Genomic DNA, 72,089 nt, shown 5'->3' on the forward strand with positions numbered 1-72,089 from the left:
ATTAAATGTTCTAACGTCTCTACAGTGTACCTCAATTAAATGTTTCGACAGGGCAGAACATGGTGTTAAGTGTTTCCCCAGGGGGGTAAGTGTCAAGTCAGGCCGAAGCCACGGGTCCACTGTACCACCTGAGGCAGATGTAGATTATCTGATAAGGATCCCTTAGAATGATTCAGATCACGCAGCAATATGATCTAAAGCCAATCATCTTTATTGAACAGTGCAAGCCTATCTTATAGACTTCAGTAACAGCATACAGGGTTAAGGGGTTGACACGTTAGGACCGCGTCATTTTACACAGTTATACAGAGTAAGATACAATGTGAAGCTGGAAAATTACTTTCTCATAACAAGAATCACATAGTCATAATAAGCTAACATCTGCGGAGACAACAAGGTCTCTGGACCATCTTATTGACATTATATTCTTCTGGGTGTACAGCCAAAGTACATTGACAAGGCCGAACAGCTAAAGAAACTACCATAACATGCACATAGTTCACCCTACATAATAACCCATTATAATAAAGTCTAATCATTACAAAATGGATGCTAATCATCACAAGATGGCTGCGAGGAACAAGATGGCGCCCAAAAACAAGATGGCGCTAGTCAGGTTCACATTAACCCCTAACATACCATCCTTTTATTCTAACAGAATAACATAAAAATAGACAGACATAGAAAATTAGTAAAGCCTTATATTATGGTAACAGAACTCTATGTGAGAATACTAGAGAGAAAAATATTCCTATGTCGTGATATACTTTTATAGGCTAATTGTCACTGCATATCGGTACAGCCCCTCCAATACCTTCCATATATCTTCCAGCCCTCCCAAAACTACCGGTCTACCGGCACAGAGACCCAACCAGCCCCCCATCTACCCCCAAACAACGCTGCATCGTTTATTTCTCCACCTGCATTGCTAGCACCCCCCAATATGTCCAACAGTTCCTTCTCCACAGTAACGCATGACATAGCAACAGCACAACTGTCTCTAGGTGGCCTCTGATCACTTTAAGAACAGTCTTTGTCCATTTGAGAGCGCTACACCTTGACACTTTGCTATAATACAATTCTCCAACAGTTCATTTGCAGTAGGGGTGCATATCCAATGTTCTTCCGCAGGGAGATGCTGGAAATCTGATGGTTTGTTCATGGGGTAGACAAGGCAACCAGTGGATACCCATGGCAAGCAAACACTTGAGTCACAGGGAGTCTAGGAAGCAAACAGAAACAGTACAGGATGAGTACACACCGCAATACAATCACAATTATGTCCAAATAAAACGTCACTTTCATCCTATGTCATTTAAAATCAAACAAAACATTTGTTACGGTTACCCTTAGTCTTGCTGAGAGATGGACCGCTTAGTAGCCTGGATCCCTATTGCTGAAGAGGGGAGAAGCTGCTTTCCATAGTATTCTATATGAGTCTCGCAAATATAGAATAATCCCCCTTAGCTGTAGTACAGCTAGGATACCCTTCTGCCCACAAAAACGAGTCAACGCTGCGATTGAGGGTCAACCAAGAACTCAGGACTGGGATGCCCAGCCTGCTTTTTATTGAGGTTACATGCACACAGGGCACTCCCAGGGGGGGAAGCATAAAATCCCCCATCACACATTTAGATAGAGAGCAATGTCCTTTGACAGGCCACAATAGGATTACAGTACTTCAGATAACAAGTTACAAGTTCATCTTATCAATTAGCAGTCTGACTCCGGAGGTGATTAGACAATGGGATTGTTTATCACTAAACTTAGAGCTGAGGCCAGCAAACTTGTATTTAGACAATAGTTTCTAAAAGCTGAAAAAAAGTTAACTCTTTATGAAATGATACTTGTTACGGTTTTCTTGGAGCCCTTCTTAGGCGCTGGCTTGGCTGGTTCAGGCATTGCTGCTGGGAAATAAGCTCTTCACAACAAAATAACTAATGCTTCTGTAACAGTGCTCCCTTTCTGTGGAACACTCTGGCAGACACGGTCTGACCCCTTTTCGGGGCAGACTAAGGCTGTCCAGACCGCTGGTTATGCGGGGCTGAGGTCGGTTTGTCTGGACAACCCGTCGGCATTGCCATTCTGTTTCCCAGGTCTGTAAGTAATGGTGAAATTGAAGGGTTGCAACGATAAACTCCAACGTAATAGCCTGCCATTATCTCCAGAGACCCGGTTCAGCCACACCAACGGGTTATGGTCGGTGACCAGAGTGAACTCCTGCCCATATAAATAGGGAGTCAATTTCTTTAATGCCCACACCAAAGCCAAACACTCCTTTTCGACCGCTGCATGGCTGACTTTGCGGGGCAGGAGCTTCCGGCTGATGTAGGCAACTGGATGCTCCCCTCCATCTTCGCCTACTTGGCTGAGGACGGCTCCCAGCCCGAACATGGAAGCATCTGTATGGACGATAAAACGTTTGTTAAGGGCTGGGGCCGCCAAGACAGGAGCGTTAATTAGAGCATTTTTGAGAGCCTGGAAAGCCGTTTCACAGTGGGGAGACCACAGGACCTGTCGAGGTAAGTTCTTCTTGGTCAAGTCAGTCAGGGGTTTGGCAAGTGTGCTGTAGTCTTGTATGAACCGTCTATAGTACCCTGCCGTGCCCAGGAAGGCTAGGACCTGAGTCTTAGTGATGGGGGTGGGCCAATTGGCGACAGCTTCTATCTTGGCCAGCTCTGGTCGCTGCTTTCCACACCCCACCCGGTGACCCAGGTACTGTACCTCGGCCATCCCAAAGTGGCATTTTTCTGGCTTCAGAGTCAGGCCAGCAGCCCGGATCTGATCCAGAACTATTCCTATGTGAGCTAAGTGGTCCTCCCAGGACTCACTGTGGATCGCTATGTCGTCCAGGTAGGCGCAAGCAAAACTCTGGAAGCCATCCAGGAGCCTATCCACCAAGCGCTGGAATGTAGCTGGGGCTTTCTTCATCCCAAACGGCATTACCCTAAACTGATATAAGCCGAATGGGGTGATGAATGCCGACTTGGGGATAGCCTCCGGGGCCAGGGGAATCTGCCAGTAACCTTTGCAGAGGTCAATAGTGGTGAGGTAATTTCCCCTGGCTATACGATCGAGTAGCTCGTCTACCCTGGGCATAGGGTAAGCGTCCGTCATGGTTTTTTCATTGAGCCTCCGATAGTCTACGCAGAACCGGGTGGTCCCATCAACTGGGGAGGCCCAGGGACTATCGGAGAGCTCAATTACCCTGAGTTGGAGCATCTCATCGATCTCCTTCTTCATTCCTGTCCTAACTGCTTCGGGGATTCTGTACGGAGCCTGGCGCAAGGGAGCTTGTCCCGGAGTATCTACCTGGTGGGTGGTTAAAGTAGTGTACCCTGGCTTCGGGGAGAAGGTGAGGTGTTTGGACTGTAGGAGTTGGTTGACCTGCTCCCTTTCAGTGGGGCTAAGTCGGTCTCCTTTCTGAACCTGAGCTACTATACCTGTGGGGAGACTCTTTTCTAATAGGTCTGGAATGGGTAGATTGTCGGGGTCTTCCTGAGGGGAACAACATATGGCTGTCACGTTCTCTGGTCGCTCAAAATATTCCTTGAGCATGTTTACATGGAATGTCTTTCTAAGATTGTTTGCGTGGCAGCTAGCTATCACATAAGTGGTGTCTCCCCTTTTCTCTACGATCTGGTAGGGACCCTGCCAGGACGCCTGCAATTTGTCTGTCTTCACCGGCTTAAGTACTTACACCTTTTGTCCTATGGTGAAGATTCTCTTTCGGGCCCCCCGATCGTACCATACTTTCTGTCTTCTCTGGGCCAACTGGAGATTAGCCCGCACGGATTTGGCTAATTGCTCCATTCGGTCCCTGAGTTCCAGCACGTATGGCACAATGGGGACACCGTCAGTCTCCATCTCTCCCTCCCAGTGCTCCCTGATCAGGTTTAGGGGTCCCCGTACCTTTCTTCCGTAGAGCAACTCGAAGGGAGAGAACCCTGTCGTTTCCTGGGGCACCTCCCGATAAGCAAATAGGAGGTGCGGCAGGAAGCGTTCCCAGTCTCGGTATTCCTGAGTGAACGTCTTGAGCATTTGCTTGAGGGTCCCATTGAACCTCTCACACAGCCCATTCGTCTGGGGGTGGTATGGGGAGCTCAGGAGGGACTTAATTTTGCAAACCTGCCAGAGTTGTTGGGTCAATTCAGCCGTAAATTGGGTGCCTCGGTCGGATAGGATTTCTTTTGGAAATCCTACCCGGGAGAACACCTGTACTAGTGCATTCGCTACCGTATCCGCTTGTATGTTGGATAGGGCGACAGCCTCTGGGTACCTGGTAGCGTAGTCCACTACGGTAAGAATGTAGCGCTTACCGGAGGGACTAGGGTTAGCCAGTGGTCCCACTAGGTCAATAGCAACCCGGCTGAAGGGTTCCTCTACAATGGGCATATTTACTAGCTGGGCTTTAGGGTGATCGCCTCACCTTCCTACTCGTTGACACACATCGCAGGTGTTACAGTAAGTTCTAACGTCAGCGTGTACCCCTGGCCAAAAGAACGTGTGAGTAATGCGGTGTAGGGTACGGGTTACGGCTAGGTGGCCTGCTAAGGGGATGCCGTGGCCTATCTTGAGGATTTCTTGACGGTATTTGTGGGGAACTACCAGCTGTCGCCTACGCTGTCCCCTTTTCTCTGTCCAGCGGTATAGTTTCCCTTTTTCCCATAAGAATGTTTTGTTATCTGCCCCGCCCCCTCCGGTCTCTGCTCGTTCCCGGTACTTTTGTAAGGTCGGGTCAGTCTTAGACTCTGTCTCGAAAGCATCTGGGGTGTCCCAGGGTATGGGGCCTAACATGTCAGGCAAGGTCGGGGTAGGTCTTACCTGTGTCTCCCGCACTGGTGAGAGCTCTCGCTCCTTCCGGGCTTGGGCCCGTGTAGTCACTGGGTCCACCTCGTTGTTGCATACTGGAGCATAGGCAGAAGTCATGGGGCCCAAATCGTTGCCCAGTAGTATTTCAGCAGGTAAATTATCCATTATGCCCACGTTCACAGCCCCCTTTCCCGCTCCCCAATCAAGATGCACTTTAGCTGTTGGAATTTTGTACACATCCCCCCCGCCACTCTAATGGCCACAGTCTGTCCGGATCGCTTGTGCTCTGGCACCAAATGACTCTTTACCAGCGTGATAGTAGCCCCTGTGTCTCTCAATCCCTCGGTAGATCGCCCATCGAGCCATACCTTCTGCCGATGGTGCTGGCGGTTATCTGAGGCAGCATATACAGGGTCCGCCTCGTGAAGCGGCCCCAAATATTCCTCCATAGGGGCCTCTTGGTTAACACAGAGGGCCCGGGCCGGACGATATGACCCAGAGGGGTAATTGCAATTCCTGGGTGTCTGGTGCGTATTAAGGGGGCAGCTAACCATGAAATGCCCTGGTTGCTTGCATCGGTGGCAAGTCGGTCTGGGACGCTCAGAGCTGTTATTGGGTGGTCCTGAGTGTTGGGCGGGCCCTGTGGGCACCGGGGCTCGAATTCAGCACGAGGGGGTGCACGGTAAACCTCTCTGGGTTCGACCCGTGCTGGAGCTCGGTAGTTCGTGGGTTTGTGAAGATGGGAGTCATAATGTTCATCGGCCAATTTGGCTGCTTCTTCTAAGGTAGAAGGCCGCCTGTCTCGCAGCCATTCCTTCCCTTGCTGTTCCATGCCATTATAAAAATGTTCTAAGAGAAACAATTGTAAAATTTCCTCACCAGTCACCGCTTTACTTCCGCTCATCCAGTGATTTGCCGCTAGGGTATCGTTAGGCTTCTTTTTCGTGCCCTGAAACTGTCGGCGATACGTGTCCGGAGTTACCGCGTACCGTCGCAACAGTGTCTCCTTAACTAGCTCATACTGTGTCACTTCCTCAGCACCCAGAGTACGAAAGGCTTCCAGGGCTCGTCCAGATAGTTTCCCAGACAATATCGTGGGCCACTCTCTGTTGGGAATCTGGTGCAGGGCACATTGCCTTTCGAAGTCCGTCAAATATTCATCAATCCCTGTCTCGCTCTCTAGGAAGGGTCGAAATGCCGCATAGGGTATCTTGGGCCTCCCAGCATTTTCGACAGGGATGATTACCTGCGGGGCTTCAGCATTGCGGTGTGCGTTCGCTAGGTTGAGTTCGTGGGCTCGAGTCTTTTGTATATCCTCGTCCGCTTCTGCCATCAACTGCTGTACCAATTCCATGGAGGGGTTCGGCCCGTACAATGAGAGCCTCTCCCGAACAATCCTGATTTTTTCATCACTAATCGTGGTCGGTGTTTCCGCCATTGTGAAGCTCTGATCCAGTTCTGTCAATTCTGCGATCAGCTCTCTCCTCAGCTGGTTGCTGGCGTACCCCCCTCTGCTTTCAAGTAAATCCTTTAGGGTTGTACGCTTCAATTTTTCGTAAGCGCTCTCCATCCGTTCTGTACCTCTCCTAGGAAATCCAGGAAAATCCCACCGCTGCCGCCAAATGTTACGGTTACCCTTAGTCTCGCTGAGAGATGGACCGCTTAGTAGCCTGGATCCCTATTGCTGAAGAGGGGAGAAGCTGCTTTCCATAGTATTCTATATGAGTCTCGCAAATATAGAATAATCCCCCTTAGCTGTAGTACAGCTAGGATACCCTTCTGCCCACAAAAACGAGTCAACGCTGCGATTGAGGGTCAACCAAGAACTCAGGACTGGGATGCCCAGCCTGCTTTTTATTGAGGTTACATGCACACAGGGCACTCCCAGGGGGGGAAGCATAAAATCCTCCATCACACATTTAGATAGAGAGCAATATCCTTTGACAGGCCACAATAGGATTACAGTACTTCAGATAACAAGTTACAAGTTCATCTTATCAATTAGCAGTCTGACTCCGGAGGTGATTAGACAATGGGATTGTTTATCACTAAACTTAGAGCTGAGGCCAGCAAACTTGTATTTAGACAATAGTTTCTAAAAGCTGAAAAAAGTTAACTGTTTATGAAATTATACGGTTTTCTTGGAGCCCTTCTTAGGCACTGGCTTGGCTGGTTCAGGCATTGCTGCTGGGAAATAAGCTCTTCACAACAAAATAACTAATGCTTCTGTAACAACATTGTTGATATATAATACAAATTAAATACATTGATATTTCTCAGAGAATAATTTACAACTTCTCTATACACTTTTAAATGAAACTTCATGAATACTAAGCAAGTGAAAACCTGCCAGACTTCATCAAGGGCCTGAAGGGTTATGCTAAAACTTATGCTAAGGCCTGCCCTGTAGCAAAAATGGGAAAAAAGAAAACAGTCAATAAAAATAAATGAATTTCTTTACAGTGTCCCTTTGAACTTCTAAAAAATAAAAGAACCTTGTGTTGCTTTATTCTGCATGGCTGCTATCTATAATGTTTATAATTCTCCAACCATGATCCTAATATTCAACAATCTCATCTGATATAAACACTACTAGTTTACTAATTATTTTATGCAACCTAAATTCTCTCACACTCCTATATGAGGAACGCATACAAACAGAACATCATTTAAAACTACAAACTATTTTAAAGGTAAACACATCTTTATGGTAAGAATTACTCTCTTTGACAAACATCAGGAATGACCAAATTCACTTTGCAGATACCATACTATTTAATAAAAGGGAAAAAATACATTTGCTTTCCTGGACTATCTATTCCCTAAACAAATATTTCTCCGTATATTTAATATAAACTTCTAGCTTAGACGTGTCCTCCTTATGTTCTAAAGGGTAAAGGGTCTAAAATATTATGATATATTGCAGCATTTTCCTTAAACATATTTTTATACTCAGTGGGCCATTCAATAGGGTACAATACTGTGAAGTTCACAGTTACATTTATCTAAAGGGTTACTTTGTTAAGCACATAAACTACAATGTGCACTAATACCAGTAAAGCATATGATCTCTTATACCAAATATGATAAATAAAAATAAAACAAATACAAGAGAATACAAAACAAGCAATATAAGTTAAAACAATACTCCCCTAATTTAATTGGTTGACCCTGTAACAGCATAATAGGTCCTCCATATCGAGTGGCAAGGCACAGTCCAGAGAAGGATAATCTTTATGTCCTGAAGACACACATCAGAGGAAACAGTCATGGATTACCCAGAGTCCAGTTCTGGGGCTGGTACCAGCATGCAAAGCAAAGAATGGATCCAAAGATAATTCAGCAACTTTTACTGCAGTATGGTGGTTAAAACAAGCTTGACAAAAGGTCTTTCATCTTCATCTTTTCTTTCTTAAAGGTTTACTTGCTTTCAATCTTTAATCTTTTGAAGAGTGCACTTATGGAATTTTGCCTGTACAGATTTGACCTAAATATGGAAACTCAAAAATAATTCAGTTAGTGTCTTTTAATCTCTGGATACAGCATCATACTCTCATCCTCCAAATACAAATATAGTGTTAAGAACCAAATAGAAAAATAAAACATTTTAGGCATCTGAAATATGAGAGCAAAATACAACACAGAAAGACAATGAAGAGATCTAATCCACCAGGGAGGGAAAAAAGGAGTGGGGTCTGGGTCTACAGGCTATGACCGGGGTGGCCATCAAGGTAGATGATGTCCGTGGCCAGATTCCCAATGAAGGAAAGTTCTAGACAATCCTAGGGACGTAGTGCATCCTGCATAGGGACAAGACAAGGACAGGGAAATTTAGGGCACAGCTGGTGGTTTATGCAATAACATTGTAAGAGGAGATTCAAAACGTTTTAGGTTCACCTCCTAAAAACAATCACCCCCATTACATAAAGATATTCATCAATACTCATCAATACTTCCCCCTTGTTTGCGTGAAACATCTCATGTGACACGCAAACACAACATAACAAGAGACTAAACGACAAATCATGCACTCCACTCATGCAGAGACAATTCTCAAAATCAAGCAAAATCAAATACACTTCACAATTCAATATGCTGTCCATACAGCACGCTTCCACACGTAGTCACAAAAGAGAAAAATATAACAAACAAACATAGACAACCAATTGTTCTTGTCTTTCACAAAACAAAACATTAGCTGCTGACACAAATTTCAAACAACCACAATTAACCTTAAATTCAACACATATTCTGACATTCACTGAAATGCAACACTCGCAAAACACTACAAGCAATTAAAAACATCCACTATGTACAAAACTTTGATATCACACAAAGAAAGCAATCACAGCAGATGCCCAAGAAACTTCAGTTGCAGATTGTACAAATAAAATTGCGCTTATTTGGGAACGATCAGATAACCATGGTACAGCCACCGTTCTCCTGCCGCATGCGCCAAGCAAATCCACTGTTAAAGGGACATACTAGTAGAAATGAAAATTTCATTATTCAGATAGGACTTTTAATTTTAACCAACTTTCCTAGATTAAACCAAACATAGGTAGGCTCATATGCTAATTTTTAAGCCTTTGAAGGCTGCCTCTTATCACAGGCTGTTGAAATATCTTTGCAACACCAAGAGACAAAATAGCCATATAAATAAAACTAAAACTATAATCAGATAAATTAGCAAGTTATGTAAATGCAGTAGAATCAGAGAAATTGTGCATCATTTGTTGGCCGTCCCCTATTGCCTTAATATAGGGGTGTTTATAGTAGACACATTATAGACCACGGCATAGCTGATAAGCAGCAATCAAACTCATGGCAATTATAGTTGTAGACTGGGTCATAACCATATAGCTACCTATTTGTAAAAGTGTCACTTAAATCACTTCATTAAATAATATCTCATTTATTTATTGAACGCAGTGTTATTTTAATAACAAAGAGTTTTGTAATATCTGTGAGATACAGTTTGACAGCAGACGGCCACAGAAATAAAATTATCAGTTTGAAGCTATATTCTGTGACAGAATATAATATAAATACTGGTTTCTTTGTAGTGAGCAATTAATATTTATCATTTTTTATAACATAGAACGCCAGTACTGCCGCTTTAAATGTAAAGTACAAATCTTTCTCTCTGCGACGAAGCCAAACACAAGAGAGAACTTTTTTTTTTTTTAAAGAAAAGCAAAACATGCACAGTGTTATCATTCTTCTCAAGGATAGTGAGGCAAGCTCAAAGTTTCATTTTTACTTAAAGGAAAAACACTGTTTACTGCTAAAAAATATAAAATTCACACTAAAACTTGATAAATGCTAATTAGTTTAACCACAACAAAATTATTGGATTTAACGTTGTATATAATTTGATATTCACCATTCTGCAGCTCTCCAGCCAAATATAACAACCGCATATAACACAAAAATAAGCTTTCTACAAAAGAATAATAATACCATTTCCCCTTTAAATTATTCCCAATGATCCTTATAATAAAAAATGTATACTGACGTTCATTAAATAGCCTAAGCAAGCATAAGCAGCATAAGAACGCACTCACAGCAGGATGCATGCTAGTTAAAGGGACATTTTACCCAAACTAAAAAATAATCTTTAATTGAAACTGCTAACACAGTGAAATATACTAGTGTTAGGCTCACAGTAAACCTCATTGTCTTTTCTGTAAATATTCCCTTAAATTCTCAGATGTTATATCAGTTTGCCTGTATCCCTTTAAATATTTTCACTCCTCTGTTTTTTTCTTGTGTTTTTTCGCTAGTCTCACAGATCACTACACTAAAATTGTAGCCAACTTATCACTTCCGTTTGCATTACAGAGAGAATTAAGTTATACTGCAAAAAGAAATATCTGCTATCTAAACGGCAGATTTAAAATAAATATATACAAAGAAAGGTCTCTTAAAATATATTTTGCAAACTACTAATACAGTGTTATTGCTGCTCCTGGACTCCTTTCACCAGAGTCATCCTTTAAATAATAAAATCACAATTTTCTATTGCTCCGTCTACGCACTGAGCTCTGATTTTACAGACAAATATAAGATAATGAGATATTATTTTTATCTAAAATTCAACCCATTGCAATCAACTGTGTTTTGAAAGCATAAAACCAGCTACTTCATATATATACAAATAAACTTGCAAATGCAATTTATCCTATATTTTATACTATGCAGCTTGTATAACAAGTCATGGACAATACATTAATAGCAACACTATGTTATCACGTAAATCTTATATATATACCCTAACCATAATTTAGGCTGCTTGTATGATTTACCACACAAATTCCACCTCTGTACTGTAGCATGACCTGCAGATTAATTTACTTGCAACAAAAACGGACGCACTTTTAGATAAATGTTCAATTACAGCCTATAACTATATTTCATTGTGTGCACCAACTCCGTGCACAGACCTTACAAATACAACATACGTTAACCCATTAATCATACCAGAAACAGCTTCATATTTACCAGAGCGTGACAAAAAATCACACACACCATCGCACTTTCAAAGCCACTTTCAAAGCCGTTACTTCACTTGCTAAAACAATATCATATATTTACATGCCGAAAAACAATTATCACTTAAAACTACAACTGCTTATTAATGCCACATACTTAAAACATGCTGTTGACTTTAAAATACAGGTATAAAAAAATAACACTACAAAATAAATTCTTACAACGTCTGATTTCCCAGCAGCGAAACAGAAAGAAACATTTTTACAGCGATACAGACACACAAGCTCATTCCATCTCGCATACCAGAGGTTCACTACCTTTTTTCCTTTCTCAGAAAAACATCTATTTCATAGCGTACCACATACATATAAAAGACCACCAGATTAACTTGTCACCAAGTTCAAAATGTATTTCATTCCAAATCCACGCAAAATGGACATTTTTTGCCTGGATTGGGACAATCATTTTCAAATAATACATTCTGTTTTTGGTTTAAAGTAAATCTGTTACACGCATACCACAGTGAGAACCGACAGACCATCACACATTTTGCATCTCAATATACCAAATTTCCTTTTCATTACTGCAAGCAAACAAAAAGTCTTACAAACGAAGCTGCTGTAACAGTTTCTTTTTTTTTTTTTTTTTTTCTCTTCTGATCTATGTGCGCGCTCAGTGGTGGCCCCCCTTCTTTGCCTGCTACATTTTTTAACACAGAGATTTCTCTATTTACCACACAGCAGTACTCACTGACAATGTTTTAAAAATATTTCTGTCTTTTGCAGAAACTATTAACTCTTTTTTTTTTCCGACCTTACACATGTAATTTTCTCTGTGCATTCTTATCTATAAGCAGATCCCATTTCTCAACACAATAATAGCCACAATAATGACATGCATAGCCACTTAATATTTTCTAAGCAATTATATAGCAGCAACACAAACAAAGCAAGCATCAGATATCAACATGAGTTTCAGGTGGGTAACAAAACTCTATTATGGGAATGAATATGGGAAACGTTAACACACGTGAGACTCACTCACTGCCAACTTGTCCGGGGGAGCTTAGCTTAAAAATTTTCGTCAAATGGCATTCATTTATTTCTTGCGCGCTTATCACAGACAGGACTCACAATACCTGTCGTAACTCAGCACAGGACTCTTAACCTGGCTGGAGGGGTATCACAACTGCCGGCAGGACTATAACCTCTGCAAACCTGCGTCTCAACCACAGGAACCCCTTAACCCTTTATCATATATTATCAACACCTATTACCAGACTAAATTTAGGTTCAGATTCACAGAAGGAAAGCATGGTAAAAGCACTCATACTAACCCACGGCGAATCCCACTTCTGACACCATAATTGTTAGGTGTTTCCCCAGGGGGGTAAGTGTCTAGTCAGGCCGAAGCCACAGGCCCACTGTACCACCTGAGGCAGATGTAGATTATCTAATAAGGATCCCTTAGAATGACTCAGACCACGCAGCAATATGATCTAAAGCCAATCATCTTTATTGAACAGTGCAAGCCTATCTTATAGACTTCAGTAACAGCATACAGGGTTAAGGGGATGACACGTTAGGACCGCGTCATTTTACACAGTTATACAGAGTAAGATACAATGTGAGCTGGAAAATTACTTTCTCATAACAAGAATCACATAGTCATAATAAGCTAACATCTGCGGAGACAACAAGGTCTCTGGACCATCTTATTGACATTATATTCTTCTGGGCGTACAGCCAAAGTACATTGACAAGGCCGAACAGCTAAAGAAACTACCATAACATGCACATAGTTCGCCCTACATAATAACCCATTATAATAAAGTCTAATCATTACAAAATGGATGCTAATCATCACAAGATGGCTGCGAGGAACAAGATGGCGCCCAAAAACAAGATGGCGCTAGTCAGGTTCACAATAACCCCTAACACATGGTTTCTCATTTTTAATATAACCAAGATGTTCTCGTACCCTCGTACGGATGTCTCTCGTGGTCATACCCACATACTGTCGGCGATGTAAAGTACATTCAATGAGGTACACGACAAATGGGGTAGAACATCTAACACAACACTTGGTCTCAAACGTTTGGTTGGTTACATATGAGTAGAACTTTTTGCCCTCTACTATAAAGTCTCAGGGCTTACATCTGCCATTACCACATTTGTAGGTACCATTTACAGCCAACCATGTGGCTGTACATTCCCTGTTTGGTAATAAGGAGGGGGATAAAATATTGCCCAGGGTCAGACCCCTTGAGTAGACACATTTGAAACCTTTCTCCACTGTACTTTTTAGTGCCTTATCCCCATGTAATAATGTAAAATATTTCTTTATAATATTACAAATATCATTGTATTCAGATGAGTACTGTGTGATAAATAGTGTCCTACTATCTTCAACTCTCCTGGGCCTATGAGTGAAGGTGTCCTGCCTATCCATACCCCCCACTTCCTTAGCCACATTACCAACCATCCTGGACTGGAATCCTCTTTCAACCAGTCTGTTCACCATATGAGTACTCTCTTCCCTAAAGTCAGCATCTGTGTTACAAATACGTCTAGTCAGCAGGAGGTGTCATTTTGCTATTCCTCAGAATACATGTTTAGGGTGTGCACTTTTGCTATGCAATAGTGTGTTGCCCAAAATGAGCTTCCTGTATAAACGGGGGCAACTTTTGCCGTTGCAGCATTTCCTTCTAAAGTGATATCTAAATAATTGATGGAATGTTTATTCCATTCAAAAGTGAATTTAACACCATTCTCACTCTCGTTCAGGTACTGTACAAAATCTTCAGCTTCTTTTTCCTTAGATTTCCATACTATAAGCAAGTCATCAATGAAGTGTTTATAGAAACAAATATATTCCCTGTAGGGATTACTGTCTGCATAAACAAAGCACCTTTCAAGCCATCCCATAAATATGTTAGCATATGAGGGGGCAAATTTTGCCCCCATGGTTGTGCCTTGTCTCTGCAGGTAGTAAGTGCCCTCAAAAAGGAAATAATTATGCTGCAGCAGGAAAGTTGCAACCCTAATTATATACTCAATAGTGCATCCCTCCATATTATAATGTAGCTACAAGAAATATTTAATTGCCATAATACCCAGATGTTGGGGGATACTGGAGTATAATGATATCACGTCTATAGTGAGCCAACTATGGTCAGTAGTCCAAGCGAAATCTTCAAAGAGCTGCAAAACATGTGTGGTATCTTTAATATGGCTGTATAAAGCCAAAACAATAGGTTGTAATACTGCATCCAACCACTCAGACAGTGGCTCCAATAAGGAGCCGATGCCTGAGAAATTTGGGCATCCCTTTACATTTGTTAGACTCTTGTGCACTTTCGGTAAATGGTGAAACACTGGAGTGATAGGGTTAACCACATTCAGATATTTGAGTGTTTCAACATCCAAAATACCGTATTGTGCACCATCATCCAAAAAAAAGTTCCTTCTGGAATCTAATAACAGGATTGAATGTCAATGTAGTATAGGTGTCAGTATCCTCTGTAACTGTCTTTTTGCCTCTATAATGTACGCCGTTTTGTCCATAAGAACAACACTTCCCCCCTTGTCAGAGTTTTTTATGACAATGGACTGGTTATTCTTAAGGCTGTTCAATGCCAGTTTTTCATTTACTGTTAAATTGTTTTCTTTTACTCTGTCTGATTGATGTAAGAGTGTGAGATCTTCTACTACTCGTTTATGGAATAGTTCTAGGGCTTTGTCTCGGCTATGTATAGGGTAAAACATTGACTGTCTTTTAAACTTTGGGAAGTCAATTTGAGTGGAGCATTCAGTATTGTGAGTGTCTTGACTTAGACTCTCTAAAGTAATAATGTCACAAGTATCTGAAAGGTTAGTGCTGTCTTTACTGTTACTTACTGTCATACTGTCACTTTGTTTCACTTCAGGAGCCATAGTGTCGGTATTGTCTGTGTCCAAAGAGAAATGTTTGTCCAAAGTCAGTTTCCTGATACATTTATTGATGTCTATTATGGTTTTAAACAGATTGAAACTGTTATTGGGGCAAAATCCCAAACCATAATTTAACACACTATATTCTGCCTTTGTAAGCTTGTGTGATGACATATTTATGGGATGGCTTGAAAGGTGCTTTGTTTATGCATACAGTAATCCCTACAGGGAATATATTTGTTTCTCTAAATGCTTCATTGATGACCTGCTTATAGTATGGAAATCTAATGAAAAAGAAGCTGAAGATTTTGTACAGTACCTGAACGAGAGTGAGAATGGTGTTAATTTCACTTTTGAATGGAATAAACATTCCATCAATTATTTAGATATCACTTTAGAAGGAAATGCTGCAACGGGAAAAGTTGCCACCCGTTTATACAGGAAACCCATTTCGGGCAACACACTATTGCATAGCAAAAGTGCACACCCTAAACATGTATTCCGAGGAATTGCGAAATGACAGCTCCTACGGACTAGACATATTTGTAACACAGATGCTGACTTTAGGGAAGTACTCATATGGTGAACAGACTGGTTGAAAGAGGATACCAGCCCAGGATGGTTGGTAATGTGGCTAAGGAAGTGGGGGGTATGGATAGGCAGAACACCTTCACTCATAGGCCCAGGAGAGTTGAAGATATTAGGACACTATTTATCACACAGTACTCATCTGAATACAATGATATTTGTAATATTATAAAGAAATATTTTCCGTTATTACATGGGGATAAGGCACTAAAAAGTACAGTGGAGAAAGGATTCAAATGCATCTACTCCAGGGGTCTGAGCCTGGGCAATATTTTGTCCCCCTCCTTATTACCAAACAGGGAATGTACGGCCACATGTTTGGCTGTAAATGGTTCATACAAATGCGGTAATAGCAGATGTAAGGCCTGTGACTTTATAGTAGAGGGCAAAAAGTTCTACTCATATGTAACCAACCAAACGTTTGAGACCAAGGGTTGTGTTAGATGTTCTACCCCATTTGTCGTGTACCTCATTGAATGTACTTTACATCGCCGACAGTATGTGGGTATGACCACGAGAGACGTCCATACGAGGGAACGAGAACATCTTGGTTATATTAAAAATGAGAAACCATGTTCTGCCCTGTCGAAACATTTCATTGAGGTACACGGTAGAGATGTTAGAACATTTAATTGGAGAGCAATAGAGTTAATTAAACAGCCACCTAGAGGAGGAAATAAAGAGGAGCTTCTAGCTAGACAAGAAGCTATCTGGATTTTTAAACTCCAAACACAGGTGCCGGAAGGTTTTAATTCCAAATTTGATCTAATTAACCATTGGCGTTGATTTAGACCTCTGCTAGTCCATCTGTCTGCCTATATATACGCCTGTATATATGTATATATATATATGCATATATGTATGATAACTACATTTATACATTTATTTACTCCATTCAGACTTCCATTTTTTGGCACAATACATGGAATTATATGGACAGATCTTGATGGTCTGAGTAATACGGGGTACTTTTGTGGGTACCCTGCTGGTCCATACGCCTATGCACTGTTACCCTTTACACATTTCCCCAGGGCTGGGCTGGTATCCTTATGTCATAGCTCCAATATAGTCTGTAGCCTCACTGTTGTAATAGACCATTCTGTTGTGACTTTCTTTTATATATATATGTTTTGTACCCCATATATAGCTAGTATATGGTATGGACTGGCAATAGAATATAGGGACTTATATAATACATACAACATACATATCATATTTGAGGATTATAATCAACCTATACTTTTACAGGCTCACATTAGCCACCTAAATATGAATCAATTGTGGGTCATTGTGCACAAATGTATATGTACATGTACTCAGGTATATATGTAGATATGCATACTGTATTGAGCTTTGTGTGTATGTATATTGTATATTGTATATTCTGTGTCCTTTATACCTTACTTATGGAATGTATCCTCCTTAACCCAGCATTTCCTGAAAAATCCAGTGCCTCGCTATATGCATTTGCTTTGTATCCACGCAGCTATATTATATGGCATTTAGATTGGTACTTAACAGATATATGGCTCTTTATATATACAGGCACAGGTTAATTTCTTATTTTGGTTTATGCTATCTTTGAGTTGTAAATATTCATAGCGTTTCTACTGTTCCTAGAATAAGCGAATTTGCTATATAACATGTTGTATTGTCTACCATTAACATATTTAACCTATTTTTGATTGCTGTAATATCTGTCAATTCACAGCTATCTTATTCTTGCAATGACTGTACAAATTTACTTGTTTTCATTTATATGCTTTTTACTAGCCACATCATATTTGTTCCTGTGATTCCATTATCCTAAATGTCAAATGAAGTTTATGCAGAGTTAACCTAGGTTTCACATAAAGTGCACCTAAAAAATTGTGAGTAAGGGGTTAATATGTGAGAGAGTGATTATATCCTCCCCCATCATTGACCAATAACTGTGCAAGCCTACTTAAACATGTCCACTTTTTAGTGTCAGCAGGTTTATGATTACGGCACTGCCGAAACTAGTCAAACCAGCCTGCATTTTTTTACCTTGTGCTGAGATGTTTTAAACTTTGAAAATAAAGATTAGATTTTTTACGCATTCAAGAACCATTGCTGCCTCATCTTTTGAATTTACTATTTACCTGGGACTACAAGGAGTCCTCTTTTGGCAGCTATTCTTATGGATCCTCACGCTCTAGCTATCATATAGTGGCTGAGACGGGTATAAGGAGTGAGCACCTTGTTTCCACTACAAGGCTTGGCTAACCTGCAACACCCCCCCCTTCTTTGAACGCCCCCGATGACGTCACACGCCGCACTACAGGAATCCGGAAGTTAATCAGCATACAGGAACGGAGAGGAGACAGCGTGTACAAGGGAACTGGCGGCTAAGCCAGAGTTTGTCCCCACGCTGGGAGTCTAGCCTCTGAGAAGTTCAAACGGCTGTCTACCGGGTATACCAGTGCAATCTATCGGCAGAAGGGTGAGTTCAGGATATCCCCTATTCCGCACAGTGGATGCCGTTGAAGAATTGGGGCTAAAGTTATTGCAAGTGTGGGGTGTGTTTTACGTATGCATTTACAGCTGGGCTCTATGTATCCCTTATTACCCACGACTATATTCACAGAACTCCTAGTGATTGTGGTCAAGTACCTGGGAACTGTTCTCTGTGTTTATCTATATTTAAAGATGTAATTCATCTATGTGCATTCTAATTTTGACTGACATGTCCCTTTAATTTTTTTAAATTTAAAGTTTTAACGATGTTTTTACTGTAAATATTTGACATTCCAATGTGCACATAGCAGAATATGTTTGAATTATTTTATATATATATATATATATATATATATATATATATATATATATATATATATATATATATATATATATATATATATATAAAAAAGTATAGATATATTTTGTACCAAAATACCATCAGATATATATAGAAATATGTATTTATGAATACATTGAACAAATTATTCTCTGTGAAGAACAATGGAATGTGAAATATTGATATTTTCATGTTGGGTTAGTGCACATGTCAATATGCGATTGGGTTTGCGCGAGAGTGGAGTGTTAGGATTTTTTTCTCCATTAACTTCTTTGGGGGAATACTTGTAATCTGGCCCATAGATTAGTAATGCAGAAAAGTACAGATGTAATGATTTAGAGAAGGGATGGCCAACTGGGTCTCATGTGGCCCTATCTACTAGTGTTTTGCAGCCCTTGAGAAAAAGAGAGCAGAACTTAGAATGTGTGCCAAAGTTTTTGGAAATAAAAATGTCTATGTTGGGACTTCTGGTGGGAGAGCAAACAAGGTGGCCACTCAAAAGCGCCCTCTGGAGGGGAGAACAGCAGACAATGGGTACACTGCAACAGAAATACATTGAGCTACATTACACGTGAACTGATACATTTGTATTGCTCTTGAGCACTAACTGCGCTCAAGGTAAATTCATAGCACTCTCATGTTATCTCTGGTATTACTAGTATAAATTAAAAATTGGAGATTAAATATTGTGATCGTGCTAACACGCTACAAAAGCCTTTTCTTTTTTTCCCTGAAGCGCTAACCCAAAGATGCACTAGGCCAAATGCGCAAAAGCTGAATACTTCAAATATCTATGTTTTTCACTTAGAAGAAAATATTATTTTTCTTTAGATATTATATATATCTCTATATTTTTTGGTAAATTATATAGCAATACCTATATATTAATATAAATATATAGATATATAGGGGCCTATCTCTTAAGCTCCGAACGGAGCTTGACGGCCCGTGTTTCTGGCGGGTCTTCAGACTCACCAGAAACACAAGTTATGGAGCAGCGGTCACAAAGACCGCTGCTCCATATCTCTGTCCGCCTGCTCTGAGCAGGCGGACAGGAATCACCACAATTCAACTCGATCGAGTACGATCGGGTAGATTGACACCCCCTGCTGGCGGACGATTGGCTGCAAGTCTGCAGGGGGTGGCGTTGCGCCAGTAGCTCACAAGCTTATCTAAGGAAAGCCTATTTATATTCAGGTCATCTTCTCAGGCCTGCAATTTCTTTGTCTGATGTTGCGGCTGCATCAACTTTTTGGTTGGAGAATTTAGTTCAACAAGAATTGGATTCTGACATATCTAGCATTATTCGCTTACTGCAATATGCTAATATTTTATTTGTGATGCTATTTTTGATATTATCAAAATTGATGTTAGATCCATGTTTTTAGCTATTTTAGCTAGAGGAGCTTTGTGGCTTAAATCTTGGAATGCTGATATGACATCTAAATCTAGATTACTATCTCTTTCTTTCCAAGGTAATAGTTTATTTGGTTCTCAGTTGGATTCTATTATTTCAACTGTTACAGGGGGAAAGGGAGTTTTTCTGCCTCAGGATAAAAAACCTAAGGGTAAATCTAAGGCTTCTAACTGTTTTCGTTCCTTTCGTCAGAATAAGGAACCAAAATCTAACCCTTCCTCCAAGGAATCTGTTTCCAATTTGAAGCCTTCCTCAAATTGGAATAAATCCAAGCCATTTAAGAAACAAAAATCAGCCCCTAAGTCTGCATGAAGGTGCGGCCCTCATTCCAGCTAAGCTGGTAGGGGGCAGATTAAGGTTTTTCAAGAATATTATGATAAATTCTGTCCAAAGTCAATGGATTCAGAGCATTGTCTCTCAAGGGTATCGAATAGGATTCAGAGTAAGATCTTCTGTGAGAAGATTTTTTCTCTCACGCATCCCAGCAACTCCAGTAAAAGCTCAGGCTTTCCTGAAGTGTGTTTCAGACTTGGAGTTTTCAGGGGTAATCATGCCGGTTCCTTTTCAGGAACAAGGTCTGGGGTTTTATTCAAATCTATTCATTGTCCCAAAGAAGGAAAATTCATTCAGACCAGTTCTGGATCTGAAAATTTTGAATCGTTATGTAAGAGTACCAACTTTCAAGATGGTGACTATAAGGACTATTCTGCCTTTTGTTCAGCGAGGACATTATATGTCTACAATAGACTTGCAGGATGCATACCTTCATATTCCAATTCATTCAGAACATTATCAGTCCCTGATATTCTCTTTTCTAGACAAGCATTACCAATTTGTTGCTCTTCAGTTTGGCCTAGCAACAGCTCCAAGAATCTTTTCAAAGGTTCTAGGTGCCCTACTCTCTGTAATCAGAGAACAGGGTATTGCAGTGTTTTCTTATTTGGACGATATCTTGGTACTAGCTCAGTCTTTACGTTCTGCAGAATCTCACACAAATCAACTAGTGTTGTTTCTTCGAAAACATGGTTGGAGGATCAATTTACCAAAAAGTTTCTTGATTCCTCAGACAAGGGTCACCTTTTTAGGTTTCCAGATAGATTCAGTGTCCATGACTCTGTCTCTAACAGACAAGAGACATTTGAAATTGGTTGCAGCCTGTCGGCACCTTCAGTCTCAGTCATTCCCTTTAGTGGCTATGTGCATGGAAGTTTTAGGCCTCATGACTGCAGCATCGGACGCAATTCCGTTTGCTCGTTTTAACATGAGACCTCTTCAGCTTTGTATGCTGAATCAATGGTGCAGGGATTATACAAAGATATCACAATTAATATCCTTAAATACCAATGTTCGAAACTCTCTGACGTGGTGGTTAAATCACCAGTGTTTAGTTCAAGGGGCTTCTTTTGTTTGCCCAACCTGGACTGTGATAACTACAGATGCAAGTCTTTCAGGTTGGGGAGCTGTTTGGGGATCTCTGACAGCACAAGGGGTTTGGAAATCTCAAGAGGCGAGATTACCAATCAATATTTTAGAACTCTGAGCAATTTTCAGAGCTCTTTAATTTTGGCCTCTGTTGAAGAGAGAACCGTTCATTTGCTTTCAAGACAAACAATATCACAACTGTGGCATATGTCAATCATCAAGGTGGGACTCTCAGTCTCCAAGCCATGAAAGAAGTATCTTGGTTACTTGCTTGGGCGGAATCCAGCTCCTGTCTAATCTCTGCTGTCCATATCCCAGGTGTAGACAATTGGGAGGCGGATTATCTCAGCCGTCAGCTTTACATCTGGGGGAGTGGTCTCTCCATCCAGATGTGTTTTCTCAGATAGTTCAGATGTGGGGTCATCCAGAGATAGATCTAATGGCCTCTCATCTAAACAAGAGACTTCCCAGATACCTGTCCAGGTCCAGGGATGCTCAGGCAGAAGCATTGGATGCATTGACACTTCCATGGTGTTATCAACCTGCTTACATCTTTCCGCCTCTAGTTCTTCCAAGAGTAAGCTCCGAAATCATCATGGAACAATCGTTTGTGTTGCTGGTAGCTCCACCATGGCCTCACAGGGTTTGGTATGCGGATCTTGTTTGGATGTCCAGTTTCCAACCTTGGCCACTTCCGTTAAGGCAGGACCTATTGTCTCAAGGTCCATTTTTCCATCAGGATCTCAAATCTTTAAATTTGAAGGTATGGAAATTGAACGCTTAGTGCTAAGTCATAGAGGTTTCTCTGACTCAGTGATTAATACTATGTTACAAGCTTGTAAATCTGTCTCTGGAAAGATTTATTATCGAGTTTGGAAGACTTACATTTCATGGTGTTCTTCTCATAAATTCTCTTGGCATTCTTTTAGAATTCCTAGAATTTTACAGTTTCTTCAGGATGGTTTGGATAAGGGTTTGTCTGCAAGTTCCTTGAAGGGACACATCTCTGCTCTTTCTGTTTTATTTCACAGAAAGATTGCTAAACTTCCTGATATTCACTGTTTTGTACAGGCTTTAGTTCGTATTAACCTGTTATTAAATCAATTTCTCCTCCTGGGAGTCTTAATTTGGTTTTGAAGACTTTACAGTCTCCTCCATTTGAGCCTATGCATTCTTTGGAAATTAAACTCCTTTCTTGGAAAGTGTTGTTCCTTTTGGCTATCTCTTCTGCTAGAAGAGTTTCTGAGCTAGCTGCTCTTTCTTGTGAGTCTCCTTTTCTGATTTTTCATCAGGATAAGGCAGTTTTGCGGACTTCATTTCAATTTTTACCTAAGGTTGTGAATTCTAACAACATTAGTAAAGAAATTGTTGTCCTTTCCTTGTGTCGTAATCCTAAGAATTCTTTGGAAAGATCCTTACATTCTTTGGATGTGGTAAGGGCTTTGAAATATTATGTTGAAGCTACTAAAGATTTCAGGAAGACTTCCAGTCTATTTGTTTTATTTTCTGGTTCTAGGAAAGGTCAGAAGGCTTCTGCTATTTCTTTGGCTTCTTGGTTAAAGCTTTTGATTCATCAAGCTTATTTGGAGTCGGGTATGACTCCGCCTCAGAGAATTACAGCTCATTCTACTTGGTCAGTCTCCACTTCGTGGGCTTTTAAGAATGAAGCTTCAGTTGATCAGATTTGCAAAGCGGCATCTTGGTCCTCTTTGCATACATTTACTAAATTCTACCGTTTTGATGTATTTGCTTCTTCAGAAGCAGTTTTTGGTAGAAAAGTTCTTCAGGCAACTGTTTCAGTTTGATTCTTCTGCTGATGTTTTAAGTTTTTCTTGTTATTTAAAGATTAAACTTATACTTTGGGTTGTGGATTAATTTTTCAGCGGAAAATGGCTGTTTTTATTTTTTATCTATCCCTCTCTAGTGACTCTTGCGTGGAGTTCCACATCTTGGGTATTGCTATCCCATATATCACTAGCTCATGGACTCTTGCCAATTACATGAAAGAAAACATAATTTATGTAAGAACTTACCTGATAAATTCATTTCTTTTCATATTGTCAAGAGTCCATGAGGCCCACCCTTTTTTATGGTGGTTATGATTTTTTGTATAAAGCACAATTATTTCCAAATTCCTTTGTTGATGCTTTTTACTCCTTTCTTTATCACCCCAGTACTTGGCTATTCGTTAAACTGAATTATGGGTGTGGTGAGGGGTGTATTTATAGGCATTCTGAGGTTTGGGAAACTTTGCCCCTCCTGGTAGGATTGTATATCCCATACGTCACTAGCTCATGGACTCTTGCCAATATGAAAGAAATGAATTTATCAGGTAAGTTCTTACATAAATTATGTTTTTCAGCTATTCCCAGTCCCTTAATTTTGTGCATTAATCTCTCATGTGGCACTGTATCAAACGCCTTTGCAAAATCTAAGTATATCACATCAACTGATTCCCCTTTATCTATATTTTTACTTACTTCCTCATAGAATCTAATCAGATTAGTTTGACATGATCTATTTCTCATAAAACCATGCTGATTAGAACTCATAATTATGTTTACACAAATATGATCATCAATATAATCCCTTATAATCCCTTGAAATATCTTCCCCACTATTGATGTCAGACTAACTGGTCTATAGCTTCCTGGATCATCCCTACTTCCCTTTTTGAAGAGTGGCACCACATCAGCTTTACGCCAATCCTTGGGTACCATGCCTGAGGATAATGAGTCTTGAAAAAGAGTAGAGGTTTGTCTATAACAGTGCTAAATTCCCTTAACACCCTTGGGTGTATTCCATCTGGGCCTGGAGTTTTATTTACCTTAATATTATCCAATTTGTTCCTGATATCCTCTATACATAACCCAATTAATGGTATGGGCTGGCATGTTCTATTTTGTTCCAAAGTATCATCCAATGGTTCCTCTCTTGTGTATACTGAAGAAAAAAACTGGTTTAGTATCTCAGCCTTCTCCCTGTCACTGTTAATCATGCTACCCTCCACACATTTTAATGTACCTATATTGACTTTCTTAGATTTTTTGCTATTTATGTACTTAACCCCTTAGTGACCGAGGACGTGCAGGGTACATCCGAAAAAAAAGGCAGTTAACGCCTGACGACGTACCCTGCACGTCCTCGACTAAAGTGAGTGCTGGAAGTGATCAAGATCGCTTCCAGACACTATTACAGTACCGCAGAGATGCCTCGATGTCCAGGCATCCCTGCAGTACTGTTCCAGAGTGCCGGGACCGGATTGATCACTCCCCCTTGAGTGATTACTTGCGGTTTTGCTCCAAGTGGAGCCCGGCAGTGCAGCAGAGCATCGGAAGCGATCGGACACGCTTCCGATGCTCTGCTAGTGTGCTAAGTGCCTCGGTGGGTCGAGGCACTTAGTTAGTATATAAAAAAATAAAAAATGTGTTAAAAAAAAAACGGTAATAAAATAAAAAAGCCCCTATATAGCCCCCCCCTCCCCCATGAGGCTTCCAAAATGGCGATGCCCAGTGCAGCATGGGGCCTCTGGGGGTGTCCCTAGCCTGCCTCATCATAGGGGCAAGCTAGGGTCACCCAATCTGAGCCTTCCCACAAAAAAAATAAATAATAATAAAATCTCCCATTTGTCTGATCAGGTCAATATTTGTAAATATTGACTCTGATCAGTGTGGATCTCCCTCCCTCTCCTTACTTGTGATTTTGTTGGAGAGAGAGAGAGACCTGTATTTTAGCAGAGAGAGATTTATTTCTTTTATTTGTTAAAAAATTTAAAATCCAAAGGCTCTTTTCAGAGCCATTAACCCCTAGCTTGCCAGTGATCACTATAAATCACTGGCAGTAGCACAGCTGCACTTTTTTTGCTGTCTGTGCATTTTTTTAGGGGTTAATTTTTGTTGTTGTATTTTTTTTAAAAAACCCAAAGGCTCCTTTCAGAGCCATTTAGCTAATTTAATTTAATTTAAAGACTATTTAACCCCTAGCTTGCCAGTGATCGCTATACATCACTTGCATTAGCATAGCTGTACTTTTTTGCTGTCTGTGCATTTTTTAGGGGTTAATTTTTGTTGTTGTAATTTTTTAAAAACCCAAACGCTCCTTTCAGAGCCATTTAGCTAATATAGGCCTAGATTTGGAGTTTGGCGGTAAAAGGGCTGTTAACGCTCCGCGGGCTTTTTTCTGGCCGCACCATAAAATTAACTCTGGTATCGAGAGTTCAAACAAATGCTGCGTTAGGCTCCAAAAAAGGAGCGTAGAGCATTTTCACCGCAAATGCAACTCTCGATACCAGCGGTGCTTACGGACGCGGCCAGCCTCAAAAACGTGCTCGTGCACGATTCCCCCATAGGAAACAATGGGACTGTTTGAGCTGAAAAAAAACCTAACACCTGCAAAAAAGCAGCGTTCAGCTCCTAACGCAGCCCCATTGTTTCCTATGGGGAAACACTTCCTACGTCTGCACCTAACACTCTAACATGTACCCCGAGTCTAAACACCCCTAACCTTACACTTATTAACCCCTAATCTGCTGCCCGCGCTATCGCTGACACCTGCATATTTTTTTTAACCCCTAATCTGCCGCTCCGTAAACCGCCGCAACCTACGTTATCCCTATGTACCCCTAATCTACTGCCCTAACATCGCCGACCCCTATATTATATTTATTAACCCCTAATCTGCCCCCCTCAACGTCGCCGACACCTGCCTACACTTATTAACCCCTAATCTGCCGAGCGGACCTGAGCGCTACTATAATAAAGTTATTAACCCCTAACCCGCCTCACTAACCCTATCATAAATAGTATTAACCCCTAATCTGCCCTCCCTAACATCGCCGACACCTACCTTCAATTATTAACCCCTAATCTGACGACCGGAGCTCACCGCTATTCTAATAAATTGATTAACCCCTAAAGCTAAGTCTAACCCTAACACTAACACCCCCCTAACTTAAATATAATTTACATCTAACGAAATTAATTAACTCTTATTAAATAAATGATTCCTATTTAAAGCTAAATACTTACCTGTAAAATAAATCCTAATATAGCTACAATATAAATTATAATTATATTATAACTATTTTAGGATTAATATTTATTTTACAGGCAACTTGGTATTTATTTTAACTAGGTACAATAGCTATTAAATAGTTAAGAACTATTTAATAGCTACCTAGTTAAAATAATAACAAATTTACCTGTAAAATAAATCCTAACCTAAGATATAATTAAACCTAACACTACCCTATCAATAAAATAATTAAATAAACTACCTACAATTACCTACAATTAACCTAACACTACACTATCAATAAATTAATTAAACACAATTGCTACAAATAAATACAATTAAATAAACTAGCTAAAGTACAAAAAATAAAAAAGAACTAAGTTACAAAAAATAAAAAAATATTTACAAACATAAGAAAAATATTACAACAATTTTAAACTAATTACACCTACTCTAAGCCCCCTAATAAAATAACAAAGCCCCCCAAAATAAAAAATTCCCTACCCTATTCTAAATTAAAAAAGTTACAAGCTCTTTTACCTTACCAGCCCTGAACAGGGCCCTTTGCGGGGCATGCCCCAAGAATTTCAGCTCTTTTGCCTGTAAAAGAATAAATACAATACCCCCCCCCCAACATTACAACCCACCACCCACATACCTCTAATCTAACCCAAACCCCCCTTAAATAAACCTAACACTAAGCCCCTGAAGATCTTCCTACCTTGTCTTCACCATACCAGGTTCACCGATCCGTCCTGGCTCCAACATCTTCATCCAACCCAAGCGGGGGTTGGCGATCCATCATCCGGTGCTGAAGAGGTCCAGAAGAGGCTCGAAAGTCTTCCTCCTATCCAGCAAGAAGAGGACATCCGGACCGGCAAACATCTTCTCCAAGCGGCATCTTCGATCTTCTTCCATCCGGTGCGGAGCGAGTCCATCTTGAAGCAGGCGACGCGGATCCATCCTCTTCTTCCGTTGTCTCCCGACTAATGATGGTTCCTTTAAGGGACGTCATCCAAGATGGCGTCCCTCGAATTCCGATTGGCTGATAGGATTCTATCAGCCAATCGGAATTAAGGTAGGAATTTTCTGATTGGCTGATGGAATCAGCCAATCAGAATCAAGTTCAATCCGATTGGCTGATCCAATCAGCCAATCAGATTGAGCTCGCATTCTATTGGCTGATCGGAACAGCCAATAGAATGCGAGCTCAATCTGATTGGCTGATTGGATCAGCCAATCGGATTGAACTTGATTCTGATTGGCTGATTCCATCAGCCAATCAGAAAATTCCTACCTTAATTCCGATTGGCTGATAGAATCCTATCAGCCAATCGGAATTCGAGGGACGCCATCTTGGATGACGTCCCTTAAAGGAACCGTCATTAGTCGGGAGACAACGGAAGAAGAGGATGGATCCGCGTCGCCTGCTTCAAGATGGACCCGCTCCGCACCGGATGGAAGAAGATCGAAGATGCCGCTTGGAGAAGATGTTTGCCGGTCCGGATGTCCTCTTCTTGCCGGATAGGAGGAAGACTTTGGAGCCTCTTCTGGACCTCTTCAGCACCGGATGATGGATCGCCAACCCCCGCTTGGGTTGGATGAAGATCTTGGAGCCAGGACGGATCGGTGAACCTGGTATGGTGAAGACAAGGTAGGAAGATCTTCAGGGGCTTAGTGTTAGGTTTATTTAAGGGGGGTTTGGGTTAGATTAGGGGTATGTGGGTGGTGGGTTGTAATGTTGGGGGGGGGGTATTGTATTTATTCTTTTACAGGCAAAAGAGCTGAAATTCTTGGGGCATGCCCCGCAAAGGGCCCTGTTCAGGGCTGGTAAGGTAAAAGAGCTTGTAACTTTTTTAATTTAGAATAGGGTAGGGAATTTTTTATTTTGGGGGGCTTTGTTATTTTATTAGGGGGCTTAGAGTAGGTGTAATTAGTTTAAAATTGTTGTAATATTTTTCTTATGTTTGTAAATATTTTTTTATTTTTTGTAACTTAGTTCTTTTTTATTTTTTGTACTTTAGCTAGTTTATTTAATTGTATGTATTTGTAGCAATTGTGTTTAATTAATTTATTGATAGTGTAGTGTTAGGTTAATTGTAGGTAATTGTAGGTAGTTTATTTAATTATTTTATTGATAGGGTAGTGTTAGGTTTAATTATATCTTAGGTTAGGATTTATTTTACAGGTAAATTTGTTATTATTTTAACTAGGTAGCTATTAAATAGTTCTTAGCTATTTAATAGCTATTGTACCTAGTTAAAATAAATACCAAGTTGCCTGTAAAATAAATATTAATCCTAAAATAGCTATAATATAATTATAATTTATATTGTAGCTATATTAGGATTTATTTTACAGGTAAGTATTTAGCTTTAAATAGGAATCATTTATTTAATAAGAGTTAATTAATTTCGTTAGATGTAAATTATATTTAAGTTAGGGGGGTGTTAGTGTTAGGGTTAGACTTAGCTTTAGGGGTTAATCAATTTATTAGAATAGCGGTGAGCTCCGGTCGTCAGATTAGGGGTTAATAATTGAAGGTAGGTGTCGGCGATGTTAGGGAGGGCAGATTAGGGGTTAATACTATTTATGATAGGGTTAGTGAGGCGGGTTAGGGGTTAATAACTTTATTATAGTAGCGCTCAGGTCCGCTCGGCAGATTAGGGGTTAATAAGTGTAGGCAGGTGTCGGCGACGTTGAGGGGGCAGATTAGGGGTTAATAAATATAATATAGGGGTCGGCGGTGTTAGGGGCAGCAGATTAGGGGTACATAAGGATAACGTAGGTGGCGGCACTTTGCGGTCGGAAGATTAGGGGTTAATTATTTTAAGTAGCTGGCGGCGACGTTGTGGGGGGCAGGTTAGGGGTTAATAAATATAATACAGGGGTCGGCGGTGTTGTGGGCAGCAGATTAGGGGTACATAAGTATAACGTAGGTGGCGGTCGGCAGATTAGGGGTTAAAAATTTTAATCGAGTGGCGGCGATGTGGGGGGACCTCGGTTTAGGGGTACATAGGTAGTTTATGGGTGTTAGTGTACTTTAGGGTACAGTAGTTAAGAGCTTTATGAACCGGCGTTAGCCAGAAAGCTCTTAAAGGGCCACTAAACCCAAAATCTTTCTTTCATGATTCAGATAGAGAATAGAAATTTAAACAACATTACAATTTACTTCCATTATTTATTTTGCTTCATTTTTTAGATATCCTTAGTTGAAGAAAAAGCAATGCACATGGTGAGCCAATCACACAAGGCTTCTATGTGCAGCAACCAATCAGCAGCTAGTGAGCATATCTAGATATGCTTTCCATCAAAGGATATCAAGAGAATAAAACAAATTAGATAATATAAGTAAATTAGAAAGATGTTTAAAATTGCATTCTCTTTCTAAATCATAAAAGAAAAAATGTGGGTGGAATGTCCCTTTAACTCCTGCTATTTTCAGGCGGCTGGAATTTTGTCGTTAGAGCTCTAACGCTCACTTCAGAAACGACTCTAAATACCGGCGTTAGAAAGATCCCATTGAAAAGATAGGATACGCAAATGGCGTAGGGGGATCTGCGGTATGGAAAAGTCGCGGCTGAAAAGTGAGCGTTAGACCCTTTAATCACTGACTCCAAATACCAGCGGGCGGCCAAAACCAGCGTTAGGAGCCTCTAACGCTGGTTTTGACGGCTACCGCCGAACTCCAAATCTAGGCCATAATTTAATTTAAATAGTATTTAACCCCTAGCTTGCCAGTGATCGCTATAAATCACAGGCATTAGCATAGCTGTACTTTTTTGTTGTCTGTGCATTTTTTTAGGGGTTAATTTTTGTTGTTGTAATTTTTAAAAAACCTAAAGGCTCCTTTCAGAGCCATTTAGCTAATTTAATTTAATTTAAAGAGTATTTAACCCCTAGCTTGCCAGTGATCGCTATAAATCACTGGCATTAGCATAGCTGTACTTTTTTGCTGTCTGTGCATTTTTTTAGGGCTTAATTTTTGTTGTTGTAATTTTTTAAAAACCCAAAGGCTCCTTTCAGAGCCATTTAGCTAATTTAATTTAATTTAAAGAGTATTTAACCCCTAGCTTGCCAGTGATCGCTATAAATCACTGGCATTAGCATAGCTGTACTTTTTTGCTGTCTGTGCATTTTTGTAGGGGTTAATTTTTGTTGTTGTAATTTTTTAAAAACCCAAAGGCTCCTTTCAGAGCCATTTAGCTAATTTAATTTAATTTAAAGAGTATTTAACCCCTAGCTTGCCAGTGATCGCTATAAATCACTGGCATTAGCATAGCTGTACTTTTTTTTAAAAAAAACCAAAGGCCATTTAGTTAATTAATTAATTTTGTTTTTTTGTGACGGATACAATAATGTCAAAGAAAACATATAGTGCTGAGGAGGCATATGCCATCCTTGCGTCAGAGTCAGATGCCTCTATGTCTGACTCAGACCCCAATTTTGACCCTGCCATATGCTCAGACACATCATTAGATGCAGTCTCAACTGATAGTGATGTATCTGTGGCTGCTAGCCCCCCTGCCAGCCCCCCTGCTAGCCCCCCTGCCAGCCCCCCTGCTAGAAGGAGGCGTGTTGCTGCCATTGCCGCTGAAGAGTGGGTAACGCCTCATCTCCAGAGGCCAGATATCCCACCCTTCACAGCAAATGCTGGCATAAATATAGATGTGGCAGGTTTTAGCCCCCAACAGTTTCTGGAGGTGTTTCTGGGTGATGATGTATTGGGGAACATTGTCGCCCAAACTAATTTATATGCCCATCAGTACCATGCTGCAAAGCCTGAAACATATTTGGCAAAGCAGCAATTGGCCCCCATCAATGTGCCAGAATTTAAAAAATTCTTGGCATTGACTATGCTGATGGGCATCATAAAGAAACCCTCCGTTCGCTCCTACTGGAGCAGTAGCCCCATCTGCTCTACCCCCATTTTCTCCCAGAGTATGTCGAGGCAGAGGTATGAAATGATTCTTCATTTCATGCACTTCAGCGACAACAGCCTGTGCTCCCCTAGGGAGCATCCCCAATTTGACAGGCTGTATAAAATCCGCCCCCTGATTACCCACTTTTCTGCCAGGTTTGCAGAGGCTTATACACCTGGAAGGAATATATGCGTTGATGAATCCCTGATGAAGTATAAGGGAAGGCTGGGATTCAAGCAGTATATTCCTTCCAAGCGCTCCAGGTATGGGGTAAAGGTGTATAAGCTCTGTGAGAGCGAGACTGGGTATACTCAGGCCTTCCGGGTGTATGAGGGAAAGGATAGCCACCTTGACCCTCCAGGTTGCCCAGAACATATGGGAACCACTGGCAAGATTGTCTGGGACCTGATATTACCCCTAATGAACAAAGGGTATCACTTGTACTTAGACAATTTTTATACAAGTGTCCTTTTGTTCAAGCTACTGTATTGCTTTGATACAGTAGCTTGCGGTACTATTAAAAAGAACCACACAGGTTTCCCAGGACAACTTGTACGCACCCGGCTGCAAAGGGGGGAGACGTCAGCTCTGCGCCAAGAGGAGCTGTTGGCATTTAAGTACAGAGACAAGAAGGGTGTATACCTTCTTACCACCATCCACACAGAGAGGACAGTGGCGGTCTCTGTACGTGGCAGAGCTGAGATCATAAGGAAGCCAGTGTGCATCAAGTCTTATAACCGGCATATGGGTGGGGTTGATCTGGCAGATCAGCTGCTGCAGCCCTACCTAATTATGCGGAAGACAAGGGCCTGGTACAAAAAGGTTGCAATTTACCTAATGCAGATTGCAACCTACAACACTTTTTTGTTGTTCAAAAAAGCAAACCCCGGAATGAAACAGACTTTTTTACAATTTCAGCTCCAGATCATTTTGGGGATTTTGTACCATGATGCACCTGCTCCCCGGGCGGTGATGGGAGAGAGCAGAGTTGGGGCTACTCATTTTATTTTTAAAATCCCCCCTACTGCCGCAAAGCAGAGACCACAAAAAAAATGCAGAGTCTGTACCAAGAGGGGGCAGAGAAGGGACACTGTATATCACTGTTCTGATTGCCCTGGACAGCCTGGACTCTGCATTGGGAACTGCTTCAAGCGGTACCATACAATGGTCTATTTTTAAAAAATAAATACATTTGCTGTTATTTTTTTTTATGTTTACTGTTAAATTTTTTGTTGTTATTTTTTTACTTTTAATGTGCCAGATTTTTACATTTCACTAATATATATTTTTTTCTAAAATGGGGCTGTTCTTTTTTTTTTTTTACAAAAACCCCTGTCAAACCTATGCATGGGGGACATAGGTGTTCTCAAGGTGCCTTGCAGAAAACAACCTGTAGTATTTTTTTTGCACTAACTTACAACAGTCTCTCCTAAATCATAGTCAAAAAGCAATGTGTCCAACATGCGTTTGTGATGACTACCTAAAAGTTTGACAAAGACTTGTGGTTGAATTAGTGCATGGAAAGTGTTAAAATACCAGCATTTGAAATACCCTAGGGTGTCTATTTTTCAAAAATATATGGTTTGATGGGGGTAATTTACATTGGCCGGCTTCAGAAATGTCCCAAATAGGACATGGGTGCATGATGACAGATGTGAAAATTCCAAGTTGAAAAACTGGAATGCGCCCCCTAAAATTAAGGCCTTTTAGCCCCCAGAGAACCCGACACACCTATACATGGGTGGTATCACTGTACTCAGAAGATGTTTTTGAACACATATTGAGGTGTTTTTGGTCAGTAACATATAACAGGAACTGAGAATCCATGCCTAAAGTACAATGCGTGTGAAAAATAACACACCAAAATGACTACCCAAAAGTTTGACAAAGACTGGTGGTTGAATTAGTGCATGCAAAGTGTTAAAATACCAGCATTTGAAATACCCTAGGGCAGGGGTGTCCAAACTTTGCTCTCCAGAGGTTTTGGAACTACATTTCCGATGATGCTCAGCCAGCATTTTATCTAGCTGAGCATCATGGGAAATGTAGTTCCAAAACCTCTGGAGAGCAACGTTTGGACACCCCTGCCCTAGGGTGTCTACTTTTTAAAAATATATGGTTTGATGGGGGTAATTTGCATTGTCCGGCTTCAGAAATGTCCCAAATAGGACATGGGTGCATGATGACAGATGTGAAAATTCCAAGTTAAAAAACTGGAATGCCCCCCTAAAAATAAGGCCTTTTAGCCCCCAGAGAACCCAACAGACCTACACATGGGTGGTATCACTGTACTCAGGAGATGCTGCTGAAGACATATTGGGGTGTTATTTGGCAGTAACCCTTAACGTTCTCAGTAAATGTATTCTTGAATTGCTATTTTGTCAAAAAATCATAGTCAAAAAGCAATGTGTGTGTAAAAATGAAAATTGAAAAATTGCCACCATACACTTTCTCCAATTTTTTTGGCTAAAACGGTTGCTTCAAAGGCATCAAAGCACACCATATACAATACCTTGGGGTGTCAACATTTCAAAAATATACACGTTCATGGCAATAAATAAAAGTGGGGTTTACAATAGGCCCCAAACTAAAGATAGGCCTATCAGAAGAAATACTCTCACTTAATAACTAAAATCACAAGTCATAAAATTGTAACATAACCTTCCCAAAATCCTGGCAAACCTATGCATGGGGGACATAGGTGTACTCAGGGTGCCTAGCAGAAAACAACCTGAAGTATTTTTTTGCACTAACTTACAACAGTCTCTCCTAAATCATAGTCAAAAAGCAATGTGTGTGTAAAAATGAAAATTTAAAAAATGCCACCATACACTTTCTCCAATTTTTTTGGCTAAAACAGTTACTTCAAATGTATCAAAGCACACCATATACAATACCTTGGGGTGTCAACATTTCAAAAATATGCACATTCATGGAAACAAATAAATTGGGGTATGTTAAAATACCCCCAAAAAGACAATAGGCAAAGAAAATATGTTAAATGTGAAAAGAAAATCACAAACGCATGTTGGACATTTGGCATTACACCCCCCGAACAAGCCAAGAAACTTATGCATAGGTAGTATCACTGTACTCAGGAGATGTTGGTGAACACATATTGGGGTCTTCTTTGGCAGTAACACATAACAGGAGCTGAGAATTCATGTCTAAAGTACAATGTGTGTGAAAAATAACACACACAAAATGACTGCCCAATAGTTTGACAAAGACTGGTGGTTGAATTAGTGCATGGAAAGTGTTAAAATACCAGCATTTGAAATACCCTAGGGTGTCTACTTTTCAAAAATATATGGTTTGATGGGGGTAAATTACATTGGCCGGCTTCAGAAATGTCCTACATAGGACATGGGTGCATGGGATGTGAAAATTCCAAGTTGAAAAACTGGAATGCGCCCCCTAAAATTAAGGCCTTTTAGCCCCCAGAAAACCCAACACACCTATACATGGGTGGTATCACTGTGCTCAGGAGATGTTGTTGAATACATATTGAGGTGTTTTCTGGCAGTAACACATAACAGGGACTGAGAATATATGCCTAAAGTACAATGTGTGTGAAAAATAACACCAAAAAAATGACTACCCAAAAGTTTGACAAAGACTAGTGGTTGAAATAGTGCATGGAAAGTGTTAAAATAACAGCATTTTAAATACCCTAGGGTGTCTACTTTTCAAAAATATATGGTTTGATGGGGGTAATTTACATTGGCCGGCTTCAGAAATGTCCCAAATAGGACATGGGTGCATGATGACAGATATGAAAATTCCAAGTTGAAAAACTGGAATGCGCCCCCTAAAAATAAGGCCTTTTAGCCCCCAGAGAACCCAACAGACCTATACATGGGTGGTATCACTGTACTCAGGAGATGTTGTTGAATACATATTGAGGGTTTTTTTGGCAGTAACACATAACAGGAACTGAGAATCCATGCCTAAAGTACAATGCGTGTGAAAAATAACACACCAAAATGACTACCCAAAAGTTTGACAAAGACTGGTGGTTGAATTAGTGCATGCAAAGTGTTAAAATACCAGCATTTGAAATACCCTAGGGCAGGGGTGTCCAAACTTTGCTCTCCAGAGGTTTTGGAACTACATTTCCGATGATGCTCAGCCAGCATTTTATCTAGCTGAGCATCATGGGAAATGTAGTTCCAAAACCTCTGGAGAGCAACGTTTGGACACCCCTGCCCTAGGGTGTCTACTTTTTAAAAATATATGGTTTGATGGGGGTAATTTGCATTGTCCGGCTTCAGAAATGTCCCAAATAGGACATGGGTGCATGATGACAGATGTGAAAATTCCAAGTTAAAAAACTGGAATGCCCCCCTAAAAATAAGGCCTTTTAGCCCCCAGAGAACCCAACAGACCTACACATGGGTGGTATCACTGTACTCAGGAGATGCTGATGAAGACATATTGGGGTGTTATTTGGCAGTAACCCTTAACGTTCTCAGTAAATGTATTCTTGAATTGCTATTTTGTCAAAAAATCACCACTTTTTTTTTTTTTCAAACTTTGGCATAGATTGGTGGTAAAATAGTTGCATGGAAAGAGTCAAAATACCTCATGTTTAATACCTTAGGTTGTGTTCTTTTAAAAAATATATATATGTGAAGGGTTAATCAGGGATTCCTGACAGATATCAGTGTTCCAATGTAACTATCGCTAATTTTTTTTAAAAAAATTTGGAAATAGCAAAGTGCTACTTGTACTTATTGCCCTATAACTTGCAAAAAAAGCAAAGAACATGTAAACATTGAGTATTTCTAAACTCAGGACAAAATTTAGAAACTATTTAGCATGGGAGTTTTTTGGTAGTTGTTGAAGTGTAGGAGATTTTGAGGGTCAAAGTTAGAAAAAGTGTGTTTTTTTCAATTTTTTTCCTCATATTTTATAAAATTTTTTATAGTAAATTATAAGATATGATGAAAATAATGGTATCTTTAGAAAGTCCATTTAATGGCGAGAAAAACGGTATATAATATGTGTGGGTACAGTAAATGAATAAGAGGAAAATTACAGCTAAACACAAACACCACAGAAATGTAAAAATAGCCGTGGTCCCAAACGGACAGAAAATGGAAAAGTGCTGCGGTCATTAAGGGGTTAAAGTGATGGTAAAGTCATCTGTTGTGCAATACATAATCCTTTTTCTTTTACCATAACTAGCACATCGATGTGCTTATATAAATAAAAAACCCTTTATTCACGCTGTAATGCCGATTTTATTTCCCTCTCCGTACAGTGTTTCAAACAGCCTCTCTATATTTTTTCACCGGTGCAGCTTTGATTGACAACGCTTTTAGCCAATCATCAGCTCACCATGCGCCCTATGTGAAATATGTACCGCACGCTCCCGACATTTACACCAAGTCTTTGCTACTTACTGCGCATGCGCACTTCTTACGCTAACTGCGCATTGCTCTATGAGAATACTCAGCTCCTGGTTTTAGCCGATCGGTGCGTAGTGTCATATAGCAAAGCGCAGTTAGCCTAAGAAGTGCGCATGCGCAGTAAGTAGCAAAGACTTGGTGTAAATGTCGGGAGCATGCGGTACATATTTCACATAGGGCGCATGGTGAGCGGATGATTGGCTAAAAGCGTTGTCAATCAAAGCTGCACCGGTGAAAAAATATAGAGAGGCTGTTTGAAACACTGTGCGGAGAGGGAAATAAAATCGGCATTACAGCGTGAATAAAGGGTTTTTTATTTATATAAGCACATCGATGTGCTAGTTATGGTAAAAGAAAAAGGATTATGTATTGCACAACAGATGACTTTACCATCACTTTAAATAATCTTTTAGGGTTAGATTTAGAATCCTTTGCAATTAATTTTTCATTTTCAATTTTGGATCATTTGATTGCTTTTTTGCATGCTTTGTTACATTCCTTATAAATATGCAATTTTGAGTCTTCCATTAGTTAAATATTTATATTTGCTGTGCTACGTAGTCTCTGACGGCATCAGAACGAGCATCCCATAGCGTGCACTGGTATTACAAAGTGGAGCACAAATATCGATTTTATGAAAGCGATATTGAGCTCTCCACTTGTAATCTGGCCCTAAATACATTAATGGGTAAGAACCCCCCCCCCCCTAAAAAAAACAAACAAATAAAAACATTGTATAAAACACATATTATGCGAGTAACATGTATTAGCAAATGTTTTGTATACCTGTATTTTACTGACAAAATTCTTATTGCTGCCAAACCCGTTGGTCTCCTCACTAAGCACAGTGTATAAGGTTGTTCTACCTGGGTAGAACAATCATGGCGGCCCGCATGCGCAGTTTTAATTGTTTGTGACCCACACTTGTGCAAATCTCTTCAGAATTGTATGGTGTCTGTCAGTGCATCATCACCCCAGCGCTAGATTCAGATGTCACAAATTATCTGCTCATGTGATCATTAGGAATCACAAAGATGGCTGCTGAGAGTTTTGAGGACTAGTGTGCATGCAATTCCAATTTCTAACAATTGCACATGTGATGTTTCCCTAGATCCAAGAATAGGAATATGCAAAATAAGTGGGTGCAGCAAGTTCAAGATTGGATGGTTCAAGGTAATACATTTAAACTAGATTTTTCACTATTTAGAAGTTTTGTTTTCTACTTAAAGGGACAGTCTACACCAGAATTTTTATTGTTTTAAAAGATAGATAATCCCTTTATTACCCATTTCCCAGTTGTGCATAACCAACACAGTTATAATAATATACTTTTAACCTCTGTGATTATCTTGTATCTAAGCCTCTGCAAACTGCCCCTTTTTCAGTTCTTTTGACAGACTTGCAGTTTATCCAATCAGTGCCTGCTCCCAGATTACTTCACGTGCACGAGCACAGTGTTATCTATATGAAATACGTGAACTAACACCCTCTAGTGGTGAAAAACTGTTAAAATGCAATCTGAAAGAGGTGGGCTTCAAGGTCTAAGAAATTAGCATATGAACCTCCTAGGTTAAGCTTTCAACTAAGAATACCAAGAGAACAAAGCAAAATTGGTGATAAAAGTAAATTGGAAAATTGTTTAAAATGACATGCTCTATCTGAATCATGAAAGTTTATTTTGGCCTAGACTGTCCCTTTAAAGTAGGTATATTTTATTAGATTCATAGCTCTAATTATTATAATGTATTTTATTCCAGCGCACTTAGAAAAAGATTTCTAACCTTTAGGTAATTTAAAATATGTAATTGTTTGATTAAATTTATGCATACAAATTATATTTTCGTGAGCATTTTCAGGACACTACATGAAAGCAAAAAAAAAGCAAAGAAAAGACAAACAAAAAAAATAATACATTGTTGTCTACATAACAAGGTAAACAGCAATAATTGTTGCTATGTTAAATCAAAATGCATTGATAAAGGAATCTTTTGTGAGTTAAAATTTAAATACATTCCAAACACATTTTTCAATCAAAACAATAAAACACAGAACCCCCCTTCATTTGAACTAAAACAACATAACTTTCCATATACACATAGCGTATGCGCACTAATCTTTCAAACACACTTTTATTACTAAAATGTATTTTTAATTAATTCACTAGGTGGCTTGAGAACTGCAACACTGTGTATCGAACCCTATTGAAGTCTTCTGAGGGCCACTTTGCAGAGCATTTTCCACAACTCATTGAATGTGGCTACAAAAGCAGCACCACGGCCTATTTTTTTTTTTCTTCATGGTAGCTCTACAATATAAAACAATGTTTAATGCAGTCAGAGTTTTGCAGTGCAAACAATAGAATGATTAGCTCCTTTTTATACTCACAGATAATTTTTCTTTACTCAACTAACTTGTAACTCAGGAGCAATATTTCTTTTTTAAATGTTTGAGAATACCCTGTAGCAACATAGCATTTTCATCATTCTTAAAACATAGACCCCATGTCTACCTGGGAGCTTTTTGCATAGACATTGGAGTCACCCACTGTTGGTCTCTTCATGGTGGATATAAGTGGGTTGTTCACCACACAGAGAACCTAAAGTATTACCCCTCGGATTATCTGTACTTAAGGGAGCTAATAATGAACTATTAGAGCTTTTACTGAATCAATTGAAATACTGAGAATAGGGTTACTTAAGGTACTGTAAGAATATTTTTATATAGCTCTAGTTTCCAAAGACATTTTAGCTGGACATAAAATTTACCTAAGCAGAAAACCTGTAACCATAAAAGTGTTTACTTACTGAACACCTTGAATAGTACAGTTGATCTGCTATGTGGTTGTGAGTTTAAGTCCTTGTAAGTTGTAATATCAAGGCCAGATAGTACATATATAGAATGATCCTCTGGCAGAGGTGGTGAAACTACCTTGAATATTTGATAATAAATATTAACTTTCTAAACTGTTGACTTTTATTTTAAGAATCTGTTTGATTTTTCTATTGTTCTTATTTTATATTAAGATAGCCACTAAATATACTTCATCACAACTTTTCTAAAAATGGGTTAAGTCTATAAAGACCAGCACTGCTCAAGCTAGGGGCCACTTCCAGCCCATCAAGGTTTTTTTGTTTGCGGCCCTCAGTGTTGAGCATTAAACAGACAGGACAACATGTAAGGAAAACAGTAATTCATTACTGAAAAAGTAATACCACAACTTTAAGTGCCTGATTCGCTAAAGCTCTCTGGTTTGTTGAGATTTTATATTTCTATATCTAGCGCCTCATGGTGTGGTAATCACAAACAAATGTGAAACAATGTAGAGAAAGTAGGTAAACAGGTACTCACAAACAAGGTGGCACTCTTATTATGAGAAGTGCATACGAGCAGGCTGACCTTTATACAGCAGTCAGTGCGCTGGAAGGACGAATCTTGTTGATAACAAGCCAAACTGCTGAAAGGACAGATCTTGTTAGTAACAAACCAAACCGCTGGGCCCTCACAGCCGAATACTGCTCTCCTGCAGCAAGCGTATGATAAAAGGTGATATTCCAAGCAGGGAGAAAGGGAGTAAAAAACAACGCTTGTCGGCGCTGCACTGGGAGGAGCGAAAACCAGACAAATGTAATCTGTAGAGCTCCTGTGTATCGGACCAATACTTCTCAGAAATTCATATATATATGAAAAGAGTCCAAGAGTGGTCTAAGAAAAGTATTTATTTGAGCTATACAACGCGTTTCTCGGCCGTTAAGCTCTTGGCCGTTTCATCAGGTAGTATATAGGTTTAGCCTTTCTTGGGGCTTTAAAAACACTTACATGGAATGTGATTGGACGAGTGTTCCACCAATCCTGGTGTTACAATATAGCGGATACAAAATATACAAAGCAAAGCGTAACAGTTGATTTGTTAATAGGTAACTAAATGAATAACTATATTAAGACTATATTACGCTCTGAAGCATATGCAATTTGACAATATCAAAAACGTAGTGTATATTTTTATGCCGAACAAAGAGACATAGAAAAAAGTTTTCAACCAAAATGCGGAACTAATAGAAATTTAAAAATATAAAACACTGGTAGTATAATAGAACAACAATGAGTAAAATACATGATTCTAAAATAATTTAAAAGTTATAAAAATGAGTTCTAAAAATAACTATGACTTAACTTGATCTTGGTAGCATATATCATTAAAAATACTAGCAAAATAGTAATGAATATATAAAAAACACCAACATTGGGTATAAAAATGGACAGGAGGAACTAACCTACCAAAAAAGACATAAGAGAGCAAATGATGAGAGAATGATAATGTTATGTGTATGAGATTACATATATTTGTGATGTCTGAACCAAAACACAGATATGAAACGATGTTAGTTAAAGGCAGCTAAGTCTAAATTGGAATTCAAACCTGATGGAAAAAGGGTATTCTATTTGTGTATCCAGAATGTCTCACATTGTCCTAGTTTAATAATTCTATTATAATCTGTAGAAGGCGGAATGTAATCTATAGGATAGAATTTGAAGATTTTGTGGTTGCGGTTTAGTAAGGCAGTGTTCTGGGACGCTATGTTTGATGTTTTTCTTTTTACAATTTTTACAATTCCGCCAATGTTCACCCCAATGTACCCTAGCTTTTCTAGAGGTACGCCCCACATACTGAACCCCACAAACACATTCTAATACATAGACAATGAAACTGGAATTACAGTTGAAGAATTTGGAGATCGGAAAATTTTCTCCAGTAGAAAAAGATGTAAAGGTTTTTTTTGTGATTGTTAAAGTTTTTATGTTTTACTTTTTTACTGGCAGCTAGCTTACCCCTAAGGGTTGGAGCCCTGGTGTAGACAATCCTTGGGTATTTTCCTACTAAAGTCTTGAGAACAGGGTCTTTAAGAATTATATGCCAATGCTTGTTTTGGATATGTCATATTTGTTTGAAATTGCTTTTGTATTGAGTAATGAACATGGGATCGATAGAACCTGGATAATCTTCACTTTTTTACTATTGTCATTTTTTTTGTCGTTTTTATTGTTTGTGTTGTTTCTATTTAGAAGTATATTTCTGTCTAAAAGTCTTGCTTTATTTAAACAATGATTTAATAGATCTTTAGGATATCCTTTGTCTAAAAATCTCTCATAAATAATGTGGCTCTGTGAGTCAAAGGTCTCAAGGTCTGTACAGTTGCGTCTAATTCGTTCGAATTGGCTGTAAGGTATATTTGCCAGCCAGCTTTTGTGATGATTGCTAGTATAATTTAGATAGCTGATGCCATCAACTTTTTTGAAAAAAGTTTTAGAACGAAGATTGCCTTCACAATCCCAACTGAGTGTGAGATCTAAATAATCTATGGAATTTTCATGAGTGATGGCCGTGAAAGAAAGTCCCAGATCATTCTGATTAAGAGAGGAGACAAATTCCAGGGCAGCAGATCTTTCGCCTTTCCAAATAAAAATAAGATCATTCTTGTATCGGCCATAAAACACCAGATTCGCCCTAGCTGGCGAGTTATAAATGTAAATCTCCTCAAAAATGCCCATAAACAAATTAGCAAAGCTAAGAGTGAATCTGGTGCCCATGACCGTACCTTTAATCTGTAAATAAAAAGCATCCTAGTACATAAAATAGTTGTGTTGTAACATGTATTCTATGCATTCTAAAATGTACTTTTTATTTACAGATTAAAGGTACGGCCATGGGCACCAGATTCACTCCTAGCTTTGCTAATTTGTTTATGGGCATTTTTGAGGAGATTTACATCTATAACTCCCCAGCTAGGGCGAATCTAGAGTCACATTATTTATGAGAGATTTTTAGACAAAGGATATCCTAAAGATCTATTAAATCATTGTTTAAATAAAGCAAGACTTTTAGACAGAAATATACTTCTAAATAGAAACAACACAAACAATAAAAACGACAATAGTATAAAAAGTGAAGATTATCCAGGTTCTATCAATCCCATGTTCATTACCCAATACAACAGCAATTTCAAACAAATACGACATATCCTAAACAAGCATTGACATATCATTCTTAAAGACCCTGTTCTCAAGACTTTAGTAGGAAAATACCCATGGATTGTCTACACCAGGGCTCCAACCCTTAGGGGTAAGCTAGCTTCCAGTAAAAAAGTAAAACATAAAAACTTTAACAATCACAATAAAAACAAAAGATCTACTACATTCCTCAGTCAGATAGGAATCTTCAAATTTGGCAGAAGGGGTTGTAATACATGTAAACATATTACTTCTGGTAAAAAAAAACCTTTACATCTTTTTCCACTGGAGAAAATTTTCCGATCTCCAAATTCTTCAACTGTAATTCCAGTTTCATTGTCTATGTATTAGAATGTGTTTGTGGGGTTCAGTATGTGGGGCATACCTCTAGAAAAGCTAGGGTACGTTGGGGTGAAAATTGGCGGAATTGTAAAAATTGCAAAAAGAAAAACATCAAACATAGCGTCCCAGAACACTGCCGTACTAAACATAACGGCAACCACGAAATCTTCAAATTCTATCCTATAGATTACATTCTGCCTTCTACAGATTATAATAGAATTATTAAACTCATACAACATGAGACATTCTGGATACACAAATTGAATACCCTTTTTCCATCAGGTTTGAATTCCAATTTAGACTTAGCTGCCTTTAACTAACATCGTTTCATATCTGTGTTTTGGTTCAGACATCACATATATATGTAATCACATACACATAACATTATCATCGTACGAAGAGGATGGCTCCGCGTTGGATGGATTCCGGTTGATTGAAGATTAAAGATGCCGCTTGAATGAAGACATCTGCCGCTTGGAGGACCTCTTCTGCCCCGATCGGATGAAGACTTTTGCCGCTCCGGATGTCCACTTCTGGCCCATTGGTGCCTGGCTGGGTGAACATGGCTCCAGGTAGGGTGATCTTCAGGGGGGGTAGTGTTAGGTTTTTTTAAGGGGGGATCGGGTGGGTTTTAGAGTAGGGGTATGTGGGTGGTGGGTTGTAATGTTGGGGGGGTTGTATTTTTATTTACAGGTAAAAGAGCTGATTACTTTGAGGCAATGCCCCGCAAAAAGCCCTTTTAAGGGCTGGTAAAAGAGCTGATTACTTTTTAAATTTAGGATAGGGTAGTGCATTTTATTACTTTGGGGGGCTTTTTTATTTTATTAGGGGGCTTAGATTAGGTGTAATTAGTTTAAACTTCTTGTAATTCTTTTTTATTTTTTGTAATTTAGTGTTGGGTTTTTTGTACTATAGTTTAGTTTATTTAATTGTATTTTAGTTTAGATAATTGTAGGTAATTTATTTAATTAATTTATTGATAGTGTAGTGTTAGGTGTTTTTGTAACTTAGGTTAGGATTTATTTTACAGGTAATTTTGTAATTATTTTAACTAGGTAGCTATTAAATAGTTTTTAACTATTTAATAGCTATTGTACCTAGTTAAAATAAATACAAAGTTGCCTGTAAAATAAATATAAATCCTAAAATAGCTACAATGTAACTATTAGTTATATTGTAGCTATATTAGGGTTTATTTTATAGGTAAGTATTTAGTTTTAAATAGGAATTATTTATTTAATTATAGTAAATTTAGTTTGTTTTATTTAAATTATATTTAAGTTAGGGGGTGTAAGGATTAGGGTTAGACTTATGTTTAGGGGTTAATAACTTTATTATAGTAGCAGCGATGTTGGGGGCGGGAGATTAGGGGTTAATAGTTGTAGTAGGTAGGTGGCGGCGATGTTATGGAGGGCAGATTAGTGTTTGTGAGGCGGGAGTGTGGCGGTTTAGGGGTTAATACATTTATTATAGTGGCGGCATGGTCCGGTCGGCAGATTATGGGTTAATAAGTGTAGGTATGTGGCGGCGATGTTGGGGGGGGGCAGATTTGGGGGTAATAAATATAATATAGGTGTCGGTGATGTTAGGGACAGCAGATTAGGGGTTCATGGGGATAATGTAGGTTGCTTCGGTGTCCGGAGCGGAAGATTAGGGGTTAATAATATAGGCAGGTATCAGCGATAGCGGGGGCGGCAGATTAGGGGTTAATAAGTGTAAGATTAGGAGTGTTTAGACTCAGGGTTCATGTTAGGGTGTTAGGTGAAGATTTAGAGAGTGTTTCCCCATAGGAAACAATGGGGCTGCGTTAGGAGCTGAACGCTGCTTTTTTGCAGGTGTTAGTTTTTTTTTCAGCCAGCTCAGCCCCATTGTTTCCTATGGGGAAACACTCTCTAAGTCTGCACCTAACACCCTAACATGAACCCTGAGTTTCCAGCTTACCGCTATTGTAGGTAACGCTGGTATGGAGAGTTGAAGTGGAGCTAAATTATGCTCAACGCTCCCTTTTCTGAGGCTAACACAGCCATTCAGACAACTCTAAATACCAGCGTTGTCTTAAGGGTGCGCTGGAAAAAAAAGGAGCATTAGCACCGCGGGTCTTTACCGACTAAACTCTAAATCTAGGCGTAAGTTTTTGATATTGTCAAATTGCATATGCTTCAGAGCGTAATATAGTCTTAATATAGTTATTAATTTAGTTACCTATTAACAAATCAACTGTTACGCTTTGCTTTGTATATTTTGTATCCGCTATATTGTAACACCAGGATTGGCGGAACACTTGTCCAATCACATTAAGTGTAAGTGTTTTTAAAGCCCCAAGAAAGGCTAAACCTATATACTACCTGATGAAACGGCCAAGAGCTTAACGGCCGAGAAACGCGTTGTATAGCTCAAATAAATACTTTACTTAGACCACACTTGGACTCTTTTCATATATATATGAATTTCTGAGAAGTATTGGTCCGATACACAGGAGCTCTACAGAATAGATTACATTTGTCTGGTTTTCGCTCCTCCCAGTGCAGCGCCGACGAGCATTGTTTTTTACTCCCTTTCTCCCTGCTTGGAATATCACCTTTTATCATACGCTTGCTGCAGGAAAGCAGTATTCGGCTGTGAGGGCCCAGCGGTTTGGTTTGTTACTAACAAGATCCGTCCTTTCAGCAGTTTGGCTTGTTATCAACAAGATTCATCCTTCCAGTGCACTGACTGCTGTATAAAGGTCAGCCTGCTCGTATGCACTTCTCGTAATAAGAGTGCCACCTTGTTTGTGAGTACCTGTTCACCTACTTTCTCTACATTGTTTCACATTTGTTTCTGATTATCACACCATGAGGCGCTTTCTTGTTTTTGTCTTCACTTCCAAGATTTCCCAATTCACCACCGGTCCCAAGAAAAGCTGCCCACCATTGAACTTTATTCACACTGTGGATATCTACGTATATTATTGCTTGAACGTTTTTTTCTTTTTCTTTCTTTTTTTCACATTGACTTTTATACATTTTTTTGCAACATTGTATTGTTGTTTTCTTATATATACACATTGGGGGGTAGTTATCAACGTGTCTACTTTTCCTGCCTTTAACGGCCCAATACGCCCGCCTAAGCTCGCCTCACATCGCCGCCGCGGACCTGAAAAAATTCGCCTAAATTATCAAAAAAGCAGTCAAAAAGCCGTGCACCAAGTACGGGGCGATGAGTAGCGGACTGTGAGAGTTATCACTCATCCAATCTCGCTGCTCTTCGGCTATTTTACAGCTTTCTTGCTAGCCTGTCACTAAGCACCCACACTAAACTACACTGTTCTACCCCCTATACCAGCGCCCCCGGAGCCTCCCGCAACTAAATAAAGTTACTAACCCCTAAACTGCCGCTCCTAGACCCCGCCGCAACTCTTATAAATGTATTAACCCCTAAACCGCCACTCCCGGAGCCCACCGCCACCTACATTATACCTAGTAACCCCTATCCTGCCCCCCCTATACCGTCGCCCTCTATAATAAAGTTATTAACCCCTATCCTGCTGATCCCGCACCTCGCTGCAACTAAATAAATAGTTTAACCCCTAACCCGCCGCTCCCGGACCCTGCCGCAACCTATATTAAATTTATTAACCCCTAATCTGCCCCCCCTACACCGTCGCCACCTATAATATATTTATTTTTCCCTATCCTGCCCCCCACTACACCGCCGCCACTGTAATAAAATTATTAACCCCTAAACCTAAGTCTAACACTAACCCTAACACCCCCCTAACTTAAATATTAATTAAGTAAATCTAAATAATATTTCTATTATGAACTAAATTAATCCTATTTAAAACTAAATACTTACCTTTAAAATAAACCCTAATATAGCTACAATATAAATAATAATTATATTGTAGCTATCTTAGGATTTATTTTTATTTTACAGGTAACTTTCAATTTATTTTAACTAGGTACAATAGCTATTAAATAGTTATTAACTATTTAATAGCTTACCTAACTAAAATAAAGAGAAATTAACCTGTAAAATAAAAACTAACCTAAGTTACAATTACACCTAACACTACACTATACTTAAATAAATTATTCCTCTTTAAAACTAAATACTTACCTGTAAAATAAACCCAAGGGCCTAGATTTAGAGTTTGGCGGTAGCCATCAAAACCAGCGTTAGAGGCTCCTAACGCTGGTTTTAGGCTACCGCCGGTATTTGGAGTCAGTCAGGAAAGGGTCTAACGCTCACTTTCCAGCCGCGACTTTTCCATACCGCAGATCCCCTTACGTCAATTGTGTATCCTATCTTTTCAATGGGATCTTTCTAACTCCGGTATTTAGAGTCGTGTCTGAAGTGAGCGTTAGAATTCTAATGACAAAACTCCAGCCGCAGAAAAAAGTCAGTAGTTAAGAGCTTTCTGGGCTAACGCCGGTTTATAAAGCTCTTAACTACTGTGCTCTAAAGTACACTAACACCCATAAACTAACTATGTACCCCTAAACCGAGGTCCCCCCACATCGCCGCCACTCTATTAAATTTTTTTAACCCCTAATCTGCCGACCGCCACCTACGTTATACTTATGTACCCCTAATCTGCTGCCCCTAACACCGCCGACCCCTATATTATATTTATTAACCCCTAATCTGCCCCCCACAACGTCCCCGCCAGCTACCTACACTTATTAACCCCTAATCTGCCGTCCGCACGCCGCCGCCAGCTACATTATAGCTATGTACCCCTAATCTGCTGCCCCTAACACCGCCGACCCCTATATTATATTTATTAACCCCTAACCTGCCCCCCTCAACGTCGCCTCCACCTGCCTACACTTATTTACCCCTAATCTGCCGAGCGGACCGCACCGCTACTATAATACAGTTATTAACCCCTAATCCGCCTCACTCCCGCCTCAATAGCCCTATAATAAATAGTATTAACCCCTAATCTTCCCTCCCTAACATCGCCGACACCTAACTTCAAGTATTAACCCCTAATCTGCTGATCGGAGCTCACCGCTACTCTAATACATTTTTTAACCCCTAAAGCTAAGTCTAACCCTAACCCTAACACCCCCCTAAATTAAATATAATTTAAATGTAACGAAATAAATTAACTCTTATTAAATAAATTATTCCTATTTAAATCTAAATATTTACCTGTAAAATAAACCCTAATATAGCTACAACATAAATTATAATTATATTATAGCTATTTTAGGATTTATATTTATTTTACAGGTAACTTTGTATTTATTTTAACCAGGTACAATAGCTATTAAATAGTTAATAACTATTAAATAGCTAAAATAGTTAAAATAATTACAAAATTACCTGTAAAATAAATCCTAACCTAAGTTACAATTAAACCTAACACTACACTATCAATAAATAAATTAAATAAAATACCTACAATTACCTACAATTAAACCTAACACTACACTAGCAATAAATAAATTAAATACAATTCCTACAAATAAATACAATTAAATAAACTAACTAAAGTACAAAAAATAAAAAAGAACTAAGTTACAAAAAATAAAAAAATATTTACAAACATTAGAAAAATATTACAACAATTTTAAACTAATTACACCTACTCTAAGCCCCCTAATAAAATAACAAAGCCCCCCAAAATAAAAAAAATGCCCTACCCTATTCTAAATTACAAAAGTTCAAAGCTCTTTTACCTTACCAGCCCTGAACAGGGCCCTTTGCGGGGCATGCCCCAAAGAATTCAGCTCTTTTGCCTGTAAAAAAAAACATACAATACCCCCCCCCAACATTACAACCCACCACCCACATACCCCTAATCTAACCCAAACCCCCCATAAATAAACCTAACACTAAGCCCCTGAAGATCTTCCTACCTTGTCTTCACCTCGCCGGGTATCACACCGATCCGTCCTGGCTCCAAAATCTTCATCCAAGCCCAAGCGGGGGCTAGACATCCATCATCCGGCAGCTGAAGAGGTCCAGAAGAGGCTCCAAAGTCTTCATTCTATCCGGGAAGAAGAGGCGATCCGGACCGGCAACCATCTTGATCCAAGGAAGATCGGAACAGCCAATAGAATGCAAGCTCAATCTGATTGGCTGATTGAATCAGCCAATTGGATTGAACTTGATTCTGATTGGCTGATTCCATCAGCCAATCAGAATTTTCCTACCTTAATTCCGTTTGGCTGACAGAATCCTATCAGCCAATCGGAATTCGAGGGACGCCATCTTGGATGACGTCCCTTAAAGGAACCGTCATTCGTCTGGAAGTCGTCAGAAGAAGAAGATGGGTCCGCGGTGGAGGTCTTCAAGATGGAGCCGGTCCTCATCGGATGAAGATAGAAGATGCCGCTTGGATCAAGATGGTTGCCGGTCCGGATCACCTCTTCTTCCCGGATAGGATGAAGACTTTGGAGCCTCTTCTGGACCTCTTCAGCCGCCGGATGATGGATGTCTAGCCCCCGCTTGGTCTTGGATGAAGATTTTGGAGCCAGGACGGATCGGTGTGATACCCGGCAAGGTGAAGACAAGGTAGGAAGATCTTCAGGGGCTTAGTGTTAGGTTTATTTAAGGGGGGTTTGGGTTAGATTAGGGGTATGTGGGTGGTGGGTTGTAATGTTGGGGGGGGGGTATTGTATGTTTTTTTTTACAGGCAAAAGAGCTGAATTCTTTGGGGCATGCCCCGCAAAGGGCCCTGTTCAGGGCTGGTAAGGTAAAAGAGCTTTGAACTTTTGTAATTTAGAATAGGGTAGGGCATTTTTTTATTTTGGGGGGCTTTGTTATTTTATTAGGGGGCTTAGAGTAGGTGTAATTAGTTTAAAATTGTTGTAATTATTTTCTAATGTTTGTAAATATTTTTTTATTTTTTGTAACTTAGTTCTTTTTTATTTTTTGTACTTTAGTTAGTTTATTTAATTGTATTTATTTGTAGGAATTGTATTTAATTTATTTATTGCTAGTGTAGTGTTAGGTTTAATTGTAGATAATTGTAGGTATTTTATTTAATTAATTTATTGATAGTGTAGTGTTAGGTTTAATTGTAACTTAGGTTAGGATTTATTTTACAGGTAATTTTGTAATTATTTTAACTATTTTAGCTATTAAATAGTTCTTAACTATTTAATAGCTATTGTACCTGGTTAAAATAAATACAAAGTTACCTGTAAAATAAATATAAATCCTAAAATAGCTATAATATAATTATAATTTATGTTGTAGCTATATTAGGATTTATTTTACAGGTAAGTATTTAGCTTTAATAGGAATAATTTATTTAATAAGAGTTAATTTATTTTGTTAGATTTAAATTATATTTAATTTAGGGTGGTGTTAGTGTTAGGGTTAGACTTAGCTTTCGGGGTTAATACATTTATTAGAATAGCGGTGAGCTCCAGTCGGCAGATTAGGGGTTAATGTTTGAAGTTAGGTGTTGGCGATGTTAGGGAGGGCAGATTAGGGGTTAATACTATTTATTATAGGGTTATTGAGGCGGGAGTGAGGCGGATTAGGGGTTAATAACTTTATTATAATAGCGGTGCGGTCCGCTCGGCAGATTAGGGGTTAATAAATGTAGGCAGGTGGAGGCAACGTTGTGGGGGGCAGATTAGGGGTAAATAAACATAATATATGGGGTCGGCTGTGTTATGGGCAGCAGATTTGGGGTACATAGGGATAATGTAAGTAGCGGCGGTTTACGGAGCGGCAGATTAGGGTGTTAATAATAATATGCAGGGGTCAGCGATAGCGGGGGCGGCAGATTAGGGGTTAATAAGTGTAAGTTAGGGGTGTTTAGACTCGGGGTACATGTTAGAGTGTTAGGTGCAGACGTAGGAAGTGTTTCCCTATAGCAAACAATGGAGCTGCGTTAGGAGCTGAACGCGGCTTTTTTGCAGGTGTTAGGTTTTTTTTCAGCTCAAACAGCCCCATTGTTTTCTATGGGGGAATCGTGCACGAGCACGTTTTTGAAGCTGGCCGCGTCCGTAAGCACCGCTGGTATCGAGAGTTGAAGTTGCGTTAAATATGCTCTACGCTCCTTTTTTGGAGCCTAACGCAGCCATTCTGTGAACTCTCAATACCAGAGGTATTTAAAATGTGCGGCCAGAAAAAAGCACGTGTAGCTAACGCACCCCTTTGGCCGCAAAACTCTAAATCTAGGCGTAAGATAGCTACAATGTAATTAATAATTACATTTTAGCTATCTTAGGATTTATATTTATTTTACAGGTAACTTTGTATTTATTTTAGCTAGTTAGAATAGTTATTAAATAGTTATTAACTATTTAATAACTACCTAGCTAAAAGAAATACAAAATTACCTGTAAAATAAATCCTAACCTAAGTTACAATTAAACCTAACACTACACTATCATTAAATTAATTAAATAAATCAACTACAAATAACTACAATTAAATACAATTACATAAACTAACTAAAGTACAAAAAATAAAAAAAGCTAAGTTGCAAAAAATAAAAAAAATAAGTTACAAACATTTTAAAAATATTACAACAATTTTAAGCTACTTACACCTAATCTAAGCCCCCTAATAAAATAACAACCCCCCCCCCCCAAAAATAAAAAAATGCCCTACCCTATTCTAAATTTAAAAATTTCAAAGCTCTTTTACCTTACCAGATTACATTTGTCTGGTTTTCACTCCTCCTAGTGCAGCGCCGACGAGCATTGTTTTTTACTCCCTTTCTCCCTGCTTGGAATATCACCTTTTATCATACGCTTGCTGCAGGAAAGCAGTATTCGGCTGTGAGGGCCCAGCGGTTTGGTTTGTTACTAACAAGATCCGTCCTTTCAGCAGTTTGGCTTGTTATCAACAAGATTCATCCTTCCAGTGCACTGACTGCTGTATAAAGGTCAGCCTGCTCGTATGCACTTCTCGTAATAAGAGTGCCACCTTGTTTGTGAGTACCTGTTCACCTACTTTCTCTACATTGTTTCACATTTGTTTGTGATTACCACACCATGAGGCGCTTTCTTGTTTTTGTCTTCACTTCCAAGATTTCCCAATTCACCACCGGTCCCAAGAAAAGCTGCCCACCATTGAACTTTATTCACACTGTGGATATCTACGTATATTATTGCTTGAACGTTTTTTTCTTTTTCTTTCTTTTTTTCACATTGACTTTTATACATTTTTTTGCAACATTGTATTGTTGTTTTCTTATATATACACATTGGGGGGTAGTTATCAACGTGCCTACTTTTCCTGCCTTCAACGGCCCAATACGCCCGCCTAAGCTCGCCTCACATCGCCGCCGCGGACCTGAAAAAATTCGCCTAAGTTATCAAAAAAGCTGTCAAAAAGCCGCGCACCAAGTACGGGGCGATGAGCAGCGGACTGTGAGAGTTATCACTCATCCGATCTCACTGCTCTTCGGCTATTTTACAGCTTTCTTGCTAGCCTGTCACTAAGCACCCACACTAAACTACACTGTTCTACCCCCTATACCAGCGCCCCCGGAGCCTCCCGCAACTAAATAAAGTTACTAACCCCTAAACCGCCGCTCCTAGACCCCGCCGCAACTCTTATAAATGTATTAACCCCTAAACCGCCACTCCCGGAGCCCACCGCCACCTACATTATACCTAGTAACCCCTATCCTGCCCCCCCTATACCGTCGCCCTCTATAATAAAGTTATTAACCCCTATCCTGCTGATCCCGCACCTCGCTGCAACTAAATAAATAGTTTAACCCCTAACCCGCCGCTCCCGGACCCTGCCGCAACCTATATTAAATTTATTAACCCCTAATCTGCCCCCCCTACACCGTCGCCACCTATAATATATTTATTTTTCCCTATCCTGCCCCCCACTACACCGCCGCCACTGTAATAAAATTATTAACCCCTAAACCTAAGTCTAACACTAACCCTAACACCCCCCTAACTTAAATATTAATTAAGTAAATCTAAATAATATTTCTATTATGAACTAAATTAATCCTATTTAAAACTAAATACTTACCTTTAAAATAAACCCTAATATAGCTACAATATAAATAATAATTATATTGTAGCTATCTTAGGATTTATTTTTATTTTACAGGTAACTTTCAATTTATTTTAACTAGGTACAATAGCTATTAAATAGTTATTAACTATTTAATAGCTTACCTAACTAAAATAAAGAGAAATTAACCTGTAAAATAAAAACTAACCTAAGTTACAATTACACCTAACACTACACTATACTTAAATAAATTATTCCTCTTTAAAACTAAATACTTACCTGTAAAATAAACCCAAGGGCCTAGATTTAGAGTTTGGCGGTAGCCGTCAAAACCAGCTTTAGAGGCTCCTAACGCTGGTTTTAGGCTACCGCCGGTATTTGGAGTCAGTCAGGAAAGGGTCTAACGCTCACTTTCCAGCCGCGACTTTTCCATACCGCAGATCCCCTTACGTCAATTGCGTATCCTATCTTTTCAATGGGATCTTTCTAACTCCGGTATTTAGAGTCGTGTCTGAAGTGAGCATTCTAACGACAAAACTCCAGCCGCAGAAAAAAGTCAGTAGTTAAGAGCTTTCTGGGCTAACACCGGTTTATAAAGCTGTTAACTACTGTGCTCTAAAGTACACTAACACCCATAAACTAACTATGTACCCCTAAACCGAGGTCTCCCCACATCGCCGCCACTCTATTAAAATTTTTTAACCCCTAATCTGCCGACCGCCACCTACGTTATAATTATGTACCCCTAATCTGCTGCCCCTAACACCGCCGACCCCTATATTATATTTATTAACCCCTAATCTGCCCCCCACAACGTCGCCGCCAGCTACCTACACTTATTAACCCCTAATCTGCCGTCCGCACGCCGCCGCCAGCTACATTATAGCTATGTACCCCTAATCTGCTGCCCCTAACACCGCTGACCCCTATATTATATTTATTAACCCCTAACCTGCCCCCCTCAACGTCGCCTCCACCTGCCTACACTTATTAACCCCTAATCTGCCGAGCGGACCGCACCGCTACTATAATAAAGTTATTAACCCCTAATCCGCCTCACTCCCGCCTCAATAACCCTATAATAAATAGTATTAACCCCTAATCTGCCCTCCCTAACATCGCCGACACCTAACTTCAAGTATTAACCCCTAATCTGCCGATCGGAGCTCACCGCTACTCTAATAAATTTTTTAACCCCTAAAGCTAAGTCTAACCCTAACACCTTCCTAAGTTAAATATAATTTAAATCTAACAAAATAAATTAACTCTTATTAAATAAATTATTCCTATTTAAATCTAAATACTTACCTGTAAAATAAACCCTAATATAGCTACAACATAAATTATAATTATTTTATAGCTATTTTAGGATTTATATTTATTTTACAGGTAACTTTGTATTTATTTTAACCAGGTACAATAGCTATTAAATAGTTAATAACTATTTAATAGCTAAAATAATTAAAATAATTACAAAATTACCTGTAAAATAAATCCTAACCTAAGTTACAATTAAACCTAACACTACACTATCAATAAATAAATTAAATAAAATACCTACAATTACCTACAATTAAACCTAACACTACACTAGCAATAAATAAATTAAATACAATTCCTACAAATAAATACAATTAAATAAACTAACTAAAGTACAAAAAATAAAAAAGAACTAAGTTACAAAAAATAAAAAAATATTTACAAACATTATAAAAATATTACAACAATTTTAAACTAATTACACCTACTCTAAGCCCCCTAATAAAATAACAAAGCCCCCCAAAATAAAAAAATGCCCTACCCTATTCTAAATTACAAAAGTTCAAAGCTCTTTTACCTTACCAGCCCTGAACAGGGCCCTTTGCCAAAGAATTCAGCCCTTTTGCCTGTAAAAAAAAACATACAATACCCCCCCCCAACATTACAACCCACCACCCACATACCCCTAATCTAACCCAAACCCCCCTTAAATAAACCTAACACTAAGCCCCTGAAGATCTTCCTACCTTGTCTTCACCTCGTCGGGTATCACACCGATCCGTCCTGGCTCCAAAATCTTCATCCAAGCCCAAGCGGGGGCTAGACATCCATCATCCGGCGGCTGAAGAGGTCCAGAAGAGGCTCCAAAGTCTTCATTCTATCCGGGAAGAAGAGGCGATCCGGACCGGCAACCATCTTGATCCAAGCGGCATCTTCTATCTTCATCCAATGAGGACCGGCTCCATCTTGAAGACCTCCACCGCGGACCCATCTTCTTCTTCCGATGACTTCCCGACGAATGACGGTTCCTTTAAGGGACGTCTTCCAAGATGGCGTCCCTCGAATTCCGATTGGCTGATAGGATTCTATAAGCCAATCGGAATTAAGGTAGGAAAATTCTGATTGGCTGATGGAATCAGCCAATCAGATTCAAGTTCAATCCGATTGGCTGATCCGATCAGCCAATCAGATTGAGCTCGCATTCTATTGGCTGATCTGAACAGCCAATAGAATGCGAGCTCAATCTGATTGGCTGATTGAATCAGCCAATCGGATTGAACTTGATTCTGATTGGCTGATTCCATCAGCCAATCAGAATTTTCCTACCTTAATTCCGATTGGCTGATAGAATCCTATCAGCCAATCGGAATTCGAGGGACACCATCTTGGATGACGTCCCTTAAAGGAACCGTCATTCGTCGGGAAGTCGTCAGAAGAAGAAGATGGGTCCGTGGTGGAGGTCTTCAAGATGGAGCCGGTCCTCATCGGATGAAGATAGAAGATGCCGCTTGGATCAAGATGGTTGCCGGTCCGGATCGCCTCTTCTTCCCGGATAGGATGAAGACTTTGGAGCCTCTTCTGGACCTCTTCAGCCGCCGGATGATGGATGTCTAGCCCCCGCTTGGTCTTGGATGAAGATTTTGGAGCCAGGACGGATCAGTGTGATACCCGGCGAGGTGAAGACAAGGTAGGAAGATCTTCAGGGGCTTAGTGTTAGGTTTATTTAAGGGGGGTTTGGGTTAGATTAGGGGTATGTGGGTGGTGGGTTGTAATGTTGGGGGGGGTATTGTATGTTTTTTTTTACAGGCAAAAGAGCTGAATTCTTTGGGGCATGCCCCGCAAAGGGCCCTGTTCAGGGCTGGTAAGGTAAAAGAGCTTTGAACTTTTGAAATTTAGAATAGGGTAGGGCATTTTTTTATTTTGGGGGGCTTTGTTATTTTATTAGGGGGCTTAGAGTAGGTGTAATTAGTTTAAAATTGTTGTAATTATTTTCTAATGTTTGTAAATATTTTTTTATTTTTTGTAACTTAGTTCTTTTTTATTTTTTGTACTTTAGTTAGTTTATTTAATTGTATTTATTTGTAGGAATTGTATTTAATTTATTTATTGCTAGTGTAGTGTTAGGTTTAATTTTAGATAATTGTAGGTATTTTATTTAATTAATTTATTGATAGTGTAGTGTTAGGTTTAATTGTAACTTAGGTTAGGATTTATTTTACAGGTAATTTTGTAATTATTTTAACTATTTTAGCTATTAAATAGTTCTTAACTATTTAATAGCTATTGTACCTGGTTAAAATAAATACAAAGTTACCTGTAAAATTAATATAAATCCTAAAATAGCTATAATATAATTATAATTTATGTTGTAGCTATATTAGGATTTATTTTACAGGTAAGTATTTAGTTTTAAATAGGAATAATTTATTTAATAAGAGTTAATTTATTTTGTTAGATTTAAATTATATTTAACTTAGGGGGGGTGTTAGTGTTAGGGTTAGACTTAGCTTTAGGGGTTAATACATTTATTAGAATAGCGGTGAGCTCCAGTCGGCAGATTAGGGGTTAATGTTTGAAGTTAGGTGTCGGCGATGTTAGGGAGGGCAGATTAGGGGTTAATACTGTTTATTATAGGGTTATTGAGGCGGGAGTGAGGCGGATTAAGGGTTAATAACTTTATTATAATAGCGGTGCGGTCCGCTCGGCAGATTAGGGGTTAATAAGTGTAGGCAGGTGGAGGCAACGTTGTGGGGGGCAGATTAGGGGTTAATAAACATAATATATGGGGTCGGCGGTGTTATGGGTAGCAGATTAGGGGTACATAGGGATAATGTAAGTAGCGGCGGTTTACGGAGCGGCAGATTAGGGTGTTAATAATAATATGCAGGGGTCAGCGATAGCGGGGGCGGCAGATTAGGGGTTAATAAGTGTAAGGTTAGGGGTGTTTAGACTCGGGGTACATGTTAGAGTGTTAGGTGCAGACGTAGGAAGTGTTTCCCTATAGCAAACAATGGAGCTGCGTTAGGAGCTGAACGCGGCTTTTTTGCAGGTGTTAGGTTTTTTTTCAGCTCAAACAGCCCCATTGTTTTCTATGGGGGAATCGTGCACGAGCATGTTTTTGAAGCTGGCCGCGTCCGTAAGCACCGCTGGTATCGAGAGTTGAAGTTGCGTTAAATATGCTCTACGCTCCTTTTTTGGAGCCTAACGCAGCCATTCTGTGAACTCTCAATACAAGAGGTATTTAAAATGTGCGGCCAGAAAAAAGCACGTGTAGCTAACGCACCCCTTTGGCCGCAAAACTCTAAATCTAGGCGTAAGATAGCTACAATGTAATTAATAATTACATTGTAGCTATCTTAGGATTTATATTTATTTTACAGGTAACTTTGTATTTATTTTAGCTAGTTAGAATAGTTATTAAATAGTTATTAACTATTTAATAACTACCTAGCTAAAATAAATACAAAATTACCTGTAAAATAAATCCTAATCTAAGTTACAATTAAACCTAACACTACACTATCATTAAATTAATTAAATAAATCAACTACAAATAACTACAATTAAATACAATTACATAAACTAACTAAAGTACAAAAAATAAAAAAAGCTAAGTTACAAAAAATAAAAAAAATAAGTTACAAACATTTTAAAAATATTACAACAATTTTAAGCTACTTACACCTAATCTAAGCCCCCGTAATAAAATAGCAACCCCCCCCCCAAATAAAAAAATGCCCTACCCTATTCTAAATTTTAAAATTTCAAAGCTCTTTTACCTTACCAGCCCTTAAAAGGGCCTTTTGTGGGGCATGCCCCAAAGAATTCAGCTCTTTTGCCTGTAAAAGAAAAATACAACACCCCCAACATTAAAACCCACCACCCACATACCCCTAATCTAACCCAAACCCCCCTTAAAATAACCTAACACTAATCCTCTGAAGATCATCCTACCTTTAGTCATCTTCACTCAGCCGAGCAGCGATGGAACCGAAGAGGAGACCCGGAGCGGCAGAAGTTATCCTCCAAGGGGCGCTGAAGAAATCTTCCATCCGATGAAGTGATCCTCCAGTCGGCGCTGAAGAAGTCTTCAATCCGGGCGATGTCATCTTCCAAGAGGCGCTGAAGAAGTCTTTTATCCGGGCGATGTCATCTTCCAAGCGGGGTCTTCAATCTTCAATCTTCATCCCGCCGACGCGGAACATCCTTCTTTACCGACGGACTACCATTTATCCTGATGCTTTATTGCTATTCATACCCTGGTCAAAAACTGATCAGGAGGGCAACGGCACTTGACTTACCCTAGAACCTCAGTCAAGTGTTTATTGCCACATTTTTATAATCTCTGAAAATCTTAACCTACATTATCTGTCTTCTGGCCAGGTTTTGATCCATAAAGACGGCACGCCTCTTTCTCAGTTCCAGTTTAGAAAAGTTTTGAAACTGGCAATTGAGCATGCTGGTGTAAGCCCCTTGAGAGTTGTTCTGCATTCTCTTAGCATATGGGTGACCACAAGTGCAGCTGCTTTAAGCAAGCCTGCAGACTTTATTTGGCGCTTTGGTAAATGGCGCTCAAATAGTTATCGCTTATATATGCATCCACTTGTTTCTTCCACAGGGCCCACTAACTGATTTCAGTTATTTATTGTGTTTTTCTTTTTTTAGGTCCCTCCAGACAGGCTTCTCATGTCTGGATTATCAGTCAGTGATTTATCCAATGGGCGGCGATTAGAGTCATGTCTATGCTGTGGCCGGATTTGATTAACCCTGTGCTACACTTGTATTTGTACATGTAATTTTAGCTAACACAGTGCTTAACTTTGCAATACAGTATGTTCATAGTATGCTTGTCTGAATAAAAGCTGCTATGTAAATGTTTTAGCTAAGACTGTGCTAGTTTGCATATTAAAATTGCTATAAAATGTTTGATTAAAAACTATACCAACAGTAAGAAATACATTGTTTCAGAAAGACACTAATAACTTACTATAAATGAAATATATCTTTTAAATCTTTCATATACATCTCCTATACATAAAGGAGTGTAACCTTACTATATAAATAAATAGTCCTGTAAATAAAGGATCTGTTAAATATTTTCATATGATTATCCTGTAGAAAAAGGATATAATCTTTCATATGCTTATCCTGCAGTATTCAAATATATGTTTAAATAAAGTTTGTCTACAGTATATAAGATTTATAATTGCTCAGTGGAATTAAAATACTAACAAACTAACTAACTAACTAAAAACTAAAATGGAGATTTATTCAACCTTGAATTAGTAGGTTCTAAAATGGATGCTCATTGCAATAATTTAAGTGTGTATGTTAAAACTTGTATAACAAATTTTCAAGGCTATATACAAAATGTTTATGCTATAAGAGGAGATAAGGGGCTCCATAACATATGCAGCGTCGCCCACAAAAGCCGGCGATGCCGGTTTTTGTGCGTTTTTGGTATCCTATATACAGCGCTGCATATAAATGAGGCACGTATATTTCACCCGTCGCTCGCAATTTTTACTCCCATAAGCTAACATGGGACCGCGTTGTAAATCGGTATCCAATATCCAGTGCAAGGCCTTACATGACGAAAATGGAGAAATCTTACTCCATTTTTACCTTGTCATAAAAGGCAGCCGTAGCAGGCCTTGCGCTGAGTATGGGAGCACTGTAACTCTTGAAAATGCCTGCAAAAATAAACTAACACCTAACGCATGCGCAATGTCTATCTACCTGTCAACCGCAATCCCCCACCGCAATAACTAATAAACTGTATTAACCCCTAAACCGCAATAGTCCACACCGCAATAAACCTATTATAGTATTAACCCCTAAACTGCCATAGCCCACACCGCAATAAACCTATTATAGTATTAACCCCTAAACCTAAGTCTAACCCTAACCCTAACACCCCCCTAACTTAATTATTATTTAAATAAATCTAAATAATATTACTATTATTAACTAAAGTATTCCTATTTAAAACTAAATACTTACCTATAAAATAAACCTTAAGATAGCTACAATATAATTAATAATTACATTGTAGCTATTTTAGGATTTATTTTTATTTTACAGGCAACTTTGTATTTATTTTAACTAGGTACAATAGCTATTAAATAGTTAATAACTATTTAATAGCTACCTAGTTAAAATAATTACAAATTTAACTGTAAAATAAACCCTAACCTAAGTTACAATTACACCTAACACTACACTATCATTAAATTAATTAAATTAATTAAATAAATTAATTAACTACAATTACCTAACATTAAATACAATTGAATAAAATAAACTATAGTACAAAAAAAACCAAACACTAAATTACATTAAAAAAATACACCTAATCTAAGCCCCCTAATAAAAATAAAAAAGCCCCCAAAATAATAAAATAATAATAAAATGCCCTACCCTATACTAAATTACAAATAGCCCTTAAAAGGGATTTTTGCAGGGCATTGCCCCAAAGTAATCAGCTCTTTTACCTGTAAAAAAAGAAATACACCCCCCAACATTAAAACCCCCCACCCACACCCAATCTTATTCTAAAACCCACCCAATCCCCCCTTAAAAAAACCTAACACTACCCCATTAAAGATCACCCTACCTTGAGCCGTCTTCACCCAGCCGGGCAGAAGTCTTCATCCGATCCGGGCACAAGTGGTCCTCCAGCCGGGCAGAAGTCTTCATCCGACCCGGGCAGAAGAGGTCCTCCATCCGGGCAGAAGTCTTCATCCAAGCGTCATCTTCTATCTTCTTTCATCTGACAAGGAGTGGCTCCATCTTGAAGACATCCAACGTGGAGCATCCTTCCTGGCCGATGGACTAACGATGAATGAAGGTTCCTTTAAATGACGTCATCCAAGATGGCATCCCTTGAATTCCGATTGGCTGATAGGATTCTATCAACCAATCGGAATTAAGGTAGGAAAAATCCTATTGGCTGATACAATAAGCCAATCGGATTGACCTCGCATTCTATTGGCTGTTCCAATCAGCTAATAGGATTGAGCTCGCATTTTATTGGCTAATTGGATCAGCCAATCGGATTGAACTTCAATAGGATTTTTCCTACCTTAATTCCGATATGCTGATAGAATCCTATCAGCCAATCGGAATTCAAGGGACGCCATCTTGGATGATGTTATTTAAAGGAACCTTCATTCGTCATTAGTCTGTCGGCCAGGAAGGATGCTCCGCGTCAGATGTCTTCAAGATGGAGTCGCTCCTCGTCGGATGGAAGAAGATAGAAGATGCCGCTTGGATGAAGACTTCTGCCCAGATGGAGGACCTCTTCTGCCCGGATCAGATGAAGACTTCTGCCCGCTGGAGGACCACTTATGCCGAGATCGGATAAAGACTTCTGCCCGGCTGGGTGAAAACGGCTCAAGGTAGGGTGATCTTCAATGGGGTAGTGTTAGGTTTTTTTAAGGGGGGATTGGGTGGGTTTTAGAGTAAGGTTGGGTGTGGGTGGTGGGTTTTAATGATGGGGGGGTGTATTTCTTTTTTTACAGGTAAAAGAGCTGATTACTTTGGGGCAAGACCCCGCAAAAAGCCCTTTTAAGGGCTATTTGTAATTTAGTATAGGGTAGGGCATTTTATTTTTTTGGGGGGCTTTTTTTTATTTTATTAGGGGGCTTAGGTTAGGTGTAATTAGTTTAAACTTCTTGTAATTTTTTTTATTTTATGTAATTTAGTTGTTTGTTTGTTTTTTGTACTATAGTTTATTTTATTTAATTGTATTTAATTTTACTTAATTGTAGTTAATTAATTTAATTAATTTAATGATAGTGTAGTTTTAGGTGTAATTGTAACTTAGGTTAGGTTTTATTTTACAGGTAAATTTGTAATTATTTTAACTAGGTAGCTATTAAATAATTATTAACTATTTAATAGCTATTGAACCTAGTTAAAATAAATACAAAATTGCCTGTAAAATAAAAATAAATCCTAAAATAGCTACAATGTAATTATTAATTATATTGTAGCAATCTTAGGGTTTATTTTATAGGTAAGTATTTAGTTTTAAATAGGAGTAATTTAGTTAATAATAGTAATATTTTTTAGATTTATTTAAATAATATTTAAGTTAGGGGGGTGTTAGTGTTAGACTTAGGTTTAGGGGTTAATTAACTTTATTATAGTGGCGGCAGATTAGAGGCTAATACATTTAATAGCCTATGTGGGCTATGGCGATTTAGGGGTTAATACTTAAATAGATTAATTGCGTTTTGGGCTATGGCAGTTTAGGGGTTAATAATTAGGCTTATAGCATTGTGGGGGGTTGTCTAGGGGTTAATACATTTATTATTAGTAGTGAGAGGGGGATTGCGGATATAGGGGTTTTACGTGTCAAGCTATTTTTGGGAGTCAGGTTAGACTGTTACGGGAGATTTAAAATTATCTTTACTTTTCTTAGGCGCCGGCAGTTTCTAAAGTGCCGTAAGTCACTAGCGACTCCAGAAATTTGTAGTTACGCTCATTTCTGGACATCGCTAGTTTATCAGACTTACGGCACTTTAGGAACTGCCAGCGGGGTATATGTAATACCCTGATGTGCAAGGTGAAATTACGGGCGAAGCAGGTTTCCATGCTTGCGCCGTATATGGGATCGCGCCCCAGATGTCTGCATCTGATACGAAAATATTATAAAAACACCTATTTGTAAACAAGGTTCAGGGCACACTAGAGCATCTAAGAGATAAGGTGTCTGGTTGCAAAGAAGTCATTTTGAGTGGTATGTAAATAATTGTTATTGAAAGCAAGCTTAAACTGATAGTCAATTAACTCTGTGTGTATTTTGGATTTAAATTAATTTAATTTTATATTACTTCTGTAAGCTAATTGTTCTGTATAATAAAAAATTATTTTAAAGCAATATTTCTCTCTCAATACCAATTCTTATTATTGTACTCAGAAACTTTCTTTATAAGAAATGAGACCTGTTTCATTTATATAATATTTAAAGGTCAGTGCTTGGAAATCATATTTCAATATAACTGTGCTTTAAGACCTTATGAGAGAATTAGGTATGAACCACTACAATTGGTGTCCCTGGGTGTTTTTGAGAGATAATATTTGTTTTTATAAGTTTTATCATAATTTTACCTAGGTCCTCTTATACATAAGAGAAGGTACTAAAATATCATGGCTAATCAGGATTTGCAGAATCTTTTAAAACTCAATAATGTTTTTAAAATACAGAGTGGTAGAGACATTGGAAATGATGAGGTTATTGCTTTGGAGATACAGAATGGTCCTTGGGGTCTAGGGGCCAAGTATGGTTTAATTTGTTTAAACTTTATTAATTCTGCTAAAGTAGCTTTGCAAAAACCTACATTTTGCACTATAGATGCAGATTTTGATCCTGCAACACATAGGATTACAAATGTTTCTTATGATGGTATAATAGAGATTTTAGGCAGACATCCTGTTATTGCTACAGGAATACAAAGACATGGCACTTTAGCCAGGATTGAGATGTGGGGTACTCCTAGATCTAGTTTGTACAGTCCAGTAAAGGAAAACAAATTAACACCAGCTGCAGAAAATGAGCAAGCTGAGAGGGAAAACCTTTTTAGTGTGATACAATTTTTAAATTATATGTAAGTTCAGGTTTTAAATAGTGAAATGTTTGGAGTGTCAGGAATACAGCAGGCTTCTTTAGCTCATGCTGCAGAAATATCATGGCAAATATAAAAGCAACAATTGGAGTAATGCCACACAATCCAAAGGATATAGCTTTGTGGTTAAATGACAGAGTTCATGCATTAGATGGAGTTTATCCAACTCATTATCCTCCACAAAAAAAGAGCATTAATTGGTTAATGCTATATTACCCCCTGGATCATGTGTTTCTATAGATGAGGCAAAGGACTGGAATTCAGTGATTTGTGCATTATATGGAATGACACATGGTAAAGTTACTTTAGCTTTGCTTGCTCATACTTTAGGACTGGTGAATAAAAATAGTGGCATTGTAGCAGCATATTTGTTAGGGCTGAGATTTACAGAGAATAATCATGACAGGGTATGGGGTTGTTCAAAGCCAAATGTTAGAGGACAAGGCTTAATTTTAGATATAGAGAGGCAAATAAGCTCCGTGCCTGAGATATTAAGACATACTTATACACTTGTAGGTAAGGACCTGACTGGAGATGCACTAGGAATTTAAAAAATAAAAATGGAGAGAAAGAAAGGAAAGGAGAAAAGTTTTCCAGCACAGGAAAAGCAGAGCTTAGTTTGTTAAAAAGAATGCAAGAATACAATATTCACAAAACAAACTAAATTTAACCCTCCACCATCTTACTCCCAAGCACCTGCATCTTAGATCAGTGAGAATTGGTTTAAAACAATTAAAAATATAATATGGGGGAGAGACTTATGGAAAAGTACAATTGTTAATAATCCAAATCACCAGAAACAACCATACATTGTTAAAGAAATTCCTAATAAGCTATTTGATCTGATTAATTTAGATCATATAGGACCTTTACCTCCTTCACATGGGTACAAATATGTTTTAGTATGTGTTGATGCTTGTTCAAGGTTCACATGGTTATACCCTGTTAAAAGTGCCACGGCTAATACCAAGCTTGATAGTCTCAATTCCTTAGTAAGTATTGGTAAACCTAAAGCCCTACACTCAGATGCTGGATCAGCTTTTTCATCTACTCAAGCACAAGAGTGGTCTAAATCTTTTGATATAAAATGGGAAATCAGTGCACCTTATCATCCCCAAAGTAGTGGGGTTGTAGAAAGGAAAAATGCTGAGGTAAAACGATTGTTAACCAAGTTACTAGCTAACCGCCCAAAACAGTGGTATCCTTTGTTAACTTATGTACAAGTGGGTTTAAACAATATATCTTCTGTTATTTCTGGGAAAATACCTTATGAATTGTTATATGGCATACCTATGAATACAATGTTTAATACTGAGTACCTTTCTGCACCAGGGAGATTAGAGCAATTATCTATTTTACAAGAAATATGTGATTGTTTTGTATGACCTGCTTTTACACCTAACCTTTTATCAGCTTGGACACCACAGGTTGGTCAGTTTGTCCAGGAAAGACTTCAATCAGCGAAACCTCTACGGCCAAGGTGGAAACCTCCTACAAAGGTAAAAAGTCTTATTAACTTAAGAACTTTGGTTATAGAAGACAAACAAGGTAAAGACAGAATTGTCAGCATTGATAACTTAAAACCTGCTCTAAATTTGAGTCAAAAGATGACAAACCCTCTGACTTACTCTCAGTGGGTGACACTGAATGAAGCAAACCAGATAAATAAATAATTAATTACAAATTATGCCATTTTTTCTTCAAACTATAACACCTTTTATTATGATGTTGAAGAAGGTGATCAAATATATTAAACAGATCCATTTGATACACCAACACCAGTTACAAGATCTAATCCTGTTTTACCCATCATAAATACTATGTTATCAGCACGAACACTGATACAACAACAAGGACTGGAAATGTTAAAGAACTTAATCAATTATAAAAACCTAAAATATTGGGATATACAGTACTGATACTTTTTATACTTCTCCTTATTTTGATTTCAACCTGCATGGTAGTTTTTCGTCTACAGTGGAATAATCTTGCAAAGAGGCCTGGAGCTGTTCTGGCATGGAATCCGACTAGAGCTCGAGAGGATGCTGTACCAACGATATCAAGAATAAAAAGAGCTGTACATTACAAATCTGCAACCTGTGGAAATAAAGATGAATGGGCTACCGCAAGGAATTTATTGGCAACCATTTCCAAAACCTATAATACAAAGACAAAGAGTATTAGGAATATCTCAAGTGGTATTGCTAGATTCAACAGTAAAATCACAGAAAGCAAAGATCACAACTCATATGGGAAGAAAATTGATAAAAGATCACATAAATGGGCAAATTAAAATGATACAAGCAAAGACTTTGGAATATGATTTGCCTTTACAAGAATACTGGAAGCAAAAGACATATAGAAAAAAAATAAATTGTTTTTCAACATTTGCACATTGTTAGTATGTGGACTTTCAAGGGACAAGGAGATGGCCTGCAAAAGAAATTAAAGCAGGCCAATGTCCACGTCCTGGGATTACAATTGACAAAGTCAAATATAAAGAATAGTCTATTTTTTATCTAAACACAGGACAATTAACTCAAAAGGGCTTCTTTCCTGAAAATCACACAGATCCTCACATTGCATTCTGGGAAAATGCGGAAGAAGAGGAATACAGGATTCCTGGAGGAGTAGAATCATATAATTGAGCAATGTTTTGTACTAACACAGTTTATTCAAATTAGTGGACACCAGAGTTACATACAGATGAAGGATATCTGCAACTATTTGAAAAGCTTCAACTTGAAGTAGTGGATCAACAGACCGGAAGACTGCGAGAGCAAGCATTACCTACAAAATGGAATGATAAAGGAAAATATTAAATGTTTATGCATCTAAAAGAATGGGATACATGTACAAGGCCAAGATATGCAGCTTTCTTGAATACAACATATTACAGTCACTCATGCAAAGAAAATAATAATCTCTATAATATAACAGTTGAAGATCTAATTAAAAAAGGCATTTGTAGCTTGGAAACGGACTATCGAGGTACATCTTGTTGTTTCTACCATAAAAAAATCAGGGAAATATTTTTGTTTTCAACCTAAAGACATTGATAAGGGATTCCTGCAATATGAAGGCATGCCACAGTTTTGGTGCGTGACAAAACATCACATTATTAAAAAAAATTATGTAATATATTCCCTGTTTCAGAAATGTCTTATAGATAGTATAAGATATCCAATAAATGTAGTCATTGCAAGTTTGAAACTACAAATGGAAGTAAATATATCAGTGGATGACTGTAATAACACTAATACTTCTTAGGATTATATAAATTCCAATGGTTTAGATATTTATAATAATATACAAAAAATAAAATTATGGTTTGTCACATGTATTACTGTAGTGAGCACTATGGAGAATGTCACCAGTGTAATCAGTGTATTATTTAGGTAACAACTTAGTTGGAAGTTAATCTGATCTGCTTAACTAACGGATAGATAATAGTGTATCAATCCTTAGGGTACTCTTGTTGGTGCAAAGGTATTTACAAAGAACCGGAGATCAGTCTTAACTCTTGAAGCAAAGTTTCAGTATGAAAAGGTGACGATCTTTAGTTTACCAGATATAGGAAGTATTACTTACTTTGATCTTCTTTGTAAGTAAATTGTTCAGCGTCTGCTGCAGCTCCTTGCTGCTCTGAGTGAGAACATAGGAGGAGATTGTGATGCATAGTCAAAGCTAGTCCGGCGTGTGACGTCACCAGCAGCTGGGATAAGCGGTATGTGAGTTTCAGTCTGCAAAGTGAATAAAGCATTGCAAAAGTACTTTTGGATGATTTACAAAATTATATGTACCTTGTAGTTGTTCCAGCGTGTCCGTTATCGGAAGTATCTGCCGAAGAGATAGTAGCTTCACTTGGTGAACACAAGAGAGAATTCGTTTGGTAGTAGAGTTTGAGAAAGAGAAGTTAGTATAATCTTCAGTATACATATAACTCTTAGTTAAAGTGCACACAGCAAATAGACAAATTGAGGAAATAAATGGAGAAAGTCCTTAGATGCAAACTTCCTTAGAATGACAGCAGCTTAGGAGAAAACCTGTGTTTACAGGGTAGAACACAAATTACTAAGCAAGGAGTAGAGGTGTGTCCAGGTGTAATAAAGGGGTTGTGCTCATACAATTGATTAAGGGAGTTAAAGGTGTACTACCCAAACGTCTATATCCTGACATGACCCCCACCTCAAGCAAGCTGATCCACAGCTTGAGGCCTTGGACGGTCCGGATTCCTCCGGTGAAACAATGACACCAACCGAGGGGCAGACAGGTTAGCAGAGGGTTCCCAACTATCTTCCTCCTCAGTGAAGTTCTTCCACCTGACCAAGTACTGCAAGACTCCTCTAGAATATCGAGAATCAAGTATCTGTTGGACCTCGAAGATGTCAGAATCTGAGGGCAGGATGGACGTAGGAACTAATGGCACAGATGTTCTGGTAGGTATATAGGGCTTCAGCAGGGATACATGAAAGGTCGGGTGGACCTTCATGGTCGTGGGTAACTGAAGTGTCACTGCATTGTCGTTTACCACTTTTGTGATAGGAAAAGGTCCACAGAACTTTTGGACAAGTTTTCTGCTGGGTAATTGAAACTTTAAGTTTTTCGTAGACAACCATACTTGATCACCAATTTTATATTCTGGAGGTTTCCTACGTCTTAAATTATAGTAGAACTTTTGAGTAGATTGTGCTTTTTCAATGTTCTCCTTAATAAATTTGAAATTATCCAAAATGGTATTTTTGAACTCGTCTACGAGAGGTGAATCAGAAGGATTAGAGGGAATGGTGGTAAAATTAGGGTGAAAGTTTTTCGTAGACAACCATACTTGATCACCAATTTTATATTCTGGAGGTTTCCTACGTCTTAAATCATAGTAGAACTTTTGAGTAGATTGTGCTTTTTCAATGTTCTCCTTAATAAATTTGAAATTATCCAAAATGGTATTTTTGAACTCGTCTACGAGAGGTGAATCAGAAGGATTAGAGGGAATGGTGGTAAAATTAGGGTGAAAGCCATAGTTAGCAAAAAATGGGGATAGTTTCATAGAGGTGTTGGTCAAATTGTTATAGGCATATTCCGCGTATGGTAGAAACTTTATCTAATCATTTTGTTGATAAGAACAGAAACAATGGAGATACTCATCTAGCCACTGGTTTAGCCTCTCAGTTTGTCCATTTGCTTGTGGATGAAAGGAGGTAGTATAGTGATGTTGAATATTTAATGTTTTGCAAAGGTCCTTCCAGAATCGAGAGGTAAATTGAGAGCCCCTATCAGATATGATTATTGAGGGTAGACCATGCAACTTCAGTATGTTCTCCAAGAAAAGGGTGGCAGTTTCAGTGGATGTGGGCAGTTTGTGGTACGGCAAAAAATGAGCCATCTTAGTGAAGGTGTCTATGACAACCATTATAGTGGTTTGATTTTTGGAGGGTGGTAATTCTACAATAAAATCTATACCAATTTGCTGCCAGGGTAGGTTAGAGACCGGTAAAGGCATTAACAGGCCATAAGGTGAGGCTCTTTCAGACTTTGAAATCTGACAAGTTACACAACTCTTAATATATTCTGTGATTGTTTCCTTCATTTGTGGCCACCAAAATGTTCTGGATAGAAGTTCTAGTGTCCGTTTAACTCCGGGATGTCCAGCGAGAGGTGAATCAAGATATTCAGTTAGAATTTTTGTCTGTAGATTTGTTGGTAGAAACATGCGCTTGTTATAGTAGTATATGCCATCATCATGAATCATATGCTTATTAGAGGGAGGTGGTTGTTGTGATGTGGAGTTCTTTACATCTGTAAGGAAATCTGAGGCAATCCCAATTAATTTTTCTGCTGGAATAACAGCTGTTGGTGTTGTTGCATCAAGGTGATTCTGTATATGCCTGGAGAGGGCATCCGCCTTACCATTTTTACATACTAGTGTGAACTAGTGATACTGAGTTATCATAAATCAAACGCTGCTAGATCGACACATTCATTCAAACCATCAGGGGCTAATGTGTGCATTTTTGTGTATCCAATAAGTTTCTCTGCGACACAAATTAAGCATAGGATTGTGAGTATTTCGTGGTATCTGTTCAATAGGTAGTATAGAGGTAGTTTTGAGACTTCCTTTATGTGCATACACACAGTGTCTAGATAAGCTGTGCTTTAAAAATGTCCTTTTTATATTATAGGTATGTTTGCTCCATCTCTTCTTGATGGTGCGACTGGTACGCCCTACGTACTGGACCCCACAAGAACAACCAATTAAATATACTACATAAGTAGATTTGCACGATTGTCTCTTCGTGATCTTAAATTGTTCTCCTGTCTGGTTAGAGGAGAACATATTGGTACCACTTTTAACTACCTTACACATATTGCATCTGGGCTTCAAACACTTAAATACCCCATTCTGAGGGGTAAAGAAATGTTCTATTGATGCCCAAACTCAGATTATTGCGAATAACCTTGTCTCTGACTATTTTGCTGGGGACTAATTTATTTTTGAGTTTTGGCGCCCTTCTATAAATGTCAGGAACCTAGCTCCTTCTAGGACCCAGCGGAATCCTTCAAGCAACAAACTTGCAGCTTGCCTTTAAAAACCACCCCAAATCAATTCTCTTTGCTTAGTAATTTGGAGTACAAGGCTACCCTATTTACCTGAGCCTAACTACTTTGAATAACTTGTTTTCTGAACTTTTTTCCTCACAGGAACTTTTTGATACTTTGTTCAACTTTAACTGGAATTCATCCAAACAACTGCAGTGTTCATTAACTTAGGAGCTGACATGCAATCAATTGAATGAACTGCCTGAACCAAACTGCAAGTATTATATGTATATGTGTTCTAATGCTTTGTTACTTGGAGAACTTTCACTGTGTAGTTTGTATTTAAAGGAGAGTTACCACAGAACTTGTCACTGAAAATCTGGCTTTAACCCTTATTGAAACATCCTGACTGCAGATTAATAAACAACACAGCTTCCACAGTGAAACTGGAACTTCCACAGAACAGGCTGTGCATTCATTACAGCTCTGCCACACTACAAGTACAAGACAAGGTACAAGTAATCTCTGCAAATAAAATAGCAATACTGCATGAGCATATGTATAACTGTTAACAGAACCTGGTTACTAGTTAACTATTTATGTGTTACACTGCATAAGACTCTGAGAGTTAATAGAACCATTACTACACCTGCAACTTAAGAACTAAAGCTAACTTAATATTGAGAGCAATTTCTACAAATCCTATTCAAATTTGCTTAACCCTAACTGCATAATCTGGGGTGTGGCAAAATAAACAACTAAACTATCACTATTAGGTGAGAATATCACTAAGCCATAGTGATATTCCTTTACAATAGTGAAACAAAACAATTATTAATAAATTAAGATCTGTGAATTGTGTTCCATCATTTCTTTTTTATTTGTAGCCTGACATATTACTAAGCCATAAAATGGAGCCACCAGATCTACCACAGATAGTTTACAACCTCTCCCAAAAGGTTGATCAGCTTGCTCAGGCGGTTCATGATTTACAAATTGAAAATCAGTCTTTAAGGGGAATTATAAGAGACTCACTTACTACTCATACTGCACCACCTCAGCAAACACCTGAACCTTCAGTTTCACTACCAGAGCTCTTTTCTGGAAACAGGAAGCAGTATAGGCAGTTTAAGAATTCATGTCATTTACTTTATAATCTACGACCTCGCAGTTATCCCACAGAGAGGATCAAGGTATTCAGTACTATTTCATTCCTGAGGGGTGAGCCAAGAATCTGGGCTGACAATCTGTGCGAACATAATGACCCAGTGCTAGGATCCCTTTCTGATTTTTTCACATGTATGGATGATCTTTATCACGACACTGATGTACAAATGTCCGCTGAAGCCTCCATGAGGAACCTTAAGCAAGCCAAGAGACCCGTGGAGGAGTACATCACGGAATTCAAATTATACGCAGCTGATTCGGAATGGAGTCAGATTGCACTTCGAAACCAGTTCCGTTTAGGCCTCTCGGAGAGCTTGAAAGATGAAATCGCCAGGATAGAACTCCCAAAAACCCTAGAAGGAATGATGAA

The 72,089-nt window shown here is 38.9% G+C and overlaps 1 long non-coding RNA gene across 1 annotated transcript; it reads left to right on the forward strand.

Annotated features, from left to right (window-relative positions):
* The first annotated feature begins 17,842 nt into the window (after positions 1-17,842).
* Positions 17,843-59,580, forward strand: LOC128652889 (uncharacterized). The gene is made up of 3 exons (XR_008401312.1): positions 17,843-18,291; positions 37,945-38,006; positions 59,049-59,580. It is a non-coding gene; the product is annotated as an uncharacterized LOC128652889 (long non-coding RNA).
* Positions 59,581-72,089: the final 12,509 nt, after the last annotated feature.

The sequence above is a fragment of the Bombina bombina genome, chromosome 3 (genome assembly GCF_027579735.1).
Source record: "Bombina bombina isolate aBomBom1 chromosome 3, aBomBom1.pri, whole genome shotgun sequence".
Lineage (NCBI taxonomy): Eukaryota > Metazoa > Chordata > Amphibia > Anura > Bombinatoridae > Bombina > Bombina bombina.